The 72,089-nt window shown below is 41.3% G+C and overlaps 2 non-coding genes and 1 pseudogene across 2 annotated transcripts; 2 read left to right on the top strand and 1 right to left on the bottom strand.

The window, feature by feature from the left end:
• The first annotated feature begins 17,349 nt into the window (after positions 1-17,349).
• Positions 17,350-17,456, top strand: LOC137966789 (small nucleolar RNA R71). Its single transcript, XR_011116280.1, has one exon. It is a non-coding gene; the product is annotated as a small nucleolar RNA R71 (small nucleolar RNA).
• A 4,638-nt stretch (positions 17,457-22,094) lies between these two features.
• LOC137965238 (ATP-dependent 6-phosphofructokinase 6-like) lies at positions 22,095-24,457 on the top strand (annotated as a pseudogene).
• Positions 24,458-32,398: 7,941 nt separating this feature from the next.
• On the bottom strand, positions 32,399-32,505 carry LOC137966790 (small nucleolar RNA R71). The gene has a single exon (XR_011116281.1). It is a non-coding gene; the product is annotated as a small nucleolar RNA R71 (small nucleolar RNA).
• Between the last annotated feature and the right edge of the window lie 39,584 nt (positions 32,506-72,089).

Genomic DNA, 72,089 nt, shown 5'->3' with positions numbered 1-72,089 from the left:
CTTAACATGCACTGCTCTGGTCGGCTTGAATGCACTCCTTCAGCATCGGCGGGCGACGGAAGCAATTCTGCTGCTACCAACTGTCTACGACGATGATCTTTCTATTGTTTCTCCATTATCTTCTGACCCAATTACCATCAATGTTTTTGGGATGTTGCTACTTTTAGAAGATCATATTTCTGTTGCTTGGTTCGTTGCCGATTTTTCTGGTCAATCTTCATTGCCTTTCATATTCCTCTACTTGATCCAGCCTGTCAACTGGTTTATTTTCGGAAGATTGTCGAGCAAGGTAAAATTATCTCACGTCTCTCTTGCTATTGCTTTCCTGCAGAAAAAGGAAGAAGATTTCTACACGATTTTCAATCCCAAAAGTTAGCTATTTTTTTCGAAAACTCCTTTGGTCGTCTTTTTTGCTATCTACTGATCCTTCTATTAGATCATTTTGCTGTTATTTTATTTTTTGGACATATCTTGAAGCTTTCCTTTGTTGGCATTTCTTGTGATTCCATCATTCCAAGAATAGTGATAGAATTCCATTGCTCTTTGGTTACAGTGAGATTACACTGCCTTACAGAATACTTGATTTACAATGTTGTTCGGATTCCAGATTACAATCTTTGATTTCAGCTCTGTCTTTGTGAGTTAACCAGGTAGAGGTTGGTTTCATCGTATATCATTCCTTATATTGGAAGATCTGATATCTTTTTGGGTGTCCTTGAAGCTTCTCCAATAGCAGAGACAACTTCACCTTCTTTTTATAGATCGTGATTGAATTACAGTGGATCTTTTGAAGCAACAATTTTTTTTCCGTTGTTGTTGAACGTCCTCATATTAAGTTGGAATAGTTCTGGATTGAGACTTTATTTGGATGTCTCTAGTTGGTGGATTACATCCTATCTGGCTTAATCATGATATTTCTAGTTGTTTCTGATATCTCTATTTGATCTTAGCTTCCAAAAATATCTGATCTCTCCTTTCACAAATAACATCAGTGATTGTCTGTTTGATCTCGTCAGATTTTGATAGCACCGGAGACGACAACTTCTCACTGGAAATCGGATTGTGTTCCCACCAAGTTACCTATTGTTGAGTTATTTCTATCTATAAATTATTGGTGTTCTTCGCCGTCATTCACTGTACTCTGCTGGTAGGCTCTGTTGCAACTAGAAGTATTTTTCCGTTGCGCTGGAGAAGACAACTTCTCACAGCAAGGAAGTCACTGAGCGTTGCTCTATTGTTGTTTACAATCCGAGATGTCTTGCCGTAGTTTCTATTTTGGAGGTGGAAGATGACTGCCGATTTAAATATTTTTAGGGTTTGATTAATCTATAAATTGAGCTTCAGGGGTAGGACTAACAACAAGTCTAGAACCTCTTCTTCCTTCTGTTTTCTCCCAATGGGCGTTCTCTCCTTTTCTCCATGAGCTAAATCCATGGAGTCCTAAAAATCAACATAGCCAAAAGGAGTACTCACTGGTTTTGTATCATTCATGTTGAATATGCTCAACACCTTCATACATTCTCCTTCGACAGTTTCAAGACATCAATAACCCTAGTAATCCTCATCCCAAAGATTTTTTTGTAGCACCCAAATCCTTCATTGCAAACTTCTTGGACCACTCCAAATTCAACTTATCTATTTCCCATTTGCAAGCACCTACTATCAATATGTCATCAACATATAACAATAGTATGATGTAGGAGTCATCAAAGTTCTTCACATAACAACAATGATCCGCTTGGCACCTCAAGAAACCATTACTACTCAAAAAGGTGTAAAACTTCTTATATCATTGTCTTGGAGCTTGTTTAAGACCATACAAACTCTTTTGAAGTTTTCACACCATTTTCTCCTTTCCTTGTGTTTTGAAACCCTGTGGTTGCATTATGTAAATTTCTTACTCCAAATCACCATGAAGAAAGGTTGTTTTTACATCCAACTGCTCTAAGTGCAAGTCTTCGTTTGCCACTAGTCCAAGCATTGTTCTAATAGTAGTCAATTTCACTACTGGAGAGAAAATCTCGATGTAATCAATGCCTTCTTTATGTTGAAAGCCCTTTACCACTAGTCTTTCCTTGTACCACTTGCTGCCACCATGTTCATTTTTTATTCGGTAAACCCATTTATTCTACAAGGCCTTCTTCCCTTTTGGTAGCTCGGTCAACTGCAATGTTTGATTGGATAAAATTCATCTCATCCTGCATGGCCAACTCCCACTTGGTTGATTCATCAGCTTGCACGACTTCTTCATAACTCTCTGGTTCACCTTTATCAGTCAACAAAATATAATTCAATGCAAGGGAGTACCTTTGTGGTGGTCTGCTAGTTCTAGCAGATCTCCTGAGTTCAATCATAGGAATGTTATAATTTACTTATGGGGGTTTGTTCTCCTAGTCTTTCTAAGCAATATTCTCTATCTCAATAGTTGGAAGATCTCTCAACTGAATCACTTCAGACTTCTTGGCTTCATCACTTGTGCTCTCTGTTGGATTTATGGAAAATAAAAATACTTCAATGACTTGTTGTAATCAGTGTACATGAACCTCTATTTATAATAGAGGAAAGTAGTAGAGTCCAATTACAATAGAACTACCTTTGTCCCAATTACACCCAAACTCTAACACTTAAAGATAAGTCCTAGCATAATTAAATAACTTAATATAGATAAAAGACAAACTTAACTCAAACTAAAACTCTTTTATGATGTGACCATTAGATAAAGATACTTTCTTGAGTCCTTCTTGATATTCCAACTGATGTGATAAGGATGCCAGCTCATGGTAATCATTGTGGGTCCTACTTCTTATGGGTTTGGGCCCATCTTGTGGGCCTTCTTTGGTCATTTGGCCCATCTTATAATAATCTTAGATATGTGGGCCTTCCTTGGTCGTGTGGGCTTGTGCCCTATCTTCTAACACTCCCCCTCAAGCTGGGGGTGAGACAACATCTAGAACTCCCAGCTTGTTGCAAATGATATATAGGATCTCTTTGGATAAAATGGCAGTCCTCCAATCTTCCAACACTTCCCCTCACGCTGGTGCTCTCTTCCTTGAGACCCAGCTGGCCAATTCAGGGGGGTATAACATAGATGCAATAATAAGTTCCTCTGTCATGGACTTCCAACCACAAATAGTTTTGATATTTTTTACGAGGATGAAGTTCTCAGTCAAAAACTTCCAACCACAAATAATTTTGATATTTTTGACAGGGATGAAGTTCCTCCATCATGGACTCCCAACCACAAATAATTTTTCTATTTTTTACGGGGTTGCAATTCCTTCGTCAAGGACTTCCAACCACAAATAATTTTGATCTTTTTGACGGGGATGAAGTTCCTCCGTCATGGACTCCCACAAATAATTTTGATATTTTGGACGGGGTAAAATAAATGATGATATGAGGACACCTCTTCTTCAATAATAATGTCCCCAAAGAGTCATAATTGCTACAACAGAATATAACACGACCATCTTCCAACACATATAACATGAACCAAAATAATAAACCTTGTAGAAGGACCCATGAAATAATCATAATCCAATATAAATATTTTTTCTTAGATGCAGAAGTTTCATCTTTTTTGCTCCCATTTTCTTGAATATTTTGGTCACATAAACTCATCCACAGTATATAGAATAAAATACCTCTTTCTTGTACTTCTTGTACTTCTCCCCCTCAAGCTGGCAGGTAATGGCAGTGATCCCAGCTTGAACCAAATATAATAAATGTAGCAATAAGCCAAATAATAGAGATGTATAAATAAGCCCTCAAACCAGGGAGAAATGAGATGTTTTCCAGATACATCAATTCAAAAAGTGATGCAAAACAATTGGCATAAATTCAGATTTTTCAATACAACAGATTACCAACATGACCTTTGATTCTTCCAATGCGAATATTTCTTTAAATATAGATCAGATTGACATGAAATTTTTTCCTTATGAAAGTAGACTTAAATACCTTTCATCTAAGTATAATTTAACTTTATAAAATATAATTATCATAAGATAAATAATCTGATATATTTTGGTCTCTGTCATCTGGCCGAACTTAGTCCTGTTTCTCCTGTTTTTCCAGAATGACAATTGACTCTTCCAAGATCAATATCTCCTTATACACAAATCATACCGAGAATTGGGTAAATATTAAAAAAAATAGACTTATGTATATTTGTTTTTACATATAATTCTACATATAAAGTTTCTTTCTTAATAGCATAAAATACCTCGGAAGTTGAGGCTTTCTGCTGCTGTCTGACCTTTGCTGCTTCGAATATCTATTTTGCTTTGTATATAACTCAAATAAATTTTTTTTGAATAGGTAAAATAATAGACTTACAGATATTTATTTTGAAATATATTTCTCCATATAAAGTCTAGTTCTTGATAGAAAAAAATACCTCGGAATCTGAAGATTGCTACTGCTGCTCGAACTTTTTTGCAATCTGACCTTCACTCATTCAAATATAGATATCTCTCTATAGATAACTCAGATTGGAGCAAATCATTTTTTTTTTTGGAAATTAGACTCAAATATCTTACCATAAATATATAATTTGAATTATGAAAAACTCTTTATAGAGGTAGAAAACACAAAGAAATCTACAAGTGTAGGGACTAAAAAACAATAACTACATAGGGTTTAGGGTTTAGAGAAAATGATCTCATTATCTCTGTGGGTTGACCAAGTTAACTCACAGAACCTGCTCTGATACTATGTTGGATTTATGGAAAAGAAAAATAATTCATTGACTTATTGTAATCAGTGTACATGAACTTCTATTTATAATAGAGGAAGGTAGTAGAGTCCAATTACAATAAAACTATCTTTGTCCCAATTACACCCTAACTCTAACACTTAAAGATAAGTCCTATCATAATTAAATAACTCAATATAGATAAAAGACAAACCTAACTCGAACTAGAATTCTTGTGGGCCTTCTTTCGTCATTTGGTCCATATTATAATACTCTTAGATATGTGGGCCTTCCTTGGTCGCCCATGCTTGAGCCCTATCTTCCAACACTCTCAGATTCTATTCTCAACATGTCTTTATACAAGGCACCTTCATTGAAGATCATGTCTTTGCTCCTAATAACCTTATGACTTTTGTCATCCCAGAAGCGGAAATCAAACTTGGTACCACCATATCCAATATAGAAACATATCTTCGACTTAGCATCAAGTTTAGTTTTAATAGCATAATCAATGTGAAGATAAGAAACACAACCAAACACTTTTAAAAAAATGTTTTTACCTCTTTGTCGCTCCAGACCACTTCTCGTATTTTGAAATCCAATGGTGTTGAAGGACCTATGTTGATAATATAGGATTCAGTGCTAATATCCTCATACTAGAACATCTTTGAAAATCCTGCATGTAATCTCATGCTCGTAGCACACTTGTTCAAGTTCCTGTTCATCCTCACAACTACACCATTCTATTGAGGTTTTCTAGGAATGGTATTCTTCATCTTGATTCCATTATCAACACAATACCGCTTCAAATCATCATCTATGTACTCTCCCTTATTATCTAACTACAGACACTTCACCTTTAAATTTGTGTCATTCTCACCCATTGCTCTCCATCTCTTGAATGTATCAAAAATATCAGATTTCTTTTTCAGGAAATAAACCCATACCTTTCTACTTGCATCATCAATAAATACCACATAGTAATTTGAACCATCAAGGGAGGTAACAGTTAAAGGGCCCCACACATCAGTGTGAAGCAACTCCAATTTTGTGGTCTTTAGCTCCTTTCCAGCCTTAGAAAAGCTAACCCTTTTATGCTTGCCAAAAATACAGCCTTCACACAAACTATTGTTTATAGTTTTCACCCTGGTAACTTCCCTTGGGACCAAAATACTTTCATTCCCTTCTCACGCTTGTGATCGTGCCTATAATGCCAAAAATCAGAATCACTAATAGCATCAGCAACTGCAACTGTGTCTCTACAACTGGAAGATATGTACAAAGTTCCAATTTTAACTCCTCGTGCAACAACTATAGCTTCCTTTGTGACTTTCCAGGTAGCACCATTAAAAGTCATATTATGACCTTCATCATCAAGTTGCCCTACTGAGATCAAATTACGCATTAGTTTTGGTACATGTCTCACCTTGTGAATTTCCACATTGACCCATTTAACATCCTCAAACTGACATTACCAATACCGACAATATCCAAATGTTCTCCATTAGCAAGATACACCTTCCCAAGATCTCCAACAACATAATTCTCCATTATCTCATAGCGCATAGTGGTGTGAAAAGAAGCTCTTGAATCTAACACCCAAGAGTCACTAGGGTTATCAACCGACAGGAGTAAAACATCTTGTATTTCTTCAGTCACCGCATTTGCAACATCATTTTTCTTTTCATCCTTCTTTGGTGTTGTACAATTCATCTTTATGTTACTAGACTTACCACAATTCTAGCACTCCACACTCCTTCAGAATTTGGACTTGCTTCTTCCATTCCTTGACTTCCCTCTACCGTTGCCCTTGTTGGAATTCCTCTCAAAGTTCCTACCCCTAGCATCGACTATTAGGGCAGAATTAGATGTCGACGATTCTCTAGAGTCCTTTCTATGAACTTCCTCCACAAGAATGGTATCCCGAACATCATTAAAGATCAACTTCCCCTTGCCTATGGAATTGCTGACCACAGCCATCATAGGCTCCCAACAATTTGGCAGAGACACCAAAAGAATTAAAGCAAGTACCTGTTATGGTCCTGGGTTCAGTACCTATGTCTTCCGCTCCTAACAAGTCGGTCTTTTGGGTAGTATTGGCTAGGTGCTTAACGTTTGGTATCAGAGTAGGCTCCAACGTCATGAGTTCAAGTCCCGGGATGCGCAAAGGCCAGATTAAAATACTGGTAGGTCCTTGTGATAAGCCCTGGGTCAGGCCAGTGTCATTGCGGGAGCGCAAAGACTTGGATTTAAATACTAGTAGGTCGCGTCTAGGTATTATCGCGGTCATGCCAGTGTCATTACGCCACCGTGGTTGTTGGATTGCGAAGGTGGGGTGTGATGTTATGGTCCTGAGTTAAGTACCCATGTCTTCTGCTCCCAATAGGTTGGTCTTTTCAGTAGTATTGGCAAGGTTCTAACGTTACATTGTTACGGTCCCTGGTCATGGATCGAGTAAAACGCCATGGAACTTGAGACTCTAGCAGTTAGAGTTAAAGCTCACTTCATGTCAAGGGTTTGTACATGAGTCTTTCTCTTGATCAATGCTCGGCCAGGAGGAAAGCTCCTCTTTTGATGGTCCTAACGAGTTGCAGTGAAAGGTAGGATACCCCACAACAATGCTAAGCTTGCTAGAGTAAGCTACTCTCTTTTCTTCATCCCGACAAAGAGGGTGTGGTCCTCTTTGTTGCCGCTCGAGCTAAGATTGCAACCTTCTTTCTGAATTAACTTGAAACACGAGTTTGGATTAGATTATTACCTCTTCTTTGCATCAGGACTGCTCGGGGTTGGAGGATGAAGATCCTCACTTTTCTGATCTATCAGGGAGGAGTTGAGGCCTATCTTGCTGGTGCTACCAAGAAGGAGGAAAGACCTTCTCTTTGGGCTCGAAAAAGTGGCAAGAAGCTCCTCTTCTTACTTGGGATGTTGGTGATGGAAGATGGATGAAGATGGATGGCAATGGAGGGTGAAGGATATGTTGGATTTTTGGAGTAAACCCTAAACTCGAGATCAAGAGGTGATCTCAGCCTGTTTACACTAGGTTTATTCTAAAATCTCAAAGCTTGCTTCATTCATTCATTCTTTCCCTTTAAATAGATCATGTCATGGAGTTTTAGGGTTAGGGTTACAATAATTCCCATAATGCCCCTAATATAAAAGTAATTAGAAATAACTCCTATTTAAAACAATATAAGATATAAATCCTACTCAAAGTAATATAAGAAATAAATCCTATTGAGTGAGTTGTTGTTGCTTCCTTCGTTGTGTGACTCGGTGTGCTATTGAGTCCGCAACATCTGCCTCACCCTGGAGAAAGAACTTGTCCTCAAGCTCAAAAGTTGGGTAGAATTGTTTGAAGATGTCCACACATTCCCATGTTACAGCGTCGGGGTCAGTGTCCATCCACTGAACGAGAATCTCCCAATGGTCATTGATCAGCGAACGCGTAACAGCGCAGCAGAGATAAGAATAAGCTAGCCATTATCAACAGGTGGTAGGAATGGAGTGGATGTAGGCTACGCCCTGGAATGTGGCTTCAAAAGAGAGTCATGAAATACATCATGAAGTTTGGCCGTGTCCGGTAATTTGAGCTGATAGGCGACTGGTCCCACGAGTCGAAGAATGGGGAACGACCCAAAAAATCTAGGAGAGAGCTTATGTCATGGAGGTCCCTCAAGACACTACTGACAGTAGTGCTTGAGCTGTAGCCAGACATAATCCTGAACCTCAAAAGAGACCTCATGGTGGCCTTTGTCGTAGACATCCTTCCTCTGAACTTGGGAACGTTGTTGTTGTTCTGTGATATTCTGTAGCAGCAGATCCGGGTCCATGAGTGCCTGATCAATAGATTCCACATAGGTGGACCCTGGGTTGTACAAGAGAAGGCGAGGTGGATCCTAGCCATATAGAACCCGGAAAGGAGTGAATTGCAAGGCATAGTGGAATTAAGTGTTGTAACAGTATTCAGCCTGTGGAAGCCATTGAACCCATTGCCGCGGACGATCACCCACCAAGCACCGTAGATACATCTCGATGGTGTGGTTCACCTGTTAGGTTCTTCCCTTGCCATGGATCGAGTCACCCTTCTTTCCTCTCTTCCCTCCATGGATGCTCTTGATGCTGGAAGAGAATTATTGTTTCTGGAACGTGGAATGATGGAAATCAAAGAGAACGCAAGAGCTTTGAAGGAAGCTCAACCTGGACCTCTGAGGGAGAATCCGACCTAGACCTCTGAGGGAGAATCTGACCTGTTTAATCTAATTTTCTCAATACTTGCTTTCTCCTTCCCTTGACGTCCCCCTAAACAGGGTTGAGGACATAATTACAAAGGTGGCCCATAGGTCAAGTGGTTCACGCCACATTACAACTGGACCAACCCAACGTAAACCAAACCAAACAAAGTTAACCAAACCAAATGAAATTACATGAAAATTAAATTGACATAATTTAATTCCTATGCCTATGGATAACTCGTGTTGCTATGGAGTCCATAACATCACCCCCCTCCTAGAGAAAGAGCTTGTCCTCAAGCTCGAAGTATGGGTAGAGGGTGCGAAACGCAGGTAATGCTTCCCATGTCGTGTCACTGGGGTCAACATCTATCCATTGCACTAGGATCTCCCAATCACCCTGAATGCGGTGAGCCTGTAATACCTGTGCGGGAGTAGAAAGGACACGTCCCTCATGTAGTGGGGCAGCGGTGTTTGCAGCAAGGGTGAATCACCTTGGAAGGCCTTTAGTTGGGAGACATGAAACACGTTGTGAATCCTGGCCTCCGGCGGAAGCTACAAGTGATGTAGAATTTTAGTTACATCGACTTTTATACCTCGCAAGCGTACGAATCGTTCATGTAATCTAGCAGTAAGCGAGGGTCATATCCACAAGGAGGATTGAATTTCGTGTATTCTTCAGTCAACTAGCCTAACCAAATATGATGAATTAATATGAACTAAACACTAATTATATCCTAAATTATCAAGCAATAATTTAATTAACTATTTGCACAACAGGAAACGTCAACTCTGGATTTTACCGTGATTCGTGCCTCTCTCGAGCGCCACGTAACCATGAATCCGAATTCTCAATCCTTGCGTCTAGCCCCTCTCGGGCGCCTAGAGTTAAAGACAGAAATCGGATTAAAATACCAAAATCCATCCTCAATTATAATCTTACCCTAATTAGCTAATTTAATCAAATATCAAGAAAACAAATCTTAAATAAACCTTAATTATCAAATCAGATTCAATTAACATTCAAAACCTAAGTTCAAACTATATGAAAAATTAAATTCAATAATGACGAATTACTCCCCTTCTTCCTCCTTTCGCTCGGGCAGCAACTCGTTCTCACGGGTGCTGCAATTTCCGGAAATTGGTGGCGTCGGGTAGCAATAGTGGGTGGCCGGAGGTAGAGACGACGCCGGAGACGACGGTTAGAAGCCGACGGCCGGAGGTAATGTCCGGCGAAGAGCGAAACAGAGCTGACGTTCTCTAACCGGCTCTCTCGAGTCTCGGTTGGAGTCGGAATGGCTCCGGGACTGGTCGGAATATGTAAACAACGCTGGAGGATGGTCGGAAAGCGGAAGTGGCACCGGAGAAGCCCTCTCGGATCACTTCTCGGCCTGGCGAGCGACTGTCGAACTCACCTCGACGGAGACGCTCTTGAGCTCTCCTCGGGTTTGTTCTCAGTTGCTGGACGGCGGTGGACGGCGGTGGACGATGGTGGATGACGGTGGCGCGGCGAAAGGTATTGGCCGGCGAACAGCGGTGGGGAACTCCTCTCGGGTCCTCCCCTGTTTCCGGTCAAAGTCCTCTCTTTTGGTCTCTGTTTCTCTTCTCTTCACTCTCCCCTTCTCTTCACGCTCCTCTCCCCTTTAAATATGATTTTTCTTATTTTAAAACGATTTGCCCTAGAAATTACCTCCATTTCACTAAGGGCATTTTGGTAAATATCTTTTTCTCCACCCAAATTCTCCTGAAATTCCATAATTGAATCTATAAAAGCATTTCAGGAAGAAATAAGACTAAAAAATAATGAAATATAATTGAGGAGAGAGAAATATGCAATATCGACAGTGATTAATGCCAAATTCAATAAATGCTCATTTCATTTGAAAACCGATAAGTAACCACCTATAACACAATTATAAAGGTTATTCTATTATAATTAACCTAGTTCTCATGTCAAAATATGGCATCTATCACACCCCCAAACCTAAATCTTTGCTAGTCTCTAGCAAAACAACAATCGAACCAAAATTAAGCCTAGGAAAATAAAATGCCACTTTCGTAGGGAGCACGATTGCATTTAGCGCATGCAACAAGCCGTTAAACCCCTACTCTGCAGTAGTGGACGAGTTATGTCTCGTGAGGGTTTGCATGGAATTTACCCACAAAATTCATCTAAATCAATAATATAAAAAGGAAAACTAAAGAAAATTTACTCCTCATTAGCATATGACTAACACTCAGTATCGTAAAATATCTGAAATTCATATGAGATCTTGCGAAATATTAAAACTTGTGTAAAAGATAGCCTATTATCAATCCAAATACACTCATTGTTACTCCACCTGAACCAATGTGACCCATAAGCTATTACTTCAATAGAACAAAGAGGCAGCAAATAACAATAAAATCCTGGTCACATCACAATTAAGAGAAAATAGTAAAGTAAGCCTGTTGTCTTACAATCTCACCAAAGAAATATACCAATTTCAATCTTGACTTGTAACTTCTTTCAAATTACAATTCATCATCAAAGTTAAGAAAACTCATTGCTTCCAGATTTAAAACCATTTTTCGCTATTACCAGCGCACTTTTGCTATTACCAGCGTAATTTTTGTTTTTTTTTCTTCACTGAATACTTTTGGTATTACCACCATTTTGTATTCGTCTTCACTGCACATGCACTTATTTTTAAGTAACCGACTGTTCCGGTGCATGTCCCTGGGTTTGCCCAGGCTGTTTCTGAAGTTATCTGTCTTTTGCAAGCAAGAGCATTTCCATTTGCATTTATACATTACAACAAGGAATTTTACTGAGGTATGAGTTCAACCAGGCATACAAGACTATTCAGACTAACATAGATCAACACTAGATTTACATGTTCTCTTTTGCAACTAAGTTCCAAGTCTAATGCAATAGGAAGCTATCCCATTGAATTCTCATGAATCACAACAAATGATATCAGATTTCTAATAGGCATATTCTACACAAATTTACGAAAATTTTTGAAAAACATTTGAGCAACTTATTTTAACTCTACTAATGTTAACCACATACTAAGAGGAGTAATTTGAAAACCACGAACAAAAATCGAACGAAAATTATTGCTAAGACATAAAAGAGTCGTTCCCCCCCCCCCCCCCCCCCCCCAAACCTAAACCTGACATTGTCCTCAATGGGGAAAAGTTAAAACACTATCACGACTACAAAAAAAAAAGAATAATAAAGACCCCCAGGAATGATACATAGTCTCCCTCGAAGAAGGTTTACTCGTATCAGCCGTAGGTAATCATCCGTAGATGAAACCGCTATCCCACATCACACTTTGAAGAAATCTCCGTGTGACTGGCCACTGAAGGCAGCAGAATCACGCGCTGAACACAAGTCCTTAAGTTACTCACCATAAAGTTTTCATTCAATACTTCAAGATTGAACTGGTCAATCCCAGAACGGTTGTTTGAGTACAGACCTCTCAAACTAGGGACCAAAAGTCTGGTCATCGACTACCGGAACCATTTATGCTCTCAGCCGGTAAGAGAGTATGAATAAACCAAAAAATAAAATAAAAATAAAAATAAAAATAAAACTGTAATGTACAAAGGGATAGAAACGTGGGGATTGCCCACAATGTGCTAAGTTTATAGTCGTAAGCAAGACTCTGACGCATTCAAGATGAAATGACAGGTTCCTCCAAGAAAATCACCATCACCTCCTCTGGTGTGGGGACATTCTCAAGATACAGTTTGAGCCTCTGACCGTTAACTTTGAAGATTGACCCGTCTCCGTGATTGCGGATCTCAATAGCGCCATGAGGAAACACCTGTGTAACTTTAAATGGACCGGACCACCTGGATCTTAGCTTCCCTGGAAACAAATGCAATCGTGAGTTATAAAGTAAAACATTCTGCCCAACAGTAAAAGACTTGCGAAAAATAGATTTATCATGTAAAAGCTTTGTTCGCTCCTTATACAGTTTGGCATTCTCATAAGCATCATAACGTATCTCTTCCAACTCATTCAATTGCAACTTTCTCTCCTCACCCGCTTGAGTTAAATCAAAATTTAAAGCCTTAATGGCCCAATAAGCTCTATGCTCAAGCTCAACAGGTAGATGACATGCTTTGCCGAATACTAGGCAAAATGGAGACATCCCAATAGGAGTCTTATAAGCGGTTCGATAGGCCCATAAGGCATCGTCCAATCGAGTGGACCAATCTTTCCTATCAAAGCGAACCGTCTTCTCCAAAATCCGTTTGATCTCTCTATTAGAGATTTCCACTTGACCACAAGTTTGCGGGTGGTATGGAGTGGACACCCGATGAGTGATGGAGTATTTCTTCAATAAGGTCTCAAATGCTCTGTTACAAAAATGAGATCCCCCATCACTGATGATCGCTCTCGGGGTACCAAATCGATTAAAGATATTTTCTTTTAAAAACTTTACCACCACTTTGTGATCGTTTGTCTTACATGATATAGCTTCAATCCATTTAGAGACATATTCAACAGCAACAAGGATGTATTGATAGCCGAACGAGATGGGAAAAGGACCCATGAAGTCAATACCCCACACATCAAACAATTCAACAATAAGAATGGGGTTAAGAGGCATCATGTTCTTCCTAGACAAACAACCAGTTCATTGGCATTTATCACACACCTGACAAAACTCATGGGCATCTCTAAATAATGAAGGCCAATAGAAACCACATTGCAAGACTTTAGCCGCGGTCTTTCTAGCACCAAAATGTCCACCACATGCGTGGGAATGACAAAATTCAAGAATGTTGGCAAAGTCTTGCTCATGTACACAACGCCTAATGACTTGGTCAGAACACACCTTGAACAAATAAGGGTCATCCCAAAAAAAATGTTTGACTTGGGAAAAGAATTTCAACCTATCTTGTTTACTCCAATAATCAGGAATCTTATGAGTTACAAGATAGTTGACTATGTCAGCAAACCAAGGCAACTGGGATACTTGGAGAATTTGTTCATCAGGGAAGGAATCATTTAAAGGAAGGAATCCTTCCTGAGGTACTACACATATCCTAGATAGATGATCAGCAACAACATTCTCACAACCCTTCTTATCTCGAATCTCAAGGTCAAATTCTTGCAATTGCAAGATCCATCTAATCAAGCGAGGTTTAGTGTCCTTGATGGATAATAAATACTTCAAAGCAGAATGATCAGTGAACACTATAACCTTTGACCCTAACAGATATGATCTGAATTTTTTCAAGGCAAACACAACAGCTAGCAACTCCTTCTCAGTGGTAGTGTAATTCAATTGAGCATCATGAAGAGTTTGGCTAGCATATTGAATGACACAGGGCATTTTATCCGTCTTTTGCCCCAAAACAGCCCCCAATGCATAGTCAGAGGCATCGCACATCAACTCAAAAGGCAAAGACCAAATAGGGGGTTGGACAATGGGTGCAGTGGACAAACATTTCTTCAGTGTCTCAAAAGCATGAATACAGGCATCATCAAAGGCAAAAGCAACATCTTGAGCAAGTAAATTCGTCAAAGGACGAGATATTTTGCTAAAGTCTTTAATGAAATGCCTATAGAACCCAGCATGGCCAAGGAAAGAACGCACTCCCTTCACAGAAGTAGGTGGTGGCAGATTGGCAATTAGGTCAACCTTGGCTTTGTCCACTTCTACACCCCTCTCAGACACTACATGTCCTAACACAATTCCTTCTTTCACCATGAAGTGGCATTTCTCCCAATTCAAGACTAAATTGGACTTAATGCAACGGGACAATACGAGTGAAAGATTGTACAGACATGTATCAAAACTAGAGCCAAACACAGAAAATTCATCCATAAAGACCTCTAAAAATTCACCAATCATGTCAGAAAAAATACTCATCATGCACCGTTGGAAAGTGGCAGGTGCATTGCATAAACCAAAAGGCATGCGTCTGTAAGCATAGGTGCCAAACGGACACGTGAATGTGGTCTTTTCCTGGTCTTCTGGAGCAATGGGAATTTGATTGTAGCCGGAGTATCCATCTAAGAAGCAATAAAAATTGTGGCCGGCCAATCGCTCTAGTACCTGATCAATGAAAGGTAGTGGGAAGTGATCCTTCCTAGTGACGGAATTAAGTTTTCTATAGTCAATGCAGACACGCCACTTGGTGGTAGTTCTTGTGGGAATCAATTCACCACTCTCATTTTTCATTATTGTTATCCCCCCTTTCTTAGGGACAACTTGAATTGGACTCACCCAGGTGCTATCGAAAATAGGGTAAATGATTCCTGTCACAAGCAACCTGATGACTTCTTCTCTCACAACCTCCAGCATATGGGGATTTAACCTACGTTGCATCTCACGTGAGGCTTTAGTCCCCTCCTCCAAATGAATACGATGCATGCATATGGAGGGGCTAATCCCTTTTAAGGCATCAAGTGTCCACCCCAATGCCTCTCTGTGTGCTTGTAAAACTTCAGTCAATTGTTCCTCCTGCTCAATACTCAAATCAGAGGAAATAATGACTGGTAATGAGTTCATGGGTCCCAAGAACGCATACTTCAATGTGGGAGGAAGTGGCTTAAGATCTAGCTTGGAAGTTTCAAGAGGTTTGTCCAAGTCAAGAGGAAGATCCTGTGGATGATCATTTGTGATAACCTCATAAGCTTCCTCCAACAGAGGTACAGAATTGAGTAAAGAATTAACCTCTCGGAAATATGTTTCCTCATCAAAATAGTCCATGTCTAAAGATGTTATGCAAGACTCAAAAGATTCAAGAGTGGATTCGTTATCAAGCATAACAGTTTCTATATTAAATGCAGGACTCAGATCATCAGACTCAAGTGGGTGGTGCCCGGCATTAAAGACATTCAATGAGACCTTAAAATTTCCAAAAGACAACTCCAACTCACCACTTTTACAATGAATGATAGCATTAGATGTGGCTAAGAAGGGACGTCCTAGGATGACAGGAATTTGGTTGGTCACATTGACTACTGGTTCTGTATCAAGAACAATGAAATCAACCGGGAACTGAAATTTGTCCACTTTTATCAAAACATCTTCAACTATTCCTCATGGTATCTTGATAGAATGGTCAGCTAGTTGAAGTGTGATGGGGGTAGGCTTCAATTCCCCCAAACCTAATTGCTGGTACACAAAGAAAGGAAGCAAATTCACACTTGCTCCTAAGTCAAGAAGAGCTCTCTGGATGGTATGTTCACCAATGACACATGAAATTGTGGGACATCCAGGATCTTTAACTTTAGGAGGAGTGTTGTGCTTCAGAATTGAACTTACATTCTCAGTAAGAAAGACCTTTTTGTTAACATGTTGTTTTCTCTTCTGTGTACAAAGGTCTTTCAAAAATCGGGCATAGGCAGGGACTTGCCTAATAGCATCAAGAAGTGGAATGTTAATGTGAACCTTACTAAACAGTTCCAACGTTTCATGCATGCTATCTCCTTTCCTAGGTGGGCCCGATAACCTCTGCGGATAAGGAGCTAGTGGGACTTGGTTAGGGATCTGCTTGGCTGTTGGTGGAGAACTTGGAGGTTCGTCACTCAATGATGTGTTCCCATTGTCATCCTTTGACTCCTTAGACTTAGTGGTTCCTACCCCATTGTTCAACTCACGACCACTCCTAAGGGTAGTTATGGCTTTGGCTTGCTCATGGTGGGGTTTGGAACTCAACTCACTCTCATGTGTGATTTTGGGGTTAGGAATGGTTTGACTCGGGAGTCTATTTTGTGCTTGTTCACTCATGTGGCTGGCCAACTGACTCACTTGCATTTCAAGTTTGGCAATGGAGGACTGTGTATTCTGCATGAATAATTGAAGTGTATCCTCAAGTGAAGGTTTTTGTGGAATCAATGGTTGTTGGGTGAAGTGTGGGCGCGGAGCTTGGGGTTGAGTAAACCCTGGAGGACCCCCAACCTGTGGGCCCTTGGACCATGAGAAATTTGGGTGCCTAGCCCAACCCGGATTATATGTTTCTGAAAAAGGATCGTTCCAGTTTGGTCTATGAAAATTCTGGACTGCATTCAAGTCCTCAATGAGCTCTGGGTAGGATGAACTAGATGGACACATTTATGTGGGATGAGATGAACCAGAGCATATGGCACAGACAGTAGATGGGTTAGGAGCAGGTGAACTCTTGGACACCATAAGGGCATAAATTTTTCTAGTCAACCCCTCAATCTTGGCCATGAGCATAGGTGTTTCACTAACCTCGTAGAGACCCCCTCTTTTGGTTTCGTGGGATCTCCTATCAACATTAAATGACGAACCCCATTGCTGAGATTGATCACTCAACGTTTCAAAGAAGTCCCACGCCTCACTAGCACTCTTACCCATCAAACTCCCACCACTCGTTGCATCTACCATGGATCTAACCTGGGGTGTAAGACCTTGATAAAAGTATTGCACTAAATGCCATTTCTCAAACCCATGATGCGGACACCTACGAATCAAATCCTTCCATTTCTCCCAAGCCTCATAAAAGTGTTCACCCTCCTGCTGCATAAAGTTGGAAATTTCTCTCCTGAGGGTTGTAGTTCTCTGAATGGGAAAGTACTTGGACAAAAATTTTGTGACTAACGTGTCCCATGAAGTAATGATGCCCACCTCCAAGGAATTAAGCCAAGACTTGGCCTTATCCTTAAGTGAAAATGGAAAAAGTCTTAACCGGATAGAGTCATCTGAGAAATTCTGGAATTTAAAAGTTGCACAAATATCTAAGAATTCCTTGATGTGGTAATATGGGTCATCCTTATCCAACCCATAGAATGTATGGAGGAGTTGGATCACACCCGGTTTCAACTCATAACTGGCGGCAGTAGTGGGTGGCAATATAATGCAAGAAGGTGATGTGAAGTGGGATGGGATAGAATAATCCCTCAGGGCTCTACGGTCACCTGCTGCAGGTAACTGTAATGGTTCGCCCTGATTGGCCATGGTAGCTCCTAACTTGACTTCGGGTGTTTTCCTACAAATATGTTCTACCTCTTCAACAAAGGGAGCTAATGGTCCACCTAGGGAGCGGCGCCCGTGCATAAAAACACAAAAAGAAACAAAATGAACTATCAAATTAAGCTAACAAACTCGCTACTAAAAATATGAACTAACTAGAAGAAATAAAAATAATTTCATAAAAAATACCAAACTAAAATTATGAAAGCAAAAAAATAAAAAATAAAAATAAAAACAAAAATAAAATAAAATAAAATCTAACCTAAGACTATGGAGAACAAAGATATACGCTTAATACGTGCCTCCCCGGCAGCGGCGCCAAAAACTTGATGTAGAATTTTAGTTACATTGACTTTTATACCTCGCAAGCGTACGAATCGTTCATGTAATCTAGCAGTAAGCGAGGGTCATATCCACAGGGAGGATTGAATTTCGTGTATTCTTCAGTCAACTAGCCTAACCAAATATGATGAATTAATATGAACTAAACACTAATTATATCCTAAATTATCAAGCAATAATTTAATTAACTATTTGCACAACAGGAAACGTCAACTCTGGATTTTACCGTGATTCATGCCTCTCTCGAGTGCCACGTAACCATGAATCCGGATTCTCAATCCTTGCGTCTAGCCCCTCTCGGGCGCCTAGAGTTAAAGACAGAAATCGGATTAAAATACCAAAATCCAACCTCAATTATAATCTTACCCTAATTAGCTAATTTAATCAAATATCAAGAAAACAAATCTTAAATAAACCTTAATTATCAAATCAGATTCAATTAACATTCAAAACCTAAGTTCAAACTATATGAAAAATTAAATTCAATAATGATGAATTACTCCCCTTCTTCCTCCTCTCGCTCGGGCAGCAACTCGTTCTCACGGGTGCTGCAATTTCCGGAAATTGGTGGCGTCGGGTAGCAATAGTGAGTGGCCGGAGGTAGAGACGACGCCGGAGACGACGGTTAGAAGCCGACGGCCAGAGGTAATGTCCGACGAAGAGCGAAACAGAGCTGACGTTCTCTAACCGGCTCTCTCGAGTCTCGGTTGGAGTCGGAATGGCTCCGGGACTGGTTGGAATATGTAAACGACGCCGGAGGATGGTCGGAAAGCGGAAGTGGCACCGGAGAAGCCCTCTCGGATCACTTCTCGGCCTGGCGAGCGACTGTCAAACTCACCTCGACGGAGACTCTCTCGAGCTCTCCTCAGGTTTGTTCTCAGTTGGTGGACGGCGGTGGACGGCGGTGGACGATGGTGGATGACGGTGGCGCGACGAAAGGTATTGGCCGGCGAACAGCGGTGGGGAACTCCTCTTGGGTCCTCCCCTGTTTCCGGTCAAAGTCCTCTCTTTTGGTCTCTGTTTCTCTTCTCTTCACGCTCCCCTTCTCTTCACGCTCCTCTCCCCTTTAAATATGATTTTTCTTATTTTAAAACGATTTGCCCTAGAAATTACCTCCATTTCACTAAGGGCATTTTGGTAAATATCTTCTTCTCCACCCAAATTCTCCTGAAATTCCATAATTGAATCTATAAAAAGCATTTCAGGAAGAAATAAGACTAAAAAATAATGAAATATAATTCAGGAGAGAGAAATATGCAATATCGACAGTGATTAATGCCAAATTCAATAAATGCTCATTTCATTTGAAAACCGATAAGTAACACAATTATAAAGGTTATTCTATTATAATTAACCTAGTTTTCATGTCAAAATATGGCATCTATCAACAAGCGGTAGGCAAATGTGCCAATGCGGTCCATAACCTGAAAGGGACCATAATATTTCGAAGAGAGCTTGTGGCATTTGGAGGCTGTCAGCGACAACTGCCTGTAGTGTTGGAAATGCAACCAAACATAATCTCCTGGAGAAAAGAAGACTTCCCGGTGCTTCTTGTCATAATACATCTTCATAGAATGTTGGGCCTCCTGAAGATGAGTTCGTACCTCAGTGAGGAAGGTGTCTCTTTCCGCTAATGCTTGGTCCAAAGTGGCTACTTTAGAGGCCCTAGGTTCATATGATAAAAGGCTGGGCGGTTCTCTACCATAGACCACCTTGAATGGGGTTGTGCCGAGTGTGCTGTGGTAGGTGTTGTAACAAAATTCAGCCCACGCGAGCCACTTAACCCACCTTTTAGGTGAGTCTACCATGAAACAATGAAGATACATTTCAATTGTTCTATTGATGACCTATGTTTGACCATCAGTCTGTGGATGGTAGGCTGAAGAGAAGGCTAATTTGTGCCCTCCAGCTTGAAGAGTTCTTTACAAAAGGTACTTGTAAAGATTGCATCCCTATCACTGGTAATGGAATTAGGCCTCCCATGTAAGCGCACAATGTTATCCATAAAAAGTTGAGCGACCTGAGCGGCAATGTAAGGATGCGCCAGAAGGATGAAGTGCCCATACTTTGAGAAACAATCCACCACTACAAAGATAACGGATTTGCCTGACGAAGAGAGAAGTCCATCTATGAAGTCCATAGAAATATCATACCAGACTTGTGATAGTAGCTGAAGTGGTTGGAGCAACCCAACTGCACTTAATGTTTCAGCTTTCTTCCATTGACAAGTTTGACAAGCCGCCACATAATCGGCTATACTGCGCTTCATGCCCCTTCAATAAAATTCCCTACTGATCCGAAAATATGTTTTCTGTCGGCCCTCATGTGTACTGTCATGGAAGGAGGCTAAAATGATGTGAATCAAAGGGGATGTGTGATGGAGAAAAATTCTATTTTTGTAGAGGACCAGATTGTCCTGAACCGTCCAATGGTTTGCCACTGTCCCCTACTGGATGTCATGACATAAAGCTATAATTTCTGGGTATTGTTGTGCCTCTTCCTGTATAGAATCCAACAAGAGAGCTTTGGGCTGACTGATGGCATGTAATTGCGGCTCTAGAATGTCCCGGCGAGATAAAGCATTAGCCCCTCCATTCAAACTCCCCGGTTTATACTCTACAGTAAAGTCAAACCCCATAAGTTTACTTAACCAATGCTGCTGTGGTGAGGTAGTGAGGCACTGCTCAAGTAGGTACTTGAGGCTACAATGATCAGTGCGAATAAAAAATGAATGTCCCCAGAGATAAGGGCACCAATGCTATATAGTTTTAGCCAATCCGATCAATTCCCTCTCATAAGCTACTAACTTATGGTGGTGTTGTCCAAGTTGGCGGCCAAAATAAGCAATCGGGTGGCCCTGTTGGTGTAACACTGCACCAATCCCGCCCCCCGAAGCATCACATTCCACTAAAAAGGACTCATCAAAGTCGGGTAGCTGCAAAACTAGGGCGGATGATAAGGCCTCTTTCAACTGCTGAAAGGAATGAGCCTGTTATGGACTCATTAGGGGTTTATTTGCAATTTCTATTCATTAGGGGTTTATTTGTAATTTGTAGAACTTATGGCCTTTGGCATGTTTTCCCTAATTCCCTATATAAGGGCGTAAGATGAATGAGAAGGTAAGCATTGAATTAATTAGCTTTAATCAGGTCAGATTCTCCCCTCTGAGGTCTAGGTCGAATTCTCCCTTTGAGGTCCAGGGTTGAGCTCCCTTCGAAGGCTCAAAACATCACAACAATCCTCCCTATTCATCGTCTTCCTCGCATGTTAGATCCGGGGCATAACATCGTGGTATCAGAGCGGGAACACGATGGCCCACGAGGACCCATGTTTGGCGATGCACAGACAAGTTCATGAAATGGCTGCAAATGGCTTTGCAGTGGAAGAGATATAGAAATGGTGTGATGCCTGGGTGAAGTATTGGCTAACAACGGAGTATCGAGAGGCATTCACTGGAGAAGCTATCTCCGACGGGAAATCAGGTGACCAAGTAACCACTTTGTCCCATCGACCAGCCGAAGCTTCTGTAGAGGATTTGGGGTCAATCTCAGATCCGGAGGGGCAGAGAGGCTTTGCGTCACCACAAATTAAGATTTCCGCACACGGAATTTCAAAGCCGAACAACGACGAGGATTTGGGAAAATTAGAGGGGTTTTCGGCTACGACATCGTTGGCGTTGGTCAGATCGGGGGAGACCTTAAATCTGGAAGCACACCAACATGACTCACAGCGAGCAGAACCCCATCCCGATCTGCAAAAGGAATATATTCCGGCGACTATTTTGACCCAGACATCAGACGGCAGCAACCCCAAATCTGCACATCGAAGGGGTTTTTCCCCTCCCCTCTCTCCCACGAAGCCATACATCTTCCACCGATGAAGAAAACCACGACACTGGCTGAACTAGAAGTTTATGGAGCACAAATTCCGCCGGAACGGGCCGACGAGTGGCTGCCATATTCTCCACATCAGTGCAGGTTTGCCTTTCACCACTGGACACGGAGGGGGCTCCATCAACGCCATCGGAAAAAAATCCGGTGGGCTTTGGCTTCCAAATTCTCATTCTCAGCCTCACCCTTGCCCTCAGAAGCCTAGCGGGGAACCATATCCAATGAAATTTGGGGTAAGATTTTGAAGCGCCATCTATTTTATGTTAAAATCTGTGGTTCCATGCGGTTGAAGGGCCTCCAAGGTGCTGAGCAGCAGCAACGCTGCTCAGAAATTGGGAACGAAAGCTCTCTGCTTCGGGAAGCTCGAACCAGAGCCCAAATGCGGGAATTTTGGCTTAGGTCTATGCCAGTCGAGATCAAATTTTTGGGAGGATGGTAGAATTTTTAAAACTAATTTTTTGGGAACGTCAGGAAATTTTCTTTTGGTGGGTTTGTTTTTCTGTGGATGCGTACAGTAGCTATGCGGAGGTGAATTGTCAAAAAGCTATTGCTGGAGATGGCCATGTTGTGTTTATTGGCACTTCTGGGCTATTTGATATGGTGTTGATTCATATGAGCATAGTAATAAAGCTTGTTAGATGCCTTGTTTTATCAAAGGATGGAATTCATGTTGTCCTTCTAGTTTTCTCAATTGGAAACCGGTTTTTAGAGGAAAAAACCCCTGTTTCCAAACCTTAAGCAGAACTTTGTCAATCCAGAAGGTATGGTTGCCCAGAAGATTGTTGTCCGGAAAAAATAAAGAGGAGTACATTTTCGACGTGCAGGTCCTCAAGAGAAGATCTATTTCAACCCGCATGACGTCAAGGCTTGCATTGCCACATGTGGTGGCTTGTGCCCTGGTATTCATACTGTTATTCGAGAGATAGTATGTGGTTTGAATATTATGTATGGAGTGAATGAAATCCTTGGTATTCAGGGAGGATATGGAGGATTTTACTCCAACAATACCATTCCATTGACACCAAAGGTTGTGAATACTATTCACAAACGTGGTGGGACCTTCCTTTGTACCTCATGGAAAGGTCACGATACAATGAAAATAGTTGACAACATAAAGGACCGGGACATTAGTCTGGTTTACATAATTGGAGGTCATGGAACACAAAAAAGGAGCATATACCATATATGAGGAAATTGAGAAACGCAGGCTCCCGGTCACTGTTGCTGGCATCCCTAAAACTATTGATAATGACATTGCAGTGATCAACAAATCCTTCGGTTTTGACACAGCTGTAGAAGAGGTTCAGAGGCCTATTAATGCTGCACACATTGCAATTGAAATTGTTGAGAATGGTGTTGGAATTGTGAAACTTATGGGTCGTTACAGTGGGTTTATAGCTATGTATGCTACTTTGGCAAGCCGAGATATGAATTGTTGCTTAATTCCTGAGTCTCCATTTTACTTAAAAGGGGAAGGTGGACTTTTTGAATTTTTCGAGCAGCGAATTAAAGAAAATGGGCATATTATCATTGTGTTAGCCGAAGGTGCTGGGCAGGAGTATGTTGCTCACAGCATGAGTCATATGGATACAAAAGATGCATCAAGGACTCGTTTACTCCTTGATGTTGGCCTCTAGCAATCTCAAAAAGTCAACGATCATTTCCCAAACAGCCAGAACACAGCAATATACCTGCAATATATTGATCCAACTTACATGATCCGTGTATTTCCTAGTAATGCATCAGACAACATTTATTGTACTCTTCTTGCCCATAGTGCTGTTAATGGAGCCATAAGTGGATATCCTGGCCAGGTGGTGATTGGCATGGATGTCGTTGCATCTGAGTTCTTTGACCATGAGGATAAGTCATATGATTTGAATTTCAAAGTGGCAAACCATGATAGCTCCCAGAAAATTTCAGGAGACAGCTTAAAGATTGTCTACAAGTCCTTTGTGGCCTACTACCCACTTGTGTCTATTGCGCTAAGGCTGATTGGGAACATTACAACAAGCTAACAAAGGAGATTAGGGAGCAAGTTCAGAGTGTTGGAGATCATTTTCTTCTTACTAACTCCAAGCGTGTGGAGAAAGCAATCTAGGACAAGGCGTGCAATGCTCTTCTATTGAAGGTCAACCATATTGGCTTAGTCACAGAGAGCATTGAGGCTGTTCAGATGTCCAAACGTATTGGCTGGGGTGTGATGACAGTCACTGGAGTGATAGAACTGAGGATACCTTTATTGCTGATATGGCCATGGGTTTGTCAACAGGTCAGATCCAGACAAGAGCCCCATGCCGGTCTGAACGCCTTGCCAAAGATGACCAGCACCCTCCCCAGGTTCTGTAGGCTGTTATTAGATCCAGTGCTGGCCTGAATAATGAAATTGCAGAGGTAGTAGACTCTGTTTACCACCAGTTATCAAACCTGGTTTTGGAACCTCTGCATTGCATGATACTGACATTAGCAAGAATTGCAGTGATGAGGTTATAAAAAATAAAAATAAAAATTTTGCTCCTCCGCTAGGTTGCTCTATTTTTGTACGAATAGGCAATTCTACATTGAGCTTGAGGACAAGCTCGTTCTCCAGGAGGGGAGTAATGTTATGGACTCATTAAGGGTTTATTTGTAATTTCTATTCATTAGGGGTTTATTTTCAATTTCTATTCATTAGGAGTTTATTTGTAATTTTTTGAATATTAGGGGTTTATTTGTAATTTGTAAAACTTATGGCCATTGGCATGTTTTCCCTAATTCCCTATATAAGGGCGCACCACTACTGGATCAGTTCCCAACTTTAAACGAATGCGGTGATCACAATGACTCACTAATGGTAGACCTGTAGGATCATTAAATAAATCCACAAATGTTGTAAGTAAAGGAGCTAACTAATCATCACTCGTGTGCTGAAGATGTAAAGTGTGAACTGCATTAGGTTCCTGTGCCACAATACCTTGTAATGTAATCGGACCCTGTGGTGCTGTAAATGTCATAGTCCGAGCCTAAAAGTTCCATAATATAGGTCCTAATAATTGAAGCCATTTGACCCCGAGCACCAAATCAAATCCAGCCAATGGAATGACTAGTAAATCTGCCTGAAATGAATGCCCCTCAATGGTGAAAGGGGTGTTAGCACATAACCCCACACTTGCAATTTTAGCCCCATTGACCACTGAAACTGAGAGTCCCCTTTGTTGTTGAATTGCCAATCCCAATTGTTGCGCGGCTGGTTCACTGATAAAATTATGTGTGCTGTCCGAATCAACTAAAGCAAGTAGCATGAGATGATGTAACCTGGCCTTTACCGGAATGGTATTCGAACTATGCAGGCCATGCATGGCATGGAGGGAGAGCTCTGGTTCTTGCTGTACCTCTTCAACAAATTCATTTTAAAGAAGCTCTTCTGAATCTTCTTCCAATAGTTCAATACTGAATAAGCGTTTACAGGTATGTCCTGGTAGGAATTGTTCGTCACAATTAAAACATAGGCCATTTGCCTTTCTAGCGTCCATTTCCTGTTTGGTCAAAAATTTACGTGGCATAGTGTGTGGAGGCACACTGGTAGCCTGATCTGCTCGGTTAGGGGCAGAGGACCCAAAACGTGGACCAAATGCAGTACCCTATATTCTGTTGTTCCAAAATGGTTTTCGGTGTACAGACTCTTTTAGAACTCTCTTTTTGTGTTCCACAGCTCTGGCATAATTCATTGCTGAGTCCAAATTTGTTGGACCAAGTAATTCCACTTCCAATCTAACCGCCTCTGTCAATCCAGCATTAAAAACCTGAACATGTAGGTGAGGAGGAACAAATTCACTAGCTCGGGCCAACCTTTCTTGGAACATTTTGGTAAACTTCTAAGGTGTGTCTGTTTATAATTGATCAATTCCCCCACTGGGTTGCTGCTAGCTGGAGGTCCAAACCTCAATTGGCAAGCATGTTTAAAGTGCAGCCAATCCTGAATGGAATGGATATTTAGGGAGTGATGGAACCACATGAGCGCTTCATCGAGCAAGTGGTAGGCGGCCAAAGTAACCTTGTCCATTTCCACCGTTTGTTGATGATAGAAAAATTGTTCACATTTCATGAACCACAGTAAATGATCTTTAGAGCCATCATATGTAGGAAAGTTAAGTTTAAAGTACCTTGGAACCATTGAGGGTCCTTGTGCGTAAGTTGCCATGGAAACCATTGGTTGGCGCAGGGGTGGATTTGGTGGTGGCGTGAATTGTTGGTGAGGTACTGGTTGTGGTTGAAAATTGGTTGTTGTTGGTGGCGTTGGTGCTTGAAGTGCAGCAAGTTGTCGGATGACGGTTTGGAGAGATGAATCCAATGTTTTTAATGTATTATTGATGTGAGAAATTTCAGTACCTTGAAGAGTGGATCGTTGTTGAAGTTCTGAAAGTACTTGACGTATGTCCTCTGGAGAAGAGGAATCACCGAGGGTGGACCTGTCTGATACCACATTATTAGGATCCTCACGAGCCATGGATCTTGTCACCCTCCTCTCTTCTCTTCCTTCCATTACCTTGCTTGACGATGAGATGGAATGAGGGATTGATGGGTATTGAATTTCGGAAAGGAGAATTGGGGAAAAATGGAAGAGACCTTGAAGGAGCTCTTGACCTATTTATCTAAATTACTCTAGCTAAAGTAGACTCAATTCATAATTCTCATTACCCTAGCCGTCCCCTTAAATAGGGTTGAGGACGTCCAAAACACTAAATACCCCTTGGGTCAATGGTTCAAACCAATAAATGCTAAACCTACCCAAACCAAAGACAAAACCAAACAAGAAATAATTACATGGAAATTGAAAAACACATTCATTAATTCCTACGCCTGTTGGTAACTCGTGATGTTATAGAGTCAATAACAATGATATGCGGACGAAAATGCCAATTGGGTGCCATGTAATTAGAATAATTCATTCCAAAAGATACTTGTAAAAATGGCATCCCTGTCACTGATAATGGATGAGGGAATTCCGTGTAATCGGACAATGTTGTCCATAAATAATTGAGCGACCTGAGCAGCAGTATATGGAAGTGCCAAAGCAATGAAGTGACCATATTTTGAAAACTGATCAATGATGACGAATATCACCGATTTACCTGATGAAACGGGAAGGCCAACAATGAAGTCCATGGAAATGTCGGACCAGATTTGAGAGGATAGTTGCAGAGGTTGTAGGAGGCCAGCTGGACTTAAAGATTTGGCCTTGTTTCATTGACAAATCTGACCAGCAGCTACATAATCAGCAATTGTACTCTTCATGCCCTTCCAGTAAAAGTCTCGATTGATTCGGAAATATGTTTTCTGTCGACCCTCATGTGTGCTATCATGAATAGAGGACAGGATGGTGTGAAGAAGTGGGGATGTAGGATGCATAAAGATCCTATTTTTGTAGAGAATGAGACAATCCTGAATCGTCCAATGAGGAGTTGTTGTCCCCTGTTGAATATCCTGATATAATGACGTGAGATCCGGATATTGATGTACTTCCTCACGAATAGAATCTAATACCAGTGAACGTGGGTGACTGATGGCATAAACTTGTGTGGCTGAATTATCCTGACGTGATAAAGCATCAGCCCCCAAATTTGAACTACCTGGCATATAGTGAACCGTAAAATCGAAGCCCATGAGTTTAGTTAACCAATGCTGTTGTGGGGATGTGGTGAGGCGCTGTTCAAGAAGATACTTGAGGCTGCAATGATTTGTACAAATGAGAAATGGTCATCCCCAGAGATAATGTTGCTAATGTTGGACAGCCTTGGCTAACCCAATCAATTCCCTCTCATATGCAGCTAACTTATGGTGGTGTTGTCCCAACTGACGGCTGAAATAAGCAATGGGGTATCCCAATTATTGTAACACTGCCCCTATACCTCTCCCGGATGCATCACATTCCACCAAAAAGTCTCAACATTTGGTAATTGTAGGACTGGCGCTAAGGCTAAGGCCTCCTTTAACAGGTGAAATGCCTGTTCCGCTGAAGAAGACCAGTGGAAGGCATGGTTTTTGAGAAGGTTGTTGAGTGGTGTTGCTATCTGGCCATAAGATTGGCTAAATTTCCTGTAATATCCCGCTAGGCCCAAAAATCCCTTTAATGCTGTGATGGTGGTGGGAATCGGCCAATCTGTTACTGCTTGTATCTTGCTCTAGTCAACTTTCACGCCCACAGCTGATATGACGTGGCCCAAATATGCCACCGCAGATGTACCCATAGAACATTTTGATTTATTCAAAACCAAATGATGAGAACGTAGAATGGTAAATACCTGATGGAGGTGGTGGAGATGTTCTTCCCAATTTTTGCTATAGACCAGAATGTCATAAAAAAAAAACTAACACATAGTTGCGCAGAAGTGATGAAAAGACCTCATTCATGAGGGCCTGAAAGGTGGGGGTGCATTGGAGAGACCGAAGGGCATGAGGAGGAACTCGAAATGACCGTGATGTGTGCGGAACGCAGTCTTCTCCACATCCGTCGGGTGAACTCTTATTTGATGATAGCCCGATTTCAAATCTAATTTGGTAAAAATTGTAGCACCATGTAACTCATCCAGCAACTTGTCCACGACTGGAATGGGGAACACTGGTGAGGAAAAAGGAGATTGATTGGGTTGGATCATACCCTAAGCGAGCATATGCATGCATTGTCGTTCTATTTCATCTTTCTGTATATGCGGCTAACAATAAGGCCCCACCACTACTGGATCAGTTCCAACTTTAAACAAATTTGGTGATCGCAGTGACGCACTGGTGGTAGACTCGTAGGGTCATTAAATAAATCCACAAATGCTGTAAGTAAAGGAGCTAACTAACCATCACCATTGTGTTGAAGCTGTAAAGTGTGAAGTGCGTTAGGTACCTATGCCACAATACCTTGTAATGTAATCCGACCTTGTGGTGCTGTAAATGTCATAGTCCGAGCCTAAAAGTCCCAAAATATAGGTCCTAATAACTGAAGCCATTTGACCCCGAGCACCAAATCAAATCCAACCAAGGGAATGACTAGTAAACCTGCCTGAAATGAATGTCCCTCAATGGTGAAAGGGGTGTTTGTACATAACCCCACACTTGCAATTTTAGCCCCATTGGCCACTGAAACTGAGAATCCCCTTTCTTGTTGAATTTCTAATCCCAATTGTTGCGCGGCTGGTTCACTGATAAAATTATGTGTGTTGACCGAATCAACTAAAGCAAGTAGCATGAGATGATGTAACCTAGCCTTTACCTGCATGGTATTAGAACTACGCAGGCCATGCATGGCATGGAGGGAGAGCTCTGGTTCTTGTTGTACCTCTTCAACAAATTCATTTTCAGGAAGCTCTTCTGAATCTTCTTCCAACAGTTCAATACTGAATAAGCGTTTACAGGTATGTCCAGGCAGGAATTGTTCATCACAATTAAAACCTAGGCCCTTTGCCTTTCTGGCTTCCATTTCCTGTTTAGTCAAAAATTTACGTGGCATAGTGTGTGAAGGTACACTGGTAGACTGATCTGCTCGGTTAGGGGCAGAGGACCCAAAACGTGGACCAAATGCAGTACCCTGTATTCTGTTGTTCCAAAATGGTTTTCGGTGTAAAGACTCTTTTAGAACTCTCTTTTTGTGTTCCACAGCTATGACATAATTCATTGCTGAGTCCAAATCTGTCGGACCAAGTAATTCCACTTCCAATCTAACCGCCTCAGTCAATCCAGCATTAAAAATGTGAACATGTAGGTGAGGAGGAACAAATTCACTGGCTCGGGCCAACCTTTCTTGGAACGTTTTTTCGGTAAACTTCTAAGGTGCCTGTCTGTTTATAGTTGATCAATTCCCCCACTGGGTTGCTACTAGCTGGAGGTCCAAACCTCAATTGGCAAGCATGCTTAAAGTGCAGCCAATCCTAAATGGAATGGACATTTCGGTAGTGATGGAACCACATGAGCGCTTCATCGAGAAGGTGGTAGGCGGCCAAAGTAACCTTTTCCATTTCCACCGTTTGTTGATGATAGAAGAATTGTTCACATTTCGTGAACCACAGTAAATGATCTCTAGAGCCATCATATGTAGGAAAGTTAAGTTTAAAGTACCTTGGAACCATGGATGGTCCTTGTACGTGAGTAGTGATAGATGCTATCTGACATGAGAACTAGGTTAATTATAATAGAATAACCTTTATAATTGTGTTATATGTGGTTATTTATCGATTTTCAAATCAAATGAGCATTTATTGAATTTGGCATTAATCACTGTCGAAATTGCATATTTTTCTCTCCTGAATTATATTTCATTGTTTTTAAGGTTTATTTCTTCCTGAAATGCTTTTTATAGATTCAATTATGGAATTTCAGGAGAATTTTGGTGGAGAAGGAGATATTCACCAAAATGCCCTTAGTGAAATGGAGGTGATTTTTAGGTGAAATCGTTTTAAAATAAAGAAGAGGGTATTAAAGGGAAGGAGAGCGTCGAACGAGAGGGAGGACAGCGTCAAGAGAAAACAGAGACCAAAACAGAGGAGCTGGGACCGGAAACAGGGGAGGATCCGAGAGGAGTTCCCCACCGTCGTTTGCCGCGCCACCGTCGTCCACCGCTGTCCAGCAACCGAGAACAAACCCGAGGAGAGCTCGAGAGAGTCTCCGTCGAGGTGAGTTCGACCGAGAAGTGATCCGAGAGGGCTTCTCCGGTGCCACTTCCGCTTTTCGACTATCCTCCGGCATCTATTACATATTTCCGACCAGTCCCGGAGCTATTCCGACTCCAATCGAGACTCGAGAGAGCCGGTTAGAGAACGTCAGCTCTGTTTCATTCTTCGCCAGACGTTACCTCCATCCGTCGACTTCCAACCTTCGTCGCCGGCGTCGTCTCTACCTCCGGCCACTCACTCTTGCCAACCCGAAGCCATTGATTTCGGGAAATTGTAGCACCCGTGAGAACGAGTTGCTGCCCGAGCGAGAGGAAGGAGAAGGGGAGTAATTCATCATTTTTGAATTTAATTTTTTATATAGTTTGAACTTAGGTTTTGAATGTCTATTGAATCTGATTTGATAATTAATGTTTATGGAATATTTGTTTTCCGGATATTTGATTAAATTAGCTAATTAGGGTAGAATTATAATTGAGGTTGGATTTTGGTATTTTAATCTGATTTCTGTCTTTCACTCTATGCGCCTGAAAGGGGCTAGACGCAAGGATTGAGAAATCAAATCCGTGGTTACGTGGCGCTCGAGAGAGGCACGAATCACCGTAAAATCCAGAGTTGATGTTTCCTGTTGTGTAGGTAGTTAACCAGATGATTGCTTGATAATTTAGGATATAATTAGTGTTTAGTTAATATTAATTCATCATATTTGGTTAGGCTAGTTGACTGAAGAATACACAAAATTCAGTCCTCCCTGTGGATATGACCCTCGCTTCCAGCTAAATTACATGAACGATTCGTACGCTTGCGAGGTATTAAACCCGATGTAACTAAATTCTACATCAAGTTTTTGGCGCCATTACTGGGGAGGCACGAATTAAGTGTATTTCTTTGTTCTCCATAGTCTTAGGTTAGATTTATTTTTATTTTATTTTATTTTATTTTTATTTTTATTTTTATTTTTATTTTTATTTATTTTTATTTTTATTTTTATTTTTATTTTTATTTTTATTTTTATTTTTTATTTTTTGCTTTCATAATTTTAGCTTGGTGATTTTTTATGGAATTATTTTTATTTCTTATAGTTAGTTCATATTTTTAGTAGCGAGTTTGTTAGCTTAATTTGATAGTTCATTTTGTTTCTTTTTGTGTTTTTATGCACAAGCGCCGCTCCCTAGGTGGACCATTAGCTCCCTTTGTTGAAGAGGTAGAACATATTTGTAGGAAAACACCCAAAGCCAAGTTAGGAGCTACCATGGCCAATCAAGGCGAACCATTACAGTTACCTGCAACAGGTGACCGTTGAGCCCTGAGGGATTATTCTATCCCATCCCACTTCACATCACCTTCTTGCATTATATTGCCACCCACTACTGTTGCCAGTTATGAGTTGAAACCGGGTTTGATCCAACTCCTCCCTACATTATATGGGTTGGAGAAGGAGGACCCATATTACCACATCAAGGAATTCTTAAATATTTGTGCAACTTTTAAATTCCAGAATTTCTTAGATGACTCTATCCGGTTAAGACTTTTTCCATTTTCACTTAAGGATAAGGCCAAGTCTTAGCTTAATTCCTTGGAGGTGGGCAGCATTACTTCATGGGACACATTAGTCACAAAATTCTTATCCAAGTACTTTCCCATTCAGAGAACTACAGGCCTCAGGAGAGAAATCTCCAACTTTATGCAGCAGGAGGGTGAACACTTTTATGAGGCTTGGGAGAAATGGAAGGATTTGATCCGTAGGTGTCCGCATCATGGGTTTACGAAATGGCATTAAGTGCAATACTTTTATCAAGGATTTGCACTCCAGGTTAGATCCATGGTAGATGCAACGAGTGGTGGGAGTTTGATGGGTAAGAGTGCTAGTGAGGCGTGGGACTTCTTTGAAACGTTGAGTGATCAATCTCAGTAATGGGGTTTGTCATTTAATGTTGATAGGAGATCCCACGAAGCCAAAAGAGGGGGTCCCTACGAGGTTAGTGAAACACCCATGCTCATGACCAAGATTGAGGGGTTGACTAGAAAAATTGATGCCCTTATGGTGTCCAAGAGTTCACCTGCTCCTAACCCATCTACTGTCTGTGCCATATGCTCTGGTTCATCTCATCCCACACAAATGTGTCCATCTAGTTCATCCTACCCAGAGCTCATTGAGGACTTGAATGCAGTCCAGAATTTTCATAGACCAAACTGGAACGATCCTTTTTCAAAAACATATAATCCGGGTTGGGCTAGGCACCCAAATTTCTCATGGTCCAAGGGCCCACAAGTTGGGGGTCCTCCAGGGTTTACTCAACCCCAACCTCCGTGCCCACACTTCACTCAACAGCCATTGATTCCACAAAAACCTTCACTTGAGGATACACTTCAATTATTCATGCAGAATACACAGTCCTCCATTGCTAAACTTGAAATGCAAGTGAGTCAGTTGGCCAGCCACATGAGTGAACAAGCACAAAATAGACTCCCGAGTCAAACCATTCCTAACCCCAAAAGCACACATGAGAGTGGGTTGAATTCCAAACCCCACCATGAGCAAGCCAAAGCCATAACCACCCTTAGGAGTGGTCGTGAGTTGAACAATGGGGTAGAGACCACTAAGTCTAAGGAGTCAAAGGATGACAATGGGGACACATCATTGGGTGGAGAACCTCCAAGTTCTCCACCAACAGCCAAGCAGATCCCTAACCAAGTCCCACTAGCTCCTTATCCGCAGAGGTTATCGGGCCCACCTAGGAAAGGAGATAGCATGCATGAAATGTTGGAACTGTTTAGTAAGGTTCACATTAACATTCCACTTCTTGATGCTATTAGGCAAGTCCCTGCCTATGCCCGATTTTTGAAAGACCTTTGTACACAGAAGAGAAAACAACATGTTAACAAAAAGGTCTTTCTTAATGAGAATCTAAGCTCAATTCTGAAGCACAACACTCCTCCTAAAGTTAAAGATCCTGGATGTCCCACAATTTCATGTGTCATTGGTGAACATACCATCCAGAGAGTTCTTCTTGACTTAGGAGCAAGTGTGAATTTGCTTCCTTTCTTTGTGTACCAGCAATTAGGTTTGGGGGAATTGAAGCCTACTCCCATCACACTTCAACTAGCTGACCGTTCTGTGAAGATACCACGAGGAATAGTTGAAGATGTTTTGATAAAAGTGGACAAATTTCTGTTCCTGGTTGATTTCATTGTTCTTGATACACAACCAGTAGTCAATGCGACCAAACAAATTCCTATCATCCTAGGACGTCCCTTTTTAGCCACATCTAATGCTATCATTCATTGTAAAAGTGGTGAGTGGAGTTGTCTTTTGGAAATTTTAAGGTCTCATTGAATGTATTTAATGTCGGGCACCACCCACTTGAGTCTAATGATCTGAGTCCTGCATTTAAGATAGAAACTGTTATGCTTGATGACGAATCCACTCTTGAATCTTTTGAGTCTTGCATAACATCTTTAGACATGGACTATTATGATGAGGAAACATATTTCTGAGAGGTTAATTCTTTACTCAATTCTGTACCTCTGTTGGAGGAAGCTTATGAGGTTATCACAACTGATCATCCATAGGATCTTCCTCTTGACTTGGACAAACCTCTTGAAACTTCCAAGCTAGATCTTAAGCTACTTCCTCCCACGTTGAAGTATGCGTTCTTGGGGCCCATGAACTCATTACCAGTCATTATTTCCTCTGATTTGAGTACTGAGCAGGAGGAACAATTGACTGAAGTTTTACAAGCACACAGAGAGGCATTAGGGTGGACTCTTGATGCCTTAAAAGGGATTGGCCCCTCCATATGCATGCATCATATTCATTTGGAGGAGGGGACTAAAGCCTCACGTGAGATGCAACGTAGGTTAAATCCCCATATGATGGAGGTTGTGAGAGAAGAAGTCATCAGGTTGCTTGTGACAAGAATCATTTACCCTATTTCCAATAGCACCTGGGTGAGTCCAATTCAAGTTGTCCCTAAGAAAGGGGGGAAACGATAATGAAAAATGAGAGTGGTGAATTGATTCCCACAAGAACTACCACCAAGTGGCGTGTCTGCATTGACTATACAAAACTTAATTCCGCCACTAGGAAGGATCACTTCCCACTACCTTTCATTGATCAGGTACTAGAGCGATTGGCCGGCCACAATTTTTATTGCTTCTTAGATGGATACTCTGGCTACAATCAAATTCCCATTGCTCCAGAAAACCAGGAAAAGACCACATTCACGTGTCCGTTTGGCACCTATGCTTACAGACGCATGCCTTTTGGTTTATGCAATGCGCCCGTCACTTTCCAATGGTGCATGATGAGTATCTTTTCTGACATGATTGGTGAATTTTTAGAGGTCTTTATGGATGAATTTTCTGTTTTTGGCTCTAGTTTTGATACATGTCTGCATAATCTTTCACTCGTATTGTCTTGTTGCATTAAGTCCAATTTAGTCTTGAATTGGGAGAAATGCCACTTCATGGTGAAAGAAGGAATTGTTTTAGGACATGTAGTGTCTGAGGGGGGTGTAGAAGTGGACAAAGCCAAGGTTGACCTAATTGTCAATCTTCCACCACCTACTTCTGTGAAGGGGGTGCGTTCTTTCCTTGGCCATGCTGGGTTCTATAGGCGTTTCATTAAAGACTTTAGCAAAATTTCTCGTCCTTTGACGAATTTACTTGCTCAAGATGTTGCTTTTGCCTTTGATGATGCCTGTATTCATGCTTTTGAGACACTGAACAAATGTTTGTCCACTGCACCCATTGTCCAACCCCCTATTTGGTCTTTGCCTTTTGAGTTGATGTGTGATGCCTCTGACTATGCATTGGGGGCTGTTTTGGGGCAAAAGACAGATAAAATGCCTTGTGTCATTCAGTATGCTAGCCACACTCTTCATGATGCTCAATTGAATTACACTACCACTGAGAAGGAGTTGCTAGCTGTTGTGTTTGCCTTGAACAAATTCAGATCATATCTGTTAGGGTCAAAGGTTATAGTGTTCACTGATCATTCTGCGTTGAAGTACTTATTATCCATCAAGGACACTAAACCTCGCTTGATTAGATGGATCTTGCAATTGCAAGAATTTGACCTTGAGATTCGAGATAAGAAGGGTTGTGAGGATGTTGTTGCTGATCATCTATCTAGGATCTGTGTAGTACCTCAGGAAGGATTCCTTCCTTTAAATGATTCCTTCCCTGATGAACAACTTCTCCAAGTATCCATGTTGCCTTGGTTTGCTGACATAGTCAACTATCTTGTAACTCATAAGATTCCTGATTATTGGAGTAAACAAGATTGGTTGAAATTCTTTTCCCAAGTCAAACTTTTTTTTTGGGATGACCCTTATTTGTTCAAGGTGTGTTCTGACCAAGTCATTAGGCCTTGTGTACATGAGCAAGACTTTGCCAACATTCTTGAATTTTGTCATTCCCACGCATGTGGTGGACATTTTGGTGCTAGAAAAACCGCAGCTAAAGTCTTGCAATGTGGTTTCTATTGGCCGTCATTATTTAGAGATGCCCATGAGTTTTGTCAGGTGTGTGATAAATGCCAACGAATTGGTTGTTTGTCTAGGAAGAACATGATGCCTCTTAACCCATTCTTATTGTTGAATTGTTTGATGTGTGGGGTATTGACTTCATGGGTCCTTTTCCTGTCTCGTTCGGCTATCATTAAATCCTTGTTGCTGTTGAATATGTCTCTAAATGGATTGAAGCTATTGCATGTAAGACAAACGATCACAAAGTGGTGGTAAAGTTTTTAAAAGAAAATATATTTAATCGGTTTGGTAACCCGAGAGCAATCATCAGTGATGGGGGATCTCATTTTTGTAACAGAGCATTTGAGACCTTATTGAAGAAATATTCCATCACTCATCGGGTGTCCACTCCGTACCACCAGCAAACTTGTGGTCAAGTGGAAATCTCTAATAGGGAGATCAAACGGATTTTGGAGAAGTCGGTTCGCTTTGATAGGAAAGATTGGTCCACTCGATTGGATGATGCTTTATGGGCCTATCGAACCGCTTATAAGACTCCTATTGGGATGTCTCCATTTTGCCTAGTGTTCGGCAAAGCATGCCATCTACCTGTTGAGCTTGAGCATAGAACTTATTTGGCCATTAAGGCTTTGAATTTTGATTTAACTCAAGCGGGTGAGGAGAGAAAATTGCAATTGAATGAGTTAGGGGAGATACGTCAGGATGCTTATGAGAATGCCAAACTGTATAAGGAGCGAACAAAGCTTTTACATGATAAATCTATTTTTCTCAAGTCTTTTACTGTTGGGCAGAATGTTTTACTTTATAACTCACGATTGCATTTGTTTCCAGGGAAGCTAAGATCCAGGTGGTCCGGTCCATTTGAAGTTACACAGGTGTTTCCTCATGGCACTATTGAGATCCGCAATCACGGAGATGGGTCGGTCTTCAAAGTTAACGGTCAGAGGCTCAAACCGTATCTTGAGAATGTCCCCACACCGGAGGAGGTGATGGTGATTTTCTTGGAGGAACCTGTCTTAGCATCTTGAATGCATCAGAGTCTTGCTTACGACTATAAACTTAGCACATTGTGGGCAATCCCCATGTTTCTATCCCTTTGTACATTACAGTTTTATTTTTATTTTATTTTTTTGGTTTATTCATTCTTACTTGCCGGCTGAGAGCATAAATGGTTCCGGTAGTCGATGACCAGACTTTTGGTCCCTAGTTTGAGAGGCTTGTACTCAAACAACCGTTTTGGGATTGAGCAGTTCGATCTTGAAGTATTGAATGAAAACCTTATGGTGAGTAACTTAAGGACTTGTGTTCAGCGTGTGATTCCTGCTGCCTTCAGTGGCCAGTCACACGGAGATTTCTTCAAAGTGTGATGTGGGATAGCGGTTTCATCTATAGATGATTACCTACGGGTATGGCTGATACAAGTAAACCTTCTTCGAGGGAGACTATGTATCATTCCTGGGGGTCTTTATTGACTTTTCGGTATTATTGTTGATGACCAAACACATATGGTCCCACCTATGGATTTAGCCCTGAGGGAGCTTAACCCTCACCCTACTGGAGTATAACTAGCTAAGTTGTTATTCCTTTTTTGTAGTCGTTCTAGTGTTTTAACTTTTCCCCATTGAGGAAAATGTCAGGTTTAGGTTTGGGGGGGGGGGGGGGGGGGGGGAACGGCTCTTTTATATCTTAACAATGATTTTCTTTTGATTTTTGTTCGTGGTTTTCAAATTACTCCTCTTAGTATGTGCTTAACGTTAGTAGAGTTAAAATAAGTTGCTCAAATGTGTTTCAAAACTTTTCGTAAAACTATGTAGAATATGCCTATTAGAAATCTGATATCATTTGTTGGGATCCATGAGAATTCAGTGGGATAACTTACTATTGCATTAGACTTGGAACTTAGTTTCAAAAGAGAACATGTAAATCTAGTGTTGATCTATGTTAGTCTGAATAGTCTTGTATGCCTGTTTGAACTCATTCCTTTTTATACCTCAATGAAATTCCTTGTTGTAATGTATGAATGTAAATGGAAATGCTCTTGCTTGCAAAAGACGGATAACTTCAAAAACAGCCTGGGCTAACCTAGGGACATGCACTGGAACAGTCGATTACTTAAAAATAAGTGCATGTGCAGTGAAGACGAATACAAAATGGTGGTAATACCAGAAGTATTCACTGAAACAAAAATTACGCTGGTAATAGCAAAAGTGCCCTGGTAATAGCGTAAAATGGTTTTAAATCTGGAAGCAATGAGTTTTCTTAACTTTGATGATGAATTGTAATTTGAAAGAAGTTGCAAGTCAAGATTGAAATTGGTATATTTGTTATGTGAGATTGTCAGACAACAAGCTTACTCTACTATTTTCTCTTAATTGTGATGTGACCAGGATTTTATTGTTATTTGTTGCCTCTTTGTTCTATTGAAGTAATTGCTTATGGGTCACATTGGTTCAGGTGGAGTAACAATGAGTGTATTTGGATTGATAATATGCTATATTTTACACAGGTTTTCAAATTGCGCAAGATCTCATATGATTTTCAGATATTTTACGATACTAAGTGTTAGTCATATGCTAATGAGGAGTAAATTTTCTTCAATTTTTTCTTTTTATATTATTGATTTAGATGAATTTTTTGGGTAAATTCCATGCAAACCCTCACGAGACATAACTCGTCCACTACTGTAGAGTAGGGGTTTAACGGCTTGTTGCATGCGCTAAATGCAATCGTGCTCCCTACGAAAGTGGCATTTTGTTTTCCTAGGCTTAATTTTGGTTCGATTGTTGTTTTGCTAGGGACTAGCAAAGATTTAGGTTTGGGGGTGTGATAGATGTCATATTCTAACATGAGAACTAGGTTAATTATAATAGAATAACCTTTATAATTGTGTTATAGGTGGTTATTTATCGGTTTTCAAATGAAATGAGCATTTATTGAATTTGGCATTAATCACTGTCGATATTGCATATTTTTCTCTCCTGAATTATATTTCATTGTTTTTAAGGTTTATTTCTTCCTGAAATGTTTTTTATAGATTCGATTATGGAATTTCAGGAGAATTTTGGTGGAGAAGGAGATATTCACCAAAATGCCCTTAGTGAAATGGAGGTGATTTTTAGGTGAAATCATTTTAAAATAAAGAAGAGGGTATTAAAGGGAAGGAGAGCGTCGAACGAGAGGGAGGACAGCGTCAAGAGAAAACAGAGACCAAAATAGAGGAGTTGGGACCGGAAACAGGGGAGGATCCGAGAGGAGTTCCCCACCGTCGTTCGCCGGGCCACTGTCTTTCACCGCGCCACCGTCGTCCACCGCCGTCCACCGCCATCCACTGCCATCCAGCAACCGAGAACAAACCCGAGGAGAGCTCGAGAGAGTCTCCGTCGAGGTGAGTTCGATAGTCGTCGCTCGCCAGGCCGAGAAGTGATCCGAGAGGTCTTCTCCGGTGCCACTTCCGCTTTCCGACTATCCTCCGGCGTCTATTACATATTTCCGACCAGTCCCGGAGCTATTCCGACAAGTCCCGGAGCTATTCTGACTCCAACCGAGACTCGATAGAGCCGGTTAGAGAACGTCAGCTCTGTTTCATTTTTCGCCGGACATTACTTCTGTCCGTCGGCTTCCAACCTTCGTCGGCGGCGTCATCTCTACCTCCGGCCACTCACTCTTGCCAACCCAAAGCCATTGATTTTGGGAAATTACAGCACCCGTGAGAACGAGTTGCTGCCCGAGCGAGAGGAAGGAGAAGGGGAGTAATTCGTCATTTTTGAATTTTATTTTTTATATAGTTTGTTCTTAGGTTTTGAATGTTTATTGAATCTGATTTGATAATTAATGTTTATGGAATATTTGTTTTCCGGATATTTGATTAAATTAGCTAATTAGGGTAGAATTATAATTGAGGTTGGATTTTGGTATTTTAATCCTATTTCTGTCTTTCACTCTATGCGCCCGAGAGGGGCTAGACGCAAGGATTGAGAAATCAGATCCATGGTTACGTGGTGCTCGAGAGAGGCACGAATCACCGTAAAATCTAGAGTTGACGTTTCCTGTTGTGTAGGTAGTTAACCAGTAGATTGCTTGATAATTTAGGATATAATTAGTGTTTAGTTAATATGAATTCATCATATTTGGTTAGGCTAGTTGACTGAAGAATACACAAAGTTCAGTCCTCCCTGTGGATATGACCCTCGCTTCCCACTAAATTACATGAACGATTCGTACGCTTGCAAGGTATTAAAGCCGATGTAACTAAATTCTACATCAAGTAGCCATGGGAACCAGTGGTTGGCGCAGGGGTGGATTTGGTGGTGGCGTGAATTATTGGTGATGTACTAGTTGTGGTTGAAAATTGGTGGCTGGTGGTGGCATTGGTGCTTGAAGTGCAGCAAGTTGTCGGATGACTGTTTGGAGAGATGATTCCAGCGTATGTAATGTATTATTGATGTGAGAAATTTTAATAACTTGAAGAGTGGATCGTTGTTGAAGTTCTGAAGTACTTGATGTATGTCCTCTGGAGAAGAGGAATCACCAAGGGTGGACCTGTCTGATACCACGTTGTTAGGATCCTCACGAGCCATGGATCTTGTCACCCTCCTCTCTTCTCTTCCTTCCATTACCTTGCTTGACGTTGAGATGGAATGAGGGAATGATGGAGATTGAATTTAGGAAAGGAGAATTTCGGAAAGGAATTGGGGGAAAATGGGAGAGAGCTTGAAGGAGCTCTTGACCTGTTTATCTAATTTACTCTAGCTAAAGTAGACTCAATTCATATCTCTCATTACCCTAGCCGTCCCCTTAAATAAGGTTGAGGATGCCCAAAACACTAAAGACCCCTTGGGTCAATGGTTCAAACCAATGAATGCTAAACCAACCCAAACCCAAGACAAAACCAAACCAAAAACAATTACATGGAAATTGAAAAACACATTCATTAATTCCTACGCCTGTTGGTAACTCGTGATGCTATAGAGTCCTTAACACAACTGCTCCTTCCTTGGGTCTGGACCAGAGTGTCTCTCTGCCATGAAACCAGAAATCATGCTAGTCAGTCGATGGAGACTTGCTCGTGTTTCAGCTTGGTCATTTTCAATCTTTTTTTATCATGCTTTTAAGTTCTTCATTGCTGGATGTATCCCCCATGTTACCCTGCCCTGATACCAAATTGTTATGGTCCCTAGTCATGGATCAATCTTTGCTTACATTTGTTGTTGTTCTAAATTTTTTGCACACATAAACTCTCAAAATTTTTATTTTGTAGTGATCTGTTTGCCTTATATTTTTTGTTTACGAGAGATAAAGGGAAAGTTGAAAACTTAAGTTTTGATTTAAGAAAAAAATATGCATCTAAAATGGAAATGCACAAATGTATAGAGAGATAATTCCAAAAAGTGTCAGTAACTTTTAGGGATTGTAAAATCTTTCTAGTTTTTATATATCAGGTTTTGCAATCATCGAGAAAACGGGGAGGCGGGGTATTTTTTAGCTGAGTGTTGACTCCCAATCCATAAGTCATTTCTTAAAAAAATATTGCCTGATACGCATGATTGACCAATAAATCACTTTAAAATCATCTATGATTGTTAGGTCATTTTTTTTTGTAAATGGGTAAAATAATACCTTATTTGACTCGAGTAAATATCCCACCGCACCCAAACTTGAAAATTTAATGAGGTTTGGATCCATAGGTCATTTCCATCTTGAACATGTTTCAAGCATGCATATCCATATTTAAAAAATGTGTAGGATCAATTAGAAATCTCTTTCTTATAAAATTTCAAGCTATTAGGGTTAAACTAGTGGAATTTCCCAAACTTGGATATCCAAACTTTTGTGTTCATTTGTGGTGTGTGAATAAATTTTCTTTGCTTATATTTTTTGTTGTTCTAAATTTTTTGCATACATAAACTTCAAAATTTTCATTTTGTTGTGATTTGTTTGCCTTAACTTTTTTGTTTACGACAGATAAAGGGAAAAGTGAAAACTCAAGTTTTGTTTTAAGAAAAAAGTATTTATCTAAAATAATGTAGAGAGAGATAATTCCAAAAAGTGTCTTTAAGTTTTAGGGATTGTAAACTCTTTCTAGTTTTTTATATATCAGGTTTGTGAATCCAGCACTGTAATAGAGTAGCTGGTCTTGGTCAAGAAGGAGAAAAAACCTTTCTTTGTGCTGATCTCGGATAGGAGGAAAACAACTCCCTTTTTGAGTCTATGTTTGTTATGGTCCCTAGCCATGGATCTAGTAACTCGGTGAGTCAAATAAGGATCTAGCACTGTTAGAGGGTTTCTTAACACGTTTTTGTGAAAAGAAACTCTCTTTTACTTCCCTCACACGTTATAATTGAAAAGGTGTTTCCTTTTCTCAATTATAGATGCACCAATTCAATCAAGAGACTGTTTTAAGGATCCAATTATGAAACCCCACTTTGTACCTCACTTCAATGAGTAGGGTTTCTGAATTCATGCAACTACCAATGCTGAATGTAAAGAGGGCAGTCTCTAGTTCTTCTAAACTCAGAAAAGATAGATAAAAATACCTCTTGAAGACCTCCTTCAATCAGCAACTCGAAAAGCCCTTTCTTGATGCTAAGGCTCATGCAAATCCTTCTTCCCTCACTGCTGGTTCGTGGAAGAGATGGGTGACTATTGCAGCTTGGAAGAGAAGGCTGATTCCTCTTCCTTTTCTTTCCAAGATCTCCTCAAAGACTCCCCAATGGATGCAGCAAACCAACAAGGATAGTTCACGCCAAGAACCCTAGGATAGAGAACCTAGCAAGAACCTAATTACTCTATTTTACTCTAAATCCGAACTTACCTTATTTCTCATTCCTTACCCTTTAAATAGGGCCATTCACGCCAAGATAGGTTAGGGTTAGGTTTATAAATCCAAACTATACCCCTACCTTCAAGTCTTATTACATAATCAATCAAATTCAAAATTAAAAGCAACATAAGTAATAAAAGTAAAATTAGGTGACTTGGTGAGTCATTGTCTTCTCCTCTGAGTGACTCGGTGTACTATTGAGTCCATAACAATGTTGTTGTTTTAGGGTAAGGGCAGAGAGCCCTTACTGCTGCTGCTCGGACAGGAGGAGAAAGACTCCCCATTTGCTCACGGCAAAGAGGGTTTGGAACCTCTTGGCTAGTGCTCGTGATAGGGCTGAAAAGCCTCTAACTTGTATAACTTTTGGCTATATGATTAGGGGATTTCTGACCTTCTTCTTGCTGGCCTTGATGCTGCAATAAACTGGTACTGGTGCTGCTCGTGATAAGAGGATTTAGAACCCTCAATTCTTGCTCGGAAAAGAGGGTAGAGCCCTTCTCTTGCTGTTTATGAAGGAAAGGAGGCTGAAGCCTCTATTTGAACTCGGAAAAGGGACATCAACTCCCCTCTCTTCTTCGGTATAGATCAATGGAAACAATAATCAACTATGAGAGAAAGATATTCAGATTCAAGAGGGAACCTGGACCTAGAGCTCATCAAGGAGACCTCCAAACCTTAGAGCTCGTCAAGGAGAACTCCAAACCCAGTTTAACCTAATTCAAGATTTGCCTCTTTTCTCCTTCCATTGCCCTCTAAGTAGGCTTGATGTCCCCCCTAGTTTTAGGGTTAAATATTACAATTCTGCCCCTATGGCAATTTAACTTAAATAATGCATGAAAAACGAATTTAAAACAATATGGAAAGAAAGCTATTAATTCTGTAACTCAGTGCGCCTCTGTTGTATGACTCGGTAAGCTATTGAGTCCTCAACACCCCCTCCAGGTGTGGGTGAGTGAATAGTATGAACTCCCAGCTTACTATAAATGATGTATAAAATCGTTTTTGTACAATGTGCATTTATCTTCCAACACTCCCCCTCTCGCTGGTGCTCTCGTTCATGAGGCCCAGCTGGTATAATATCAGTGAGAGCAAATCACTCCTAGCCGCTAAGACATTGCTCTGAAGTGTCCTCCTCTACCACTGTGTCCCTCCATAGGACAACGACTCTCAAGTGGTAGAGTAATATATGATATTAATGGGGGGAAGAAACATAAATATAATAATAAATTCCTCCATCATGGACTTCCAACCACAAAAAAATTGATATTTTTGACGTGGATGAAGTTCCTCCGTCATGGACTCCCAACTACAAATAATTTTGATATTTTTTATGGGGATGTAGCTCCTCTGTCATGGACTCCCAACCACAAAATTTGGATATTTTTTACTGGGATGAAGTTTCCTCCGTTATGGACTCCCAACCACAAATAAATTTGATATTTTTTATGGGGACATAAATAAATAATGGTATGATGTTAGGATCCTCACGAGCCATGGATCTTGTCACCCTCCTCTCTTCTCTTCCTTCCATTATCGTGCTAGACGTTGAGATGGAATGAGGGGTTGAAGGGATTTGAATTTCAGGAAGGAGAATTGGGGGAAAAATAGAAGAGAGCTTGAAGGAGCTCTTGACCTGTTTATCTAGATTACGCTAGCTAAAGTGAACTCAATTCCTAATTCTCATTACCCTAGACGTCCCCTTAAATAGGGTGGAGGACGTCCAAAACCCTAAAGACCTCTTGGGTCAATGGTTCAAACCAATAAATGCTAAACCAACCCAAACCAAAGACAAAACCAAACCAAGAAACAATTACATGAAAATTGAAAAACACATTCATTAATTCCTACGCCTGTTGGTAACTCGTGATGCTATAGAGTCCATAACATCACCCCCCTCCTGGAGAAAGAGCTTGTCCTCAAGCTCGAAGGAAGGATATAAAAGTCGAAATGCTGATAACGGCTCCCATGTGGTGTCACTGGGATCGGCATCTACCCACTGGACAAGAATTTCCCAATCCCCTTGAATGTGGCGTGCTTGTATTACCTGAGCCGGAATAGAAAGGACTCTGCCCTCATGTAGTGGCAGCAGTGGAGTGTGCAGTAGGGGTGAGTCACCCTGGAAGGGCTTCAATTAGGAGACGTGAAATACATTGTGGATCTTTGCTTCCGGTGGTAGCTGCAAGCGGTATGCCACGGGCCCAATTTGGTCCAATATCGGAAATGGACCATAATATTTTGGAGACAGCTTATGGCGCTTGGCTGCAGTCAGGGACAGCTGGCGGTAGTGTTGAAGCTTTAACCACACATAGTCTCCAGGGAAATAAGATGCCTCCCGGTGCTTCCTATCATAAAAGCGTTTCATAGAGTGTTGGGCCGCCTGCAGATGTGTACGTACCTCAGTGAGCATAGCGTCTCTTTCAGCTAATACTTGGTCCAAAGTGACGACTTTGGATGCCCTAGGTTCATATGGTAACAAACGAGGTGGATCTCTGCCATAAACTACCCTGAAAGGAGTAGTGCCCAGTGCCGTGTGGTAAGATATGTTATAGCAAAATTCTGCCCATGAAAGCCATTTTACCCATCTTCTAGGTGCGTCCCCCACAAAACAACGAAGATACATTTCAATCGTGCAATTGACAACCTCTGTTTGGCCATCCGTTTGTGGATGATAGGCAAACGAAAATGCCAATTGGGTGCCCTATAATTTGAATAATTCCTTCCAAAAGATACTGGTAAAAATGGCATCCCTGTCACTGATATTGGATGAGGGAATTCCATGTAATCGGACAATGTTGTCCATAAATAATTGAGCGACCTGAGCAGCAGTATATGGATGCACCAAAGCAAGGAGGTGCCCATATTTTGAAAATTGATCAACGACGACGAATATCACTGATTTTCCTGATGAAATGGGAAGTCCAGCAATGAAGTCCATGGAAATATCAGACCAGATTTGAGATGGTAGTTGCAGAGGTTGCAGTAGGCCGGCCGGACTTAAAGATTCGGCCTTGTTTCTTTGACAAATCTGACAAGCAGCTACATAATCAGCAATTGCGCTCTTCCAGTAAAAGTCCCGACTGATTTGGAAATATGTTTTCTATCGACCCTCATGTGTGCTATCATGGATAGAGGACAGGATGGTGTGAAGAAGTGGGGATGTATTATGCAAAAAGATCCTGTTTTTGTAGAGAATGAGACGATCCTGAATCGTCCAATGAGGAGCAGCTGTCCCCTGTTGAATATCCTGATATAATGACATGAGATCCGGATATTGATGTACTTCGTCACGAATAGAATCTAATACCAGTGAACGTGGGTGACTGAGAGCATAAAGGTGTGTGGCTGAAATATCCCGACGTGATAAGGCATCAGCCCCCAAATTCGAACCACCGGGCTTATAATGAACCGTAAAATCGAAGCCCATGAGTTTAGTTAACCAATGCTGCTGTGGGGATGTGGTGAGGCCCTGTTCAAGAAGATACTTGAGGCTGCAATGATCTATATGAATGAGAAACGGTCGTCCCCAAAGATAAGGTCGCCAATGTTGGACAGCCTTGGCTAACCCAATCAATTCCCTCTCATATGCAGCTAACTTATGGTGGTGTTGTCCCAACTGACGGCTGAAATAAGCAATGGGGTGGCCCAATTGTTGTAACACTGCCCCTACACCTCCCCCGGATGCATCACATTCCACCACAAAGTCTCCCTCAAAATCTGGTAATTGTAGGACTGGTGCTGAGGCTAAGGCCTCCTTTAACAGGTTAAAGGCCTGTTCTGCTGAAGAAGACCGGTGGAAGGCATTTTTTTTTTTAGCAGGTTATTGAGTGGTGCTGCTATCTGGCCATAAGATTGGATAAATTTTCTATAATATCCCACAAGGCCCAAAAATCCCTTTAATGCCGTGATGGACATGGGAATCGGCCAATCTGTAACTGCTTGTATCATGCTCTGGTCAACTTTCACGCCCACAGCTGATATGACGTGGCCCAAATATTCCACCTCAGATGTACCCATAGAACATTTTGATTTATTCAAAACCAAATGATGAGAGCGTAGAATGGTAAATACCTGATGGAGGTGGTGGAGATGTTCTTCCCAATTTTTGCTGTAGACCAGAATGTCATAAAAAAAGAATAACACATAGTTGTGCAAAAGTAATGAAAAGACCTCATTCATGAGGGCCTGAAAGGTGGAGGGTGCATTGGAGAGACCGAAGGGCATGACGAGGAACTCGAAATGACCGTGATGTGTGCGGAAAGCAGTCTTCTCTACATCCGTCGGGTGAACACGTATTTGATGATAGCCCGATTTCAAATCTAATTTGGTAAAAATTGTAGCACCATGTAACTCATCCAGCAACTCGTCCATGACTGGAATGGGGAACTTGTCCTTAACTGTGTGCAAGTTGAGTTGCCTATAGTCGACACAAAATCTCCAAGATTTATCTTTTTTACGTACAAGTAACACTGGTGAGGAGAAAGGAGATCGACTGGGCTGGATCACACCCTGAGCGAGCATATGCATGCATTGTCGTTCTATTTCATCTTTCTGAATATGCGGGTAACGAACTGGATCAGTTCCCGACTTTAAACGAATGCGGTGATCGCAATGACGCACTGGTGGTAGACCGTAGGATCATTAAATAAATCCGCAAATGTTGTAAGTAAAGGAGCTAATTGATCATCACCAGTGTGTTGAAGCTGCAAAGTGTGAAGTGCGTTAGGTACCTGTGCCACAATGCCTTGTAATGTAATCTGACCCTGTGGTGCTGAAAATGTCATAGTCCGAGCCTGAAAGTCCCATAATATCGGTCCTAATAACTGGAGCCATTTGACCCCGAGCACCAAATCAAATCCAGCCAATGGAATGACTAGTAAATTTGCCTGAAAGGAATGCCCCTCAATGGTGAAAGGGGTGTTAGTACATAACTCCACACTAGCAATTTTGGCCCCATTGGCCACTGAAACTGAGAGTCCCCATTGTTGTTGAATTTCCAATCCCAATTGTTGTGCGGCTGGTTCACTGATAAAATTAGTTGTGCTGCCCGAATCAACTAAAGCAAGTAGCATGAGATGATGTAACCTGGCCTTTACCTGCATGGTATTAGAACTACGCAGGTCATGCATGGCATGGAGGGAGAGCTCTAGTTCCTGTTGTACCTCTTCAACAATTTCATTTTCAAGCTCTTCTGAATCTTCTTCCAACAGTTCAATACTGAATAAATGTTTACAGGTATGTCCGGGCAGGAATTGTTCGTCACAATTAAAACATAGGCCCTTTGCCTTTCGTGCGTCCATTTCCTGTTTTGTCAAAAATTTACATGGCATAGAGTGTGGAGGCACACTGGTAGCCTGATCTGCTCGGTTAGGGACAGAGGACCCAAAACGTGGACCAGATGCAGTACCCTGTATTCTGTTGTTCCAAAATGGTTTTCTTTGTAAAGACTCTTTTAGAACTCTCTGTTTGTGTTCCACAGCTCTGGCATAATTCATTGCTGAGTCCAAATTTGTCGGACCAAGTAATTCCACTTCCAATCTAACTGCCTTTGTCAATCCAGCATTAAAAATCTGAACATGTAGGTGAGGAGGAACAAATTCACTAGCTCGGGCCAACCTTTCTTGGAACGTTTTTTGGTAAACTTCTAAGGTGCTGGTCTGTTTATAGTTGATCAATTCCCCCACTGGTTTGCTGCATGCTGGAGGTCCGAACCTCAACTGGCAAGCATGTTTAAAGTGTAGCCAATCCTGAATAGAATGGACATTTCGGTAGTGATGGAACGACATGAGCGCTTCATCGAGCATGTGGTAGGCGGCCAAAGTAACCTTTATCATTTCCACCGTTTGTTGATGATAGAAGAATTATTCACATTTCGTGAATCATAGTAAAGGATCTTTAGAGTCATCATATGTAGGAAAGTTAAGTTTAAAGTACCTGGGAATCGTTGATGATCCTTGTGCGTGAGTGGCCATTGAACCCATTGGTTGGCGCAGGGGTGGATTTGGTGGTGGCGTGAATTGTTGGTTGGGAACTGGTTGTGGTTGAAAATTGGTTGTTGGTGGTGGCGTTGGTGCTTGAAGTGCAGCAAGTTGTCGGAGGATGGTTTGTAGAGATGATTCCAATGTTTGTAAGGTAGTATTCATGTGAGAAATTTCAGTACCTTGAAGAGTGGATCGTTGTTGAAGTTCTGAAAGTACTTGACGTATGTCTTCTGGAGAAGAGGAATCACCGAGGGTGGACCTATATGATACCACGTTGTTAGGATCCTCACGAGCCATGGATCTTGTCACCCTCCTCTCTTCTCTTCCTTCCATTATCTTGCTAGACGTTGAGATGGAATGAGGGGTTGAAGGGATTTGAATTTCAGGAAGGAGAATTGGGGGAAAAACGGAAGAGAGCTTGAAGGAGCTCTTGACCTGTTTATCTAAATTACGCTAGCTAAAGTGAACTCAATTCCTAATTCTCATTACCCTAGCCGTCCCCTTAAATAGGGTGGAGGACGTCCAAAACCCTAAAGACCTCTTGGGTCAATGGTTCAAACCAATAAATGCTAAACCAACCCAAACCAAAGACAAAACCAAACCAAGAAACAATTACATGGAAATTGAAAAACACATTCATTAATTCCTACACCTGTTGGTAACTCGTGATGCTATAGAGTCCATAACATATGAGGCTACCTCTTCTTCAATAATAATGTCTCATCAAAAGAGACACAATAGCAGCAGTTGAAAAGGACTTTGGCTTGGGCCCATTTAACTCGACCATAAATAATCTTTGTAAAATGACCCATGAAATAGTCCAATGCACATATTTAGACCAAATAACATGCTGACCAAGGAATAATCCATCAGTTCTTAAAAAATAATAATCCAGCCAAAGAAAACAAAATTACTTAGTCGCGCCAAAATCTTGGGCACGTATACCGACGTAGAAATTAAGTGGTCCGAGTCAGGTTGACCCGGACCCGAGTTGACTCGGTCTGGCGCAGAACAACTGTTTGCTGGGTTGCTCTCGGCCCGGTCCGGGTTGGGCTGGAACAGGCACTGACCTTTCCGAAGATAGCCAGCAGCAGCAGTGGCAGCAGAACGTCTCCTTCCCCGACTTCTTCGGCAAAAACAGAGCTCGGCGGGAGGAAACTTTCCCACAGAGGCCCAGAGGAGTTTCCTAAAAACAGCAGGAAAGATTTTTGGAAGATGACTTGCAGCAAAAGTAAACTTTCCGACCGAAACAGTGAATCCTTCTTGGTCCCCAAGGACACTCGGCGGAAAATAGTCCAGAAACGGCAACAGTAGGACAATGATGGTAGAGCAATAGCTGGAGATCCTTCTCGGTGTCTCGGGCTGTTTCTGTGGCAAAAGAAAATAATCTGGAGCTTTCCAAAAAAGATATTTCCTGCAAAGAACGTGTTGGTGACTGATTTCGGGAATGATATTACGGTTGCTGGAATGACGGTGGTGGAGATTTCTAGCAAGATATTTTCGTCTCTGCATGAGAATTAGAACCAAAGTCATCTTCTCCAGTGATGGCAATAAATAGAGTGCATAGCTGGCTCTCAGGAAGGTCGGCAGCGCCAGCAGAGTGCTGTCAATGAAGGAGAAGGCAAATGAAGACGAAGCTAGCCGATTACAGTGAGCCAGAAGAGAGTGGAATCAGAGAATTTTCCGGAGCAAGACGGCTGTCGTAGTTCGATCAAGCGAGGCTTCCCCAGTTGGTTAACCATGATCAAAGTTGAAGAAAACTAACCGCTTCTAATGTAACTTTTATTTGTCAAGCGAGGAAAACCAGTGAGACAGATGGAGTTTTTATTCCCGAACTGAGAGGGGAGTTTGGTGCGGGGCTCGTGGATCTTCTTGCGATGGATGACACTGAGCTTCTTCCAAATCATGTTATGTGAGAGCCCTTTGAGCCATCAATGCAAGAATTCCTGATTCATTCGACAGGCACCACTCCGTCACTACTTCAATACAAGATAGAGACGAGAACGGCTGCGTCTGGCCAAGCAAAGAGATGCCTTGATTCTGCCGGCTTCTTTCGATGGCGGCAATAGATAAAAAAACACCAGTAGTAAAGAAAACTGGGTATCACGATAGGAGAGAACCATGCACGAGACAAAGAAATAAAGAAAAAAAAATATTTTATAACCCTACACGGAGGAGAATGAAACATGAAAACCATAGTTGGAGTCCTGAACATCAAAGCTCTGATACCATATTGATTTTCAGGACTCCATGGATTTAGTTTATGGAGAAAAAGGGAGAGAAACCCATTGGGAGAATACTAGAGGAAGAAGGGTTATGGACTTGATTATTCTTAACCCTCCCCCTGAAGCTTTATTTATAGATTCATGAAACTATAATATTATAATAATAGTTATGAACTTAGGGTTTAAGTTTAGGGTTTTAACCCTGGAACTTTAACATAATTACATCAATGTCATCTCTATGAGATAACCCTTTATTTACCATCTTCCCATCATTGTATGTAGGCCTATGGGCCTTCTCCTTGATTTGTGGGTCTTAAGCATGTCTTCTATTTCTCTTGGATCCATGGGTCTTCCTTGGTCTTATGGGTTTGGGCTCATCTTCTAATACACTTTGATATGTGGGTCTTCCTTGGTCGTGTGGGCTTGGGCCCTATCTTCCAACAACGTTAAAGGCTTTTCCTAGAGCGTTCCTAACCTAGTTGACGTTGTAACTCATGTCCCATGGTTTGCTCCAATCAGATAATGCAGGTCCATCATTTGCGGGTGAAATTGGTGGTCCAACATAGTACCGGCACATGTGCAAATGTAATCTTAACTATTGTTGTTGGAAATATTTATTATTAAATATATTTCAAACATTTCCTGAAAATGACACCAATTGGCCTTAATCAAACTCTTAGCTCCTATATAGTAAATATTTAATGAATAAAATTTATGGGAGTTCCATATATATTAACATGTTAATGGAAAATCATATATGCAATTAATCAAGGAAGCTATATAAAAGTTTTGAATTTCATAAATAGTGTACAAGGTAGGGTTCCCTTTGGTGCTCTATTGGAAGGGATAAAAACTTGGACTTATTTTCTTTTGAAATAGTTGATTACACATTCTTTCCTCAAGTTTTTTTAATGGTCCAACTTATTTTATGCTTGCATACAGTCTCTTATTTCAACCGTGTTATGCATATAACTAATTTTGTTCTTTTATTTGTACATCCATCAAAATTTAGTCCAGTTTCTAAGAATTCTAATATGGAAAGATATGCCCCCAACGTAATATTTTTCAATTCTCGAATGTCAACGTTAGGTGTTCAATTCCACAAGAGAGGCAAAACTCCGAATGGTCGTCGATACAATTATATTGTAGCAAACTCAGAATAAAACAAGTTAAGGAGATGGAATCACTATCAAGGAGACGTTTTTTCCCCTCTTCATGTATTTGTATCAAACTTCTAATCTTATTTAAGATGTACAATAATATTAACAAAAATTCTTTTTGTTTTGCAAATTATGAGTTCCTAGAGTATTCGTGACCCAAAAAAAAGAGCTTGGTATAGCATGAGACACCAATGATTGCGCTTGGCATCTCAATTGCGACACTAAACATGACCTAAAAGTAGGGGTTTTTTTGTAATGTAATGAACAATATTTTTTTGAAAGGTTTTACAAAATTTTCCAGTTTTAATGGTATATTTTGATGGTTTTCCAACCCAGACTAGGAAATAACCCCATCTTTAAGAAAACTGGGTTGGGTCGGCTCTAGTTGGATTCATCGTGAATAGAAGGGGCGAGTTTGACCTATTTAAATGAGTCTATTAATCAAACCCATCTATCAAACTACTGATTTGTGTTTAAATCTATTGAACTTGGGCCCAATTAAATGTTGGACGTCATATGGTCGCGCCGTTTCGCAAACCAAATTCCTTGTACATTGTCACACTTATATATGCTGCTATAAATCGGTAATGACTACTTAAATTGCCTTGTTGTTGAATTCATTCAATCAACTCTATTTTTTTATCCAATAAGTCTATGTAAATAAAATGTTGATGTTTGTTTGTTTGTTTTCTTTCAAATGATTCAATGTAGGCTCAGATAGACAGCTACCTAAAATTCTACCTAATTAATTTTTTTATTAAATTCATTAAAAATTAATAGATAACGTCATACCAAGGGGTGACATCGAGACAAGCCAAGCTCGAACTTCCATATGTTCAAGCTTGGCATCATATAAATACTTTGAACTCGAGCTCAGACTTGAGCTTAAAATTGGAATCGAACTTGAACCCAGAAATTTTAACTAAGTTTGAGCCTGAGCTCAAGTTGGCTTCAAATTCCAACCTACATTTAAAAATTCTAAAATAAAAAATAAAAAAATTATAAAATTAAATAAAGAGAATATTGTGATGACGTTGGTACCGTTGAACTGCAAGGTATCACAGAGAAGTCCAAGTCTTTGCAATGGAGCATACTAATGTATGATAACTAGCTTAATAGACCTAAAAGAAAGAAGAAAACATCTCCATCAATAGTGTTTATTTCATTGGCAAACAAAAATATTAGATGTTGAGGGACCCAAAAGGGTTGAACGATTGATCATCTTTGAGGTTTAAGGTTAATAAAAGCAACAATCAACCAATTAAAGAGGGAATTGATGAGAACAATTAGAGTAAGGGGTATTTTCATAAAAAAAGAATGCAAATGGGTAGGTTCACGAGCTTGCAAGTCGAGATTGAAAAATCTTGAGTTTGGCTTGTTATACTTAACGAGCCTTATTTCAAGTTTGAGCTCTAACTCGAGCTAAGCTTAAGTAAAAGCTGAGCTGAGTCGAGTTTTTTTCAAGCTGAACTCGAATGGTTTGTGAGCCGATTTGGCTTGGTGCCACCCCTAGTCATACCCATCTATCTAACTACTGATTTTTGTCTGGGTCTATTGGACTTGGGTCCAATTAATTGTCTAACCTCATCTGATTCACTTAGACCAAAATTGCTCATCATCCCATTTTGAAGGCTTGTTTGGTTTTATCAACTGTAGGTTTACACGGGTAAAAGGCAGGAAAGAAACTGCAATAACGGTCACAGTTACAGTTACAATTTCTGCGCTAACAAGAAGTGCAAATGATTTACTTACAATCACGACCGCCTCTATCCACCATTCACAAGAACACTTAATCCCATTCTTCCCTTTCATCATCATCTTTCTTTCTCTGATAACAAGAACCTTGAAGAAGAAGCATAGAAAAATAAGTAGAAGATGGATTGATCAAGGTCTCTGAATTTCCACTCTCTTTCCTTCGACAGTGACCGGCCTCCACAGAATGCTCCACCATTGCCATTTCTGACCGAGGTACCATCTCCTCCACAAGATCAGCGCCGAGGTGACAACAGTGTTATACAAAACTTTCGGTCTCCCAATGAGGTCGGCGGTCATGGCGGTGAAGTCGATCGACCTGGAGCGGCTAAGAGTGGTCCTAAATGACCTCCAACTAGAAGCGAAATCAATGGTGCTTCAATGATACAAGGTTCTTATCGGTTTGCATTTCTCGAAGCCTTCTCAAACTAAAAGGGTGAATATTTGGAAGATTGTTTGAAGAAGATATTAGAATATATATACGTTTAATTTTATATATTTATTTATTATTTTAATATTTCATTACATTGTATTATACGTATTTCATTATGTTGTATTTTTCCATCTTGATGTATAAAGACCCTTTGTATATTTCAAAACCGGTAAGAAATCAGATTTTCAATTTTTTACCTTCGTCTTCTCGGCTGCGCCTCCCCGACGACGAGCAGAGCTTAACGGCTCTTTGAGATTCTGAGTTCTAACATGGTATCAGAGCGGATGATTCTCCTCCTTCTCTGATTTCTTCATCGTCGGCGTAAGGTGCCTTTTATTCCCGACGACGGACATTTGCCGTCGTCTTTCTCGCCCATCTTCGGCGATTATTTTTGGCAACGATTACCGGCGCATCCTCCTCTATTTCCGACAGAGGGTTTTTCGTTTCTTCTTCTCTGTTGGGAAGAAGCTCCGTGATTGAAGATTTTGGGCGTCTGTTTCTTGCTTTTTTGACGCCCTCTGAGTTTTTCGACGACAACTCGAGACGACGAACACGCAGCCGAACACAGCCTCCTCGACAGTAGGCTCATCCGACAGGATTGTTGGGTTTCTGGTTCCGTCGGCAAAAAGGTCAGATTTCGCCTCCACTCTCAATTTTTTTTTTCATCTGGATACTGCTGCCGAGGTACTGGCCGAGGGCTGGCATAATTTATTTTCTGGGTTTGGATGATGGTGGCAGAGGCAGACATTCTGGCTTGATTATTGGAGACCGAGAGGTTCGATATTTTTTGGATTTGGTCGTTGTTGGCCGAGGGATTGGCCGAGGGCTGGCCGGATTTTTTTTTGCTGACACAGTCTGGTTTATTGCTGCTTCCGTTGATTTATTGTGGTATCTCCTCACTCAATGGCGACTTCTTCCAATTCTGGTGTTCGTTCCAGTTCAACGCGTTCCGCCATTGAAGAACCTTCGAACCCCTTCTATATTCACCATTCGGACAACCCAGGGCAAATTCTTGTTTCCCAGCTACTTACCGGTGAAAATTACCTCAGTTGGAGTCGTGTGATGTTGATCGCCTTATCCGTGAAAAACAAAGTGGGATTTGTCGACGGTTCCATTCCTGAACCTCAAAGTACTGATCACAATTTGCTCAACTCCTGGACCCAGAATAATAATATGGTTATCTCTTGGATCTTAAATTCCGTCTCCAAAGAAATTTCTGCGAGTATTATTTTTACTGCTTCTGCCCGAGAGATTTGGATCGACCTTCGGGATCGTTTTCAACATAGAAACAGCCCTCGCATTATTATGGTCCTGGGTTAAGTACCTATGTCTTCCGCTCCTAACAGGCCGGTCTTTTGGGTAGTATTGGCTAGGTGCTTAACATTTGGTATCAGAGCAGGCGCTACGTCCCGACTTCGAGTCCCAGCGGCCGCGTGCGCAGGTGGACCGCAAGCCCTTGGCGTGACCCTTGACCCGGTCGCATTGCTGTGTTAATGCCGCCGTGGTCGTCGGCTCGGGCGGGCGGGGTGTGATATTATGGTCCTGGGTTAAGTACCTATGTCTTCCGCTCCTAACAGGCCGGTCTTTTGGGTAGTATTGGCTAGGTGCTTAACACACATTTTTTAGCTTAAACGCGAATTAATGAACTTGCATCAAGACAAGGATACTGTTAGCACTTATTTCACAAAGCTGAAGACTATTTGGAAAGAACTGAGTAATTACCGTCCTAATTGCACTTGTGGGACATGTTCCTGTGTTGGCATTAAAAACCTTACTGATTATCATCACATGGAGTATATCATGTCGTTCTTAATGGGCCTTGATGATTCATTCTCCCAAGTTCGTGGTCAGTTGCTTCTCATGGATCCGATGCCTCCGATTAATCGGGTTTTTTCTCTGATTTTTCAAGAGGAACAGCAAAGGAAGACTACTCATGTCTCTGATTCGAGCACTCAGAACACTCCCACTGGTGCCATGGCTTTTGCGGTTAAAACAGGCATTGCTAAATCTGGTTCTCAATACTCTCCAAAATTTCATTCCAGTTCCAATCCTTCCCGGAATCAGCCTAGCAACATGTTTCATTGTAATCATTGCAAGAGAGATGGACATACCTTGGACCGTTGCTACAAGCTCCATGGCTACCCGTCTGCACCTAAGCCAAGACCAATACCTATTCTAATGCTGCTGCTCATCAAGTCTTTATTGCTGACGATAGTCAAGGTTCTCCCTCTGTTGGAAGCTTTGTTCAGAATCTGAACTCAACTCAATATCAGCAACTCATGTCTATGCTTTCCACACATTTGAGTAGCTCTGCAAAGATCTCTACTGCACCGGAATCTTCCACAACCAACTGCCTGGCAGGTATTTGTTTCTCTGTGTCTTTAAATTCCCTTATTTCTTCACAACATTTCTGGATTGTGGACTCAGGAGCTACTCGTCATATTTGTTCTCTAGCTCCTGCTTTCATTTCCTTGCATGTTATTCCTCATACTACAGTTACTTTGCCTAACCATTCTCAAATTTTAGTCCATTTTGCTGGTGATGTTAAACTACATTCTAACCTTGTGCTTAAAGACGTACTGTTTGTCCCTCAATTCAAATTCAACTTGATTTCTGTTAGTGCCTTAGTTACTGAATCTGGGCTTACCGTACGTTTCCTTCCTAATTGTTTTCTTATCCAGGATCTATCCACCCAGAGGATGATTGGCAAGGGTGACAAAGTCCAAGACCTATATGTTCTTCGTGCTCCATGTTTGAATCGTGCTTTTGTTAACAATGTTTCTGGTCATGTTTGGCATAATAGGCTAGGCCACATTTCTTTTAAGAAACTTGACTCTTTGAAAGATCAGTTGAAATGTGATGTACCTGGATTACATAAGTCCGATCCTTGCTATATTTGTCCTCTTGCTAAACAACGAAGGCTCTCTTTTGAATCCTATAACCACTTATCAAAATTTCCTTTTGATCTTGTGCACTGTGATATTTGGGGACCATATCAGACCGTTTCTTATACTGGTCATCGGTATTTTTTAACTCTTGTTGATGATTGTACTAGATTTACTTGCATTTATCTATTGAAAACTAAATCTGATGTTGTTTCTGTGATACTGAAGTTTTTTAATATGGTTTTTACTCAGTTTAATGCCAAAATCAAGGTTTTCCGCTCCGATAATGCCCCTGAATTATCTTTTGTCGAGTTTTTTCAAGATCAAGGAGTTTTGCACCAATTTTCCTGTGTTGAAAGGCCCCAGCAAAACTTCGTTGTTGAACGCAAACATCAACACCTCTTGAATGTGGCTCGGTCATTGTTTTTTCAATCCCGAATATCAATCTCTTTTTGGACAGAATGTATTCTGACTATGGCTTTCTTGATTAATAGAACTCCCTCTCCTCTCTTGCGCCACAACACCCCTTTTCATTTGATATACAACACAGCTCTTGCTTATCCTTCTTTTCGCGTCTTTGGTTGTTTAGCTTTTGTTTCCACCTTAGCTGCTCATCGAACCAAGTTCCACCATCGTGCTCGGATTTGTGTGTTCCTTGGTTATCCAGCTGGTGTGAAAGGGTATAAATTCTATGATGTGGAATCCAAACAAGTTTTTATTTCAAGAGATGCAGTGTTCCATGAGGACATTTTCCCTTTTCATACTATTACCAGTTCAGATCAAATTACTGATCCCTTTCCTGATTTGGTTCTGCCTCACTCATCCATACATGCTCCTTCCCTTCCAGAACTTGACTCTTCCCCAACTATTTCTGATGTTCCAGTTGATGTTCTTCCACCTACTGATATTCCAGCGCTTGTTCCTTCCACATCTGTTGGCTCTCTTTTTCGAAAATCTACTCAGAATACTCATCCACCCCATTACTTGCAGGATTATCACTATAGTTTACTTGCTGGTTCTTCTCCATCTCCTTCTGTGTCTTATCTGATCTCTAACTACCTCTCTTACCATGCTCTTTCTGATTCGCATCGACAGTTTGCGCTCAGTGTATCTTCTCAGGTTGAACCTCAGTACTATCACCAAGCAGTGAAGTGCCCTGAATGGAGGTTAGCTATGCGTGACGAGTTAACAGCTCTGGAAGCCAACCACACTTGGACCGTCACTTCTCTGCCACCTGGTAAACATACCATTGGTTGCAAATGGGTGTATAAAATCAAACTTAAATCTGATGGTTCTCTTGAGCGATACAAGGCTCGTTTGGTAGCCAAAGGCTACACCCAACAAGAAGGTTTAGATTTTATTGACACTTTTTCTCCCGTGGCCAAATTAGTTACTGTCAAGGTTCTTCTTGCTCTTGCTGCATCTCATCATTGGCATCTAGCTCAGCTTGATGTCAACAACGCTTTTTAAAACGGTGATCTTTTTGAAGAAATTTATATGGATCTCCCTCTTGGCTATCTTCGACAGGGGGAGTCCTCTTCCTCTCCCGGCAAACTGGTTTGCAAGCTTCACAAATCCCTTTATGGTCTCAAACAGGCTTCGCGGCAGTGGTATTCCAAATTTTCTCATGTTTTGATCAATTTTGGCTTTCTCCAGTCAAAATCTGATTACTCTCTCTTCACCAAGGGTCATGGTTCCTCCTTTGTTGCTTTATTAGTTTATGTGGATGATATTATCCTTACTGGTCCTTCATCTAGTGTTATTGCTGAGCTCAAACAATTTCTGCATACTTAGTTTAAGCTAAAGGATCTTGGTTGTCTCAAGCACTTCCTTGGTCTTGAGATTGCTCAGTCCACGCAAGGTATTGTGCTTTCTCAACGCCATTACACCCTACAATTACTTGCCGATACAGGTTACTTGGCTTGTAAACCCACTAGTGTTCCCATGGATCCCAAACTTCGTTTCACTACCACTGAAGGTGACCTGCTTCCTGATATAACACACTATCGGTGCCTTGTTGGGAAACTTCTTTACCTTACTTTATCTCGCCCCGATATTACCTTTGCTGTTCACAAGCTCACTCAATTTGTGGCCCAACCTCGCCTTCCTCACCTCAAGGTCGTGCATCACCTACTTCGTTATCTCAAGAACAGCCCTGGTCAAGGTTTGCTATTTTCTTCTACTTCCTCCTTGCAACTGCGGGCCTTTTCTGATGCTGATTGGGGATCATGTCTTGACTCTCGCTGCTCTACTACGGGTTTTTGCATCTTTATTGGTGATTCTTTAGTTTCTTGGAAGGCCAAAAAGCAGACCACCATCTCTCGCTCCTCCGCCGAGGCTGAATACCGTGCCCTTTCTTCCACTGCCAGTGAAATTATTTGGTTGCAGCAACTTCTTCAAGATTTTTAAGTCAAAGTTGCATCTCCTGCATTACTCTATTGCGACAATCATGCTGCGATACATATTGCTTCTAATCCCACCTTTCATGAGCGCACTAAACATATTGAGATCGATTGTCATTTTGTTCGTGAACGTGTTACTTCGGCAATCCTCAAGTTAATTCCAATTCGATCTCAATCCCAGTTAGCCGACATGTTCACTAAACCTCTTCCATCTACTCAACTTTTTTCTTTGTTGTCCAAGATGGCTGTCAAGGACATTTACAAGCCACCTTGAGGGGGAGTATTAGAATATATATAAGTTTACTTTTATTTATTTATTTATTTATTATTTTAATATTTCATTACATTGTATTATACGTATTTCATTATGTTGTATTTTTCCATCTTGATGTATAAAGACCCTTTGTATATTTCGAAACCGGTAAGAAATCAGATTTTCAATTTTTTACCTTCGTCTTCTCGGCTGCGCCTCCCCGACGACGAGCAGAGCTTAACGGCTCTTTGAGATTCTGAGTTCTAACAGAAGAAGTCAATGGAACTCAATTCAAACTGACATACCTGGAATTATTGAACGGAGAACCCAAAAAACAAGAACTAAAGCAAAGTGGTAAAACAGACTACAATCTTGATTTTAACAATTCGATACCATTTCAAGATCAAGAATGAGTATGATAGCAGCAAGAACGGTTCGTCTGACTGTAATATTTCAATAAATCCAAGTAAAGAATAATAAATAGAAAAAGCAGTCCAATGAATACACAGATGAAGAGTTTCAACAGAAACTAATATTATATACATTGTCAATAATCTCGATCATCCACACAGTAATGAATTGGTTACAGTTGCATACTGATAACACAAAAACAAAGTAAACTATATCATTGAAAGCAATCAATGAAGAATTGCTAGTAATCTAATCAATCGATCGACGTTTTCTAACGTTAAATGAAAATTCAATGAAAGAAAAAATGAGGCCCCAATGCGCAAAAGAAACTTCCAAGGAAAGACTAATCTTATCGAACAACGACCAATTGCGACTAATTTAATCGGTTTGATCGGCGTTTTTCTTCTCTCTTTCTTTAAAAAAGAAGACATACTAAAGGGAAGACTCGTCGCATATGAACCCATGAAAAGAAGCCATTGTCTTTTCTTCCTTTATTATCTTCTTGATCATCACTCCGGCCTCTTTCCCTTACTGTCTTTGATCCTCCCTCGGTACAAGATAATCTCACTCTTGAGATCTTCATCCTCTTCACAAACCCTTCTCGCTTCCTCTTCGGAATCCAAACAGTTTAGTTGCAGCAACTCCTTACCCAGAAACTCCTCCGACATCTGGGTGAAGCACGACTCTTCTCCCCTCCGACAATGCTCTCCCCCAAAGTAATGAATTGAAATTGATTCTTGGGTGAAAACAGATTTCTCCTTCCATACTGGGTTTAGCGCAAAGAACCACAAATCGCTGCTCAAACCTGTTGTCGCTATGGCCCGTGGCCTTTTCTTATACTAGGACTTTATAGATGAGTCGTAATTGTGTACCAATTAAGAATTTCACGGAGCTACGACTGTGGCCCGTCGGAATTGGAATTTGAAAAATGAAAGCAGTCTACAAATTCCGGACCAGGACAAATCCTTAGTCGTGTTTTCTTGCTAATTCTCAGGCATCCAGAGATAGATTAGTGAAGCCTCACGTTAGCATTCAAGTCGATCCAGTTTGCAGACTATCCACCGAAACTTTTATTTTAACTTAAACAAAAAAATGTATTCTTTTAGTCTAGATACTTGATTAAATTCTTACTTTAATAATATCTTAATTATCACTCTTAAATCACTAATTTAATATAGTATTAATAGTAATGAATATAATAAATAAATAAATATAGGATTTTATTAATAACAGAAGATTAATTAATTATGAACAAAATTATTAATTTAATTAATATAACAACGAAAAAATAAAATCGAAGAAAGAGAGGGAAATCGAAGCCAAATGGGGAGAAAATTATCAAGGAAATCGAGGCCGAATATGGGGAATCGAAACCAAACTAAAAGTATTTCAAACAAATATAGTGATAATAATTACTAAAGTGGGTAATGCCTGTTATTCACAAGACGGTTATGAAAGACTCACGAATACATATAAAAAGTATTAATGGACTTAAAAATACCCATATATATATATAAAAGTAAACCATCAGAAGCAACAAACAAGAGGTTGGCACAAAAAGGTATGTGAGAGTCAAATAAAGGAAGGTAGGAAAAAAGCTACCAAATAACCAATGGGTAATGGGTAAAGAGAAAGATAAGATGTTAAGGCCACCATGGGCTATATTTTTCTAAAAAAATGCATATTCCGCATCAGACGAACCAATGCCAACAACAGTCAGCAAATAGTGAACCCAAGGCAAGCAACTGAGGAGTTCTTCTTTAGAAATAATGTCTCAATCAAAGAGACACAATAGTAGCAGTAGAAATGGGCCAATGCCAAAATAACATGTTCCAAATTTGCAGTAGTATAACAATAGATAACCGGTAAATAATTAAAGTCCTTAAGAGTAATAAGTACACATGAAATAATTCGCAGTAAGTCCATCAAGAAGTAAGGAAGTTGCACCAAATAGTATGTTGAAACCTAGTAATAATCGAAGATAATAATCCTGCAAGAGATAGAGAACTGAGTCGAACTGAGTTAAATAGTAAACTAAAATAACCGAGTCACAGAAGAAATATGTATAGAACTCGGGACCAGAACGCATACAATCGAGGCAGAAAATAAGTGGGATGAGTCAGGTTGACCTGGAACTGAGTTGATCGAAACCAAGTTGACTCGATAGAATAGAAGCAACCTCGGGTTAGCAGATTCACTAGGTTAACTCGGCCCGGTCTGGGTTGCATTCTAAATAAGAGCGAGACTCAAAATTAGCGCACATTTAATTATCCTAACTTAGGCATTTTGATTTTTCGTCATCTTTCTCCCCTCAGCATTGAACTGCTTGGGATAGTAGCAGACCATAGAGGATAGTCGATGATGAACCAGAAAGAACCAGCAATGGAAGATGGAAGATATCTTGCAAAATCAGTGGTTGTCATCTTCGGCCTCCAGAAGCGGAAACAAAGTTGTCAATGAAGAGAAGCAGTGTCGTCTTCTTCCCGGATTCAGAATAGGGAAAACTAGAGAGCAAGTTCGGGTCAGAAACAAAAACCTCACCTCTCAGCGAGCAGAAGCAGAAACATAGCTGAGTCGTCTTCCTCTGAAGCTGGCGATGAACTTACTATGGAAAGGCCCACGAATAACTTTCAGAAATTGGCAGTTAAGTAGTAACAGTAATGGCGAATAATTTTTCCAAAATAAGAAACATCTCCAGAATCTAATGCCAGCAAAGAGACAATCCGACGAAGGAGGAGTTTTTGAATTATCTGTCGTAATATTTTTGAAGATAGTAGAAAAATCACGAAGAGGCAGTAGTGGCAGTGATACAAATTTGCAGAGAATTCCTCTTTTAACGTCCGACTGCTCAGTGGTGATGAAGGCAAACGAAGAGTTTCTGAAAACTAGCACTAGAGATATCACTCGAAGAATCTACAGTAAATCTTCCCGAATAGAGAAAATATATTCTCGATTATCATTGAGAAATAAACCAGCCGGCAGAGCGTAAGATGACAGTAGAGTCATCCCGTGGTGCTGGCTCCCGAATAGCATGAGACAACAATAAACTAGAGATGACAATCAGAGGATTTTTCGGAAATGTAGTAGCAAGATCATGATCAAGATCAAAATTCCGGAAATCAAGCAGCAATAAATTAGCAGAGACTTACGGTGATTCAATATTGGCAAGATACCATAACCGAATAAGCAATTGCACTCTATGTTTTCTTGGAGGCAATTTTCCAGAAATAATTTTGATGCCGGTAGATTGCTAGAACGTCGGATTGCTGGCTGTTGTTTCTATAAATACATAACAGCATAGTGAAGGAAACCTTCCAAAAAATAAATCAATCCACTGCAATAACAGGATGAGAGCCAGCCGATTACCATGATCCAACAGAGACAAAGCGATAAGGATCTTCCAAAAGATCACCGAGCAGTAGTAAACAAACATAGAAGAGGATCCTTATCAAAATATGACTCCGTCAATATAAATAATATGCAATATTAAAATCTCAGTATAGAGGTGAAAATGCAAAACAAACAACGGGTATAGGGATTGAAAAGAAAAAAAATAGATACGAACCTAAACTACTAGAGATAATAGATCAGAAAAGGATCACATTAACTTTGTGGGTTGACCGAGTCAACTCACAGAACCTGCTCTGATACCGTGTTGAATTTATGGAAAAGAGAAAAAACTTTATTGAGTTTATGTAATCAAAGTACATGAACCCCTATTTATAATAGAGGAAAGTAGTAGAGTCCAATTACAATTAAACTACCCTTGTCCCAATTACACCCAAACTTTAACACTTAAAGATAATTCCTAGTATAATTAAATAACTCAACATAAATAGAAGACTAACATAACTAAAACACCTTTAAACTAAAACTCTTCTGTGAGACCTTCTTCCGTAATAATTTTGGCTATGTAAGACTTTTTATTATGAGAGTCATGTAAGAGGCTTTATATCTTCTCTTCAACAAGTAAGATTGTAGTTCTTGTCATATATGTAAACAAACATTGTACAATCTTGAAGTGATATTAAGGGGATTGAGGAAGTGAAAACTTATTTGTGCAGGCACTTATATAATTACTAAAGGATCTCTGATCTCTAATATATTTTTAGGGGATCAAAGTTTCTGAAAGTAAACAAGGGATAATACTTTCACAGAGAAAGTGTATTACTAACTGTAATGTGAATATAGGTTTTAAGAGCAAAACCAATGAATAATCCTATAGAGATTGGTCAAAAAAATTTAGATGAGACCAACCTTTTATTGAAAAATAGGACTATGTATAGAAGATTATTTGGATAGCTGATATATACAAATTCATGAAACCCGATATTGCTTTTTTTGTTAGTGTAATAAGTCAGTTTATGGAGTCTTGCACAGAGTTCATTTTTGAAGCAACACTGATAGTCTTTCAAGAGGCGATTCAAGGGCCTCAAGTCTCTCTGCAACCAACTCTCTACCTTATGTGGTATTGAAGTTCTCTTTATCTTCTCCGGTGCTCCAAACGACGATCTTGAATCTTGGCCCAATGACAAATCCAAGATTAACAGCATCATTCATCATTATAGCGAGATGAGATCCAAAGTGCGATAGCTCCATAGGGTCAATGCCTCTGCTCTATTAGGCCACCCTCAAACCTCTACTTCCTTACTTGCCACCACCTTTCCACCTTCGAGACCAGACTTATTACCAGCCGGCTCATTTTCAATAGCACATGACCTCCCTCCCAAATACTTCACTGACAACCCCTCACCGGTCAAGACTTCGATTGTGCATGATGTCTCTCCCATTGAATTCACCTTAGATAACCCTTCACCAAGAGAGCCAACCCTTCCTACGGGATTTTTTTATTTGGCTGTCAACACCATTTCTACCACTTCTTTTTCTACCATGCAATTCGAGAATGCTTCAAAGTACTGAAACATTTTTATTTGACTTTTGTTACTAGCTAATGGTTTTTCACTTGATGTTGTTTCTTTGACATTTAAGTTTCTTGACAAGTGCCATCCGCCCACCAAGTAGTACTGAATGTAAAGGATTCTTCAGGGTTTTCCTTTTTCAATAATAGGATTCTTAGGGTTCTTAATGCATTTTTCATGGTGTTATTATTACTTGAAAGGAGTAACTTTCTGTTATAAGAAGGGGTAGCATCAAACGGAGTTGGTTCACGAGTGACTCTAGCTCAGCTCGGTACTGCCTTGGTTTGATTCAGCTTATCTAGATCTCGAATCAAGTTTGAGATCCAGATCAGGCTCATTTAAGCTAATAAGCCAAGATCGACCAAACCATGGTTTGGTTCGAAAGCTCGTGAGCTAGCTCGTTAACTCAACAAGGGTCTGAGAGGTGGGAGCCAGGAGCGGGAGGTGTCTTCATCTTCGTCTCGACTTCTCAGGGATCAGGTGGAATATAGCCTTAAATTCTTACTTGAAAACATCTCACAACTGCCACAGCAGCATTGGATCAATAAGTTGATGGGATTTGACTTTTCGGTGGAGTACCATTCCGGGAGATTGAACAAGGTAGTGGATGTCTTGTCACGACATTTTGAACATCAGCAGCTCATATATGCCACTAGCCAGCCAACCTCATTTCCTCATCCTAGACTTGGTGAGAGAAGCCCATGCCACTCTTCCAGTACTACAAGAGCTACACAGAAAAATTACAGATGGGACAATGGAGTCTAAGTGGTCCATCCAGGATTCACTTATTTACTAAAAACAGTGGATTTATCTTCCCCACACTTTCAAGTTGATTCCAGCCATCCTCTCTGCATACAATGACAGTATACATGAAGGTATTCATAAAACATTGCAATGTATTCGAGCAAATTTTTATTGGCAAGCCATGAAGACCTCCGTTGCGACATATGTCTTAGCATGTCAGGTATGTCAATGCAACAAAGCCGACCACTTAAGTATAGTAGGTCTTCTACAACCTCTCGCCGTCCCTACACAGGTATGGGCCGATATTTTGATGGACTTTGTTGAGGGTCTTCCACAGTCAGCCAAAAAATTAGTACTATTTGTGGTGGTCAATCGATTCTTCAAGTATACACATTTTATTCCTATGGCTCATCCATATACAACATCACGGGTAGCGTAGGCTTTCCTTGAGTATATTGTCTGATTACATGGCCTTCCAGAATCTATTGTCAGTGATCGGGATGCAGTATTCACCAATACTTTCTGGCGGGAACTTTTTAGTTTGAGCGGCACGAAATTGAAATTCTCCTCCGCATATCTGTTATGGACTCCATAGCATCAAGAGTAACAGGTAGACGTAGGGGCAATTGATGTAATTTTCTGTATGTTTCATTTAGTGGCATTTTTTTAATGTCGTCAGACAATTGTGCTTTGCGTGATTGTGTTTGGGGGCGTTCCTATTATTTATAGGGACGTCATTGGAATGAAAGGGAAGCTTTGAATCATAGTTAATTGAGATCAGGTACTCTCTCCAACGAGGCCTAGGTGCAAACTTCCTCCAAAGCTTGGTTATCCCTCATGTCCGTTCATCTTCCCCTCTCCTGAGTTGCTGCTTCACATTCCTTCTCCTCCTCCATTCTGAGCTCCTTTGTTTTCATCACTTCCAACTAATCCTCTAATCTATTTCCGTCTTCGATTACCTTCCTCCACAACCTCTCTTACCTCATGAACAGACACGTCTTCTTCCCTTCCCTACCGAGTTCCAGTAGCCTGACAGTTTATCTCCTTGTTGGAACTCGCCATGACTGTTCACCTTCCCTGGGAACTTCTCTATCGCCATTGGGCGTTCCAAGCATCCGAAACATAGATCTTCACCATCTCTAAACCTGGAAGATTGAGGAGAGCGTAGGGTGATTTGATCCATGGCTAGAGATCTTAACAACGTTGTATCAGATAGGACCACCTTGGACGACTCTTCCTCTCAAGCGGATGGGCGTACAACCATTGAAGACCTTCGGATAGAGTTTTGAACAAAGCTTCAGACGGAGATCCAGGAGCTTTGGGAGACCATGCTCCAACTTTTTAGCTATCTGGGTTCACAGGAGGTTCCCCGTTCGGGCAGTGGCTCATGCCCTACGGAATACCCCGACGCTCCACTCCCGCCTATGCCTCCTATGCACCATGCTCAGACCCCTCCAGGGTGCTTTCATGGCAACCACAACACAAATGTCCCCAATTACATCAAGCTTACATTTCTGACTTATGACGGGTCTACGAACCCGTTAATATGGTTGCAGCGCTGTGAGCACTTCTTTTGGCATCAACGAACCCACCCAGAGGAGAGGGTCTCGTTGGCTGCTTTCCATCTGCTAGACGAGGCATTACTGTGTTACTCCCAGTTTGATTCGGCGCACCATGTACATGAGTGGGATTTCTTTAAAGAGTCATGCCTATTGAGGTTTGGCCCCCCTGCACGCAGCAATCCCCTTGGGGATTTGGTTAATCTCAAACAGAAGGGCTCCATCGAGGAGTATCAGAAACAGTTTCAAGAACGCCTTGCATGCGCTAGTCTGTTTGTTTGGCCGAGTCAACATGTCAACTTGTTCACTACCGGGTTGGTGGAGGCTATACGCCTTGAGGGGGAATTGCATGAGCCCTCCTCTTTGGAATATGCCATGAATTTAGCCCAAACTTTCGATGCTAAACAACACATCTTCAAAGAATCTTTGGTACGTCGCCCTCCTTGGCCAAGTAGAGTGCCCGCAGGTGTCCCAGTAACCCCCAACACTACAGCCCAATCAGCTGAGCTGACCAGGTCAGCGCCTCCCCCTCAGTTTATTAAATGACTTCCTAAATTCAACATGGAAAAAAGGAGGGCCCAAGGGCTCTGTTTTAACTATGATGAGAAGTACACTCAAGGCCACATCTGTAAGAGACTGTTTTCGTTAGAGATAGAGGATCTTGAGGACAGCCCCCCCTTGAAGAATAAGTCGGCACAAAAGAGGAAGCCCCAACTATCTCCCTCAACGCCATCATCGGGTTACACAGCACCACGATGATGTAGGTCCATGCTGGCATTCAGGCTCTTCTGTTATTTGCACTGGTTGACTCGGGCAGCACCCACAATTTCCTTAGTCAACCCGTAACCCAAAAGTTGGGCTTGCCACTGTATCAAAATTCAGGCATCTCGGTTTCCATAGCAAATGGGGAAAAATTACCAGTGTGGGGTTATGTGCAGCAGTCAATTTCCTTCTAGGCAGATTTTCTGATCATTCCGCTTGCTGGATTTGATTTTGTCCTATGCATCAAATGGTTACAGTAGTTGAGACCGATATTGTGGCATTTCAAGTCCCTCACTACGAGGTTCAACCAGGGTCACCAGCCGCTCACGCTCCATGGTATGCATGCTCCCCTACCATGTACTCTTCAGACTATCCAATTGAGGGATTCAAAGGGCGGTCAACTCACGCAACTGATGGAGGAATTTGGCGACTTATTTCAGCAACCTGCTGCCCTCCCTCCGATACGGGCTTGTGACCATCGTATCCGGTTGAAGTTGGGCACCGAGCCAGTCGTGGTACGGCCATATAGGTACAAGATAGAGCGCCAGTGTGAGCTCATGTTAACTCAGGGCCTCATTCCGTTCTCATCGCCGGTTCTGTTGGTCAAGAAACATGACAACTCATGGTAGTTCTGTGTAGACTACAGGGAGCTCAATGCTCACACGGTGAATGATAAATTTCCCATTCTAGTGGTTGATGAGTTGTTGGATGAACTTCATGGCGCAGAGTTATTTACGAAGTTGGACTTGAAATCTGGATAGCATCAAATCCGAGTCCACCGAGTCCACCCTGATGATGTGGAGAAAACAACATTCCGTACCCACCACGACCATTTTGAATTCTTGGTGATGCCCTTTGGTCTATCCAAAGCGCTCTCTACATTCCGGGCACTCATGAATGAGGTATTCTGGCCCTTCTTGTGTAAATATGTTCTTGTATTTTTTTATGATATTCTGATCTATAACCAGAATTGGGGTGACCACATTCAGCACCTGCACCAGGTATTCCACCATTTGCATTCACACCATTTATTCCTTAATAAATCTAAATGTGAGATAGGAACTTCCGAGGTCGCCTACTTGGGCCATTTTATTTCTGCATCAAGGGTTAAGGTGGACAATACCAAAATCCAGTAAGTGCTGGACTGGCCGACTCCGAATTCGGTCATAACTTTGAGGGAGTTTCTAGGGTTGGCCGGTTATTATAGGAAGTTTATTTGGGACTATGGCCAGATCGCTACACCGCTCACAAGCCTACTCAAACGGAATGCCTTCACATGGATAGATGCAGCCGATTCGTCCTTCCAATAGCTGAAACAGTCCTTAGCATCGGCACCTGTTCTACAACTTCCAAATTTTGAAGAAATCTTCATTGTGGAATGTGATGCATCAGGTGGCAACATTGGCACCGTGTTACAGTAGCAGGGGCACCCCATAGCATATTTCAGCTGGCAGTTGGCTCCACACCACCACAAATTAGCAGCTTATGAACGGGAACTCATTGGCTTGGTCAAAGCCATCTAGCATTGGAGGCCCTACTTGTGGGGTAGGCACTTTGTGATCCATACAGACCATTGTAGTTTGAAGTACTTGCTGGAACAACGTCTCATGACTCCCCCCCCCCCCCCCCCCCCTCGCAACACTGGATCAGTAAGCTCATGGGTTTTGATTTCAAGGTGGAATACAATCCGGGTCGCCTTAACAAGGGCGAATATGCCCTGTCCCGCAGGGAATTAGTGGATCATCAGCTGCAGGCTATTAATCAACCACGAGTCCTTTTACTCGACTCCATCCTAGGTGACCTCCAGAACCATCCTGAGCTCCTAGAGTTGTACCGACAGATTGAGCAAGGCACTGCGGATCCCCAGTGGGAAATTCAAGACGGACTCATACTATACAAGAAGCGCCTCTTCTCCACCATACCTCCCCTCTTCTCACCACAATTATTGCTGTAGTACACGATAGTTCTCATGAGGGCCAGTAGATAACATTTTTTCTTATCAGACAGGATCTATTTTGGAAAGGGTTGAAGTGTATGGTTGTCGACTATGTATTGGTGTGCCAAGTTTGTCAGAGGAACAAGGCCGACTCTTTACATCCAGTGGGCCTGCTGCAACCTCTTCAACTTCTGTCTCAGGTAATGGATGATATCTCCATGGATTTTATTGAGGGCCTTCCCACTTCTTCGGGTAAATCTGAAATTCTGGTTGTGGTGGATCGATTTTCAAAATATGGGCACTTCCTGCCCCTGGCGCATCCATATATAGCAGTACAGGTAGCCCACCTCTTTATGGAATAGATTGTGCCTCTGCATGGCTTACCGGAATCCATTACCTGTGTCTGCAATGCGATTTTCACCAACAATTTTTGGAAAGATCTTTTTAAATTGCAGGGTACCAAATTGGCCTTCTCCTCTGCCTACCATCCTCAATCTGATGGACAGACTGAAGTGGTGAACCACACCCTTGAGATCTATTTGCGGTGTTTTGTTGGGGATCACCCCAAATGTTGGGTGTATTGGTTGGCATGGGCAGAGTATTGTTATAACACTTCTTACCAAACGATACTCGGCACCACTCTGTTCCAGGTGGTATATGGTCGTGCACCTCCTCGGCTCCTCTCTTATGAGCATGGTTTGTCTTGCTTGTCGTTGATTGACCAGGCCTTGGGCGAATGGGACACGATGCTGGCTCCGGTCAAGTCCAACTTGCAGAAGGCTCAAGCCACGATGAAGCATAACTATGACAAGCGTCATAGGGACCTTTCTTTTGCTCAAGGTGATTATGTTTGGTTGTGTATTCAACCTTACCTACAACGTTCTCTGACAACAACACAAAGGCACAAACTGTCCCCAAAATTTTGTGGTCATTTTAAGGTATTGGCTCTCATTGGCAAGGTAGCTTATCACCTACAGCTTCCACCAGATGCCCGTATCCATGATGTCTTCCATGTTTCCCTCCTAAATTCATTTCGTGGCGACTCACCCATGCTGCACACACCCTTGCCGCCACTGCATGATGGTCGTGCTCTGCCATCTCCAGCCCAAGTTTTGTAGGCTCACCGCAATCACGAATCATGGGAGCTGTTAGTTCAGTGGGCTGACGCCTAGTCCCTTGCTGACTCTTGGAAACCACTCGAGGAATTCTTGGCCCGTTACCCCGACTTTGAGCTTGGGGACAAGCTCTTTCTCCAGGAGGGGGGTGATGTTATGAACTCCATAGCATCAAGAGTAGCAGGTAGATGTAGGGGCAATTGATGTAATTTTTTGCTTGTTTCATTTAGTGGCATTTTTTTAATTTCATCAGACATTTGTGCTTTGCATGATTGTGTTTGGGGGCGTTCCTATTATTTATAGGGACGTCATTGGAATGAAAGGGAAGCTTTGAATCATAGTTAATTGAGATCAGGTACTCTCTCCAACGAGGCCTAGGTGCAAGCTTCCTCCAAAGCTTGGTTATCCCTTACGTCCGTTCATCTTCCCCTCTCCCGAGTTGCTGCTTCATGTTCCTTGTCCTCCTCCATTCCGAGCTCCTCTATTTTCATCACTTCCGTCT

This window comes from Aristolochia californica, unplaced genomic scaffold, assembly GCF_029961685.1.
Source record: "Aristolochia californica isolate CCGP_79_NKW_82.1479 unplaced genomic scaffold, dmAriCali1.0.hap1 SCAF_5, whole genome shotgun sequence".
Lineage (NCBI taxonomy): Eukaryota > Viridiplantae > Streptophyta > Magnoliopsida > Piperales > Aristolochiaceae > Aristolochia > Aristolochia californica.
The sequence above is the reverse complement of the archived record's forward strand: the minus strand, read 5'-3'. Positions and strand labels throughout refer to the sequence as shown.